General features: G+C 29.3%; 5 protein-coding genes across 7 annotated transcripts; 4 read left to right on the top strand and 1 right to left on the bottom strand.

The window, feature by feature from the left end:
• Window positions 1–39,528: 39,528 nt before the first annotated feature.
• Window positions 39,529–43,145, top strand: LOC128954277 (piwi-like protein 1). The gene is made up of 8 exons (XM_054299852.1): window positions 39,529–39,702; window positions 39,781–40,015; window positions 40,101–40,145; window positions 40,285–40,359; window positions 40,461–42,025; window positions 42,106–42,283; window positions 42,358–42,782; window positions 42,871–43,145. Exons 2-8 carry the CDS (start codon window positions 39,826–39,828, stop codon window positions 42,985–42,987), a joined length of 2,595 nt encoding a protein of 864 aa, XP_054155827.1. The 5' UTR covers window positions 39,529–39,702; window positions 39,781–39,825; the 3' UTR covers window positions 42,988–43,145.
• An 837-nt stretch (window positions 43,146–43,982) lies between these two features.
• Window positions 43,983–48,881, top strand: LOC128954274 (piwi-like protein 1). Of its 2 annotated transcripts, XM_054299848.1 has the most exons (8): window positions 43,983–44,066; window positions 44,126–44,281; window positions 45,653–45,758; window positions 45,843–45,970; window positions 46,062–46,407; window positions 46,542–47,835; window positions 47,912–48,520; window positions 48,605–48,881. In XM_054299848.1, exons 3-8 carry the CDS (start codon window positions 45,703–45,705, stop codon window positions 48,719–48,721), a joined length of 2,550 nt encoding a protein of 849 aa, XP_054155823.1. In that variant the 5' UTR covers window positions 43,983–44,066; window positions 44,126–44,281; window positions 45,653–45,702; the 3' UTR covers window positions 48,722–48,881. The 2 variants fall into 2 exon arrangements, with proteins under 2 accessions (XP_054155823.1, XP_054155822.1); XM_054299847.1 differs by lacking the exon at window positions 43,983–44,066 and having other exon boundaries at window positions 44,081–44,281.
• A 2,945-nt stretch (window positions 48,882–51,826) lies between these two features.
• LOC128954292 (egl nine homolog 1-like) lies at window positions 51,827–54,105 on the top strand. Of its 2 annotated transcripts, XM_054299870.1 has the most exons (3): window positions 51,827–53,304; window positions 53,443–53,650; window positions 53,927–54,105. In XM_054299870.1, exons 1-3 carry the CDS (start codon window positions 52,096–52,098, stop codon window positions 53,965–53,967), a joined length of 1,458 nt encoding a protein of 485 aa, XP_054155845.1. In that variant the 5' UTR covers window positions 51,827–52,095; the 3' UTR covers window positions 53,968–54,105. The 2 variants fall into 2 exon arrangements, with proteins under 2 accessions (XP_054155845.1, XP_054155844.1); XM_054299869.1 differs by having other exon boundaries at window positions 53,443–54,105.
• Window positions 54,106–55,814: 1,709 nt separating this feature from the next.
• On the bottom strand, window positions 55,815–56,994 carry LOC128954293 (DNA replication complex GINS protein PSF3-like). The gene is made up of 2 exons (XM_054299871.1): window positions 56,909–56,994; window positions 55,815–56,848 (listed from the first exon to the last, which is right to left on the bottom strand). Exon 2 carries the CDS (start codon window positions 56,700–56,702, stop codon window positions 55,851–55,853), a length of 852 nt encoding a protein of 283 aa, XP_054155846.1. The 5' UTR covers window positions 56,703–56,848; window positions 56,909–56,994; the 3' UTR covers window positions 55,815–55,850.
• A 1,053-nt stretch (window positions 56,995–58,047) lies between these two features.
• LOC128954294 (transcription initiation factor IIA subunit 1-like) lies at window positions 58,048–61,430 on the top strand. Its single transcript, XM_054299873.1, is given in 8 exon segments — window positions 58,048–58,255; window positions 58,616–58,882; window positions 58,884–59,306; window positions 59,405–59,491; window positions 59,576–59,690; window positions 59,787–60,094; window positions 60,219–60,308; window positions 61,053–61,430. Coding segments are annotated over 8 exon segments (1,419 nt in total). The 5' UTR covers window positions 58,048–58,234; the 3' UTR covers window positions 61,161–61,430.
• Window positions 61,431–72,089: the final 10,659 nt, after the last annotated feature.

The following is a 72,089-nucleotide window of genomic DNA, read 5'->3' as shown; positions in this document are numbered from 1 at the left end:
ATATTCAATCATTTTTGAAATCCTAGTAAGAAGATATTCAATCATTTTTGAAATACTAGTAAGAAGTAGTAAGATATTCAATCATTTTTGAAATAGTAAGAAATATAAGATATTCAATCATTTTTGAAATMCTAGTAAGAAATAGTAAGATATTCAATCATTTTTGAAATCCTAGTAAGAAATAGTAAGATATTCAATCATTTCAAAAAAAACTGTGAAGAAGTAGATGAAGAAGAAGAAGATGTTTACCACTTATATATATATATAGTATTTATTTTATTCTATGTGACATCAATTGAAACAATTAATAGTCGAAACAATCGGCGGCCAAACAGTTGACGACCAATCGGTTAGATTAGCCGAACAACAGTTGACTGCTGGACAGCGATTAAGATTGCAAGTGACTGCCGATTGTTGGCCCGAATTGCGTCAATTGAATCTCAGGGGCAAAATGTTGGCATTGTTGGCCAATCAGCAGTTTTTCGGGGAAATTCACCGAACATTGCCGCGTCTGGAATCAATGAGCAGCGATGGCAGCGGCGGTCAAAATTGCATTCAATTTGGATCGAAATCATACAAAACCAAAGGTTAGTTACCATTAAATTTAATCCATTGAAAGAATAGGAGATCAGTCAGTTAGAAGTCAATCAGTAGTCGCTAACAAACATATAGTCAATTGTTTTTATTATTAGACAATCAATTAGTAGTTAAAAATTAATTTATATTATTATTATATTATTAATTTTAAATTTTTTTTTTAATTAACAATTAGAGATTTTTTTTGTTTTTTTCAAATTTTTATACATTTTTTAATACATAAAACATAAAGTTTAAGTCAAATCAAATCAAGCCATACAATCAGTTCAATTAAATTGGTTTAAATTAGTCAACCAATCAATCAATCAATCAGTCAATTATGTGGTCATCAGCAGAGAGTAGTGGTGAAGATGATGATGAAGAAGAAGCTGAAGAGGAAGACATAAACCCAAGACTTCCGGCCGCCAGAGATTCGTTTGATCGTTACGGCGACGATATGGCCGCTCAGATACTCGGAGACTATCCGCCAGTTAGTGATCTGATCCGATGGCAGGAAGTGTCCAAACAGTTTCGTATGATTGGTGCCGATAGTGCCGACCGCATTGAACGCCTTGAACTGACCGAAGACCAGCTAATCCGGCCGCTAGTTCTACACCAGTGTCACCATAGTATTGGTGGACAACAACCACAATGTCGGACATTGACGGATAAATTTTGTAGACATATAATGCAAAGATATCCGCAAATCAAATCAATTGATCTGAAATCCATACCAATCAACAATACTATGACTGAAATAGTGGCCATAATTGTGGCCAATCGGCAACAATGGTGGCCACATCTCATGTTTATCGATGGCTTAGTATTTGGTTATAATCCGAACGAGTTGTTAGACATTGTAATACCTGTTCAGCAATTGTTTCGTCAATTGGATGTCAGTATGATTGCCGGTCCCAAGCCATGGCTTCGGGAGTTTCATCGGTTAGAAGAACTAAATGTCAGACATATTGTCGACATTGTCGACGAAAACAATGAACTGGTTGTCAACGGTTTGCTTGGGTTTCGTTGTATACAAATGGACGAACAGTTTGTCGATTTGCTGGAGATATTTTTGGACGGAAACCGTGGACTCAGACGACTGGCCATCGATAGTCTATGGAATTCGGGAGCCGTACCGCCGACACAGATAACCATCAATCAATCGCTGACACTGATATCACGGCTAACAAGTCTACAACAACTATCGGTCCAATCGAGACAATTGACTGGCCAGTCGATGGGTCAACCATTAGCCCTGATTGCCGGCCAGTGTCGCCAACTAAGACAATTCACTATGAGATTTGGTTATACAATCAATATGAATGTCTTAGGGTTTGTTCAGACTATACGATCACTGAAACAGATGAATCGTTTGCAACGGTTATCAGTGTCGGTATTGGACGGTAATGTAGTCGACGACAATATAGTCAGATTAGCTGAACAACAATTGTCTAGTAATATGAAATCGGGACTACAGATAACCCCGAATTGTTGGCCCGAATTGCGTCAACTGATATTAACCGGTAAAATGCTGGCACTGGTAGCTAATCAGCAGTTTTTCCAGCAGATTCACCAAACATTACCCCGTCTACAGTCGCTAGAAGTTGACACCAGTTGGCAGACTGTTATCGACGGTCGCAGTTGTTGGCAATCGTTGGCACAGTTATCCCGTTTGGAGCGACTGATTATTACTGGTCCGGTACTCAACAACCTAACCAAACAAAAGGTATTGAAATTGATTAGTAAATATCAGCCAATTAGTAGTCGGAGTAGTAGTAGTAGTAGTAGTAGGTCTACAACTAAATTACATTTCGTTAGGTTAGCCATACATCCGACACCACAACCAACTGTTTTGACGAAAATTACTGATAAAATGCGATCAATGTTTTCCAATAGACAACAACAACAACAACCTCAACAACAATCTGTGGTAGAAGTCATTGAATTTAATCCATTTAAAGACATCAGTAGTAGTAGTAGTCGTCACTAAAAAAATTAATAAACTATTAGTAGTTTTTCAATAAATAACAAATTTATTGAATTTTTAAAAACAAAAAATCTACTAATTGTTTGTATTTTTTTTTAATTATTATTGTTTGCAAATATCATTCAAATTTTGAAACCAGAAAAATACCGATTTTTTTTAAATAATAGTAATCATATCAAACAAAACAAAAATACAGAAAATAAATTTTAGATTTTTATTTAATTTTTTAGATTAATAATCTATATATAAAATAATAATATATATAAAACTATATAATAATAATAATAATACAGTAATTATAGACAGATTTTTAAAAAAAATTATACAAATTTAAAAAAACAACAATAATTTTCACAAAATAACAAAATAAAAATCAGTTTTAAAAATATTTAAAATCAAATCAATCCATAATATCAGTCCAATTGGTCCCATCAATCAGTCCATCAGTCAAACAACAACAACAACTACTACTAAGACAACCAAAACATGCCATCGAAGACATCCATCGACCGATTCGTCGACAATGATACCCGACGGCAACGTCAGATTCGTCTGGACAGACAGGCGGCCAAATTGTACAACCGTTTGATGGACATCATTGAGAATGTCGGTGAAACATCACGAAGCGGTTCCAGTGATGATGACATCAAACTTATAAGACAATTGATTTGCGATATCAATCCGCGACTTCGTTGGACCGTCGACTACGACGAACCCGTTAACCTGTATTGGGATATCATATACGAAGATCAGGAGATAATGGGGGCACTGGTAGTACCATATAAATATGGTTTACGGATTGAGATCATATGGAGGAGACATAGTGTCATCGAGATTGTTGGCTGGGGTTAAGTGAGGTGAGGGGCGGGCGGGCGGGTTAGGTCGGTAGGTATGAATCAGTGGTAATCAAAGAAGTAGTAGTAGTAGTAGTAGTAGTAGTAGTAATAGTTGTGGTCATCAGTATATCAGTCTATCGTTTATTATGATTATCAGACAATAAAACTCAAGAAGTAGTAGAAGTTGTAGTAGTTATCACTAAAATAGTAATAGATTTTACTAAAAAAAAAAAAAATATAAGAAAAAAATAAATTCAATAATCAAACAAAAAATACTAATTAATTTTTATGTTTGTTTTTGTTTTTTTTTTGGTTGCAATTATTTTTAATAAACTTTTTTTTTTTGTGAGGGGGTAGGGGGTAGAGGGAGGAAAAATAGGGTAGTGTTTGAGAGCTACTAGAGTTTTATTGTCTGATAATCATTTAAAAACAATAACAAAATAATAAACGATTGACTGATGATATACTGATGACCACCACTGCAACCACTACTACTACTTTGCTTACCACTGACTGACTGATTGATTGAACTAATATATGTCTTCTGGTAACGGATTGAGTATAATATCAACTAATTGATGGTTTTGATCAACAATTTGTATAAAAATTGTATTCAATTTTGACCGCCGCTGCCACAGCTGTTCAATTAGTTGATGTCTAGTAATATTGGTGAGCACTGGACCCCTGATAACCACTCACGACAGTAGTCTTAACTGAAACAACGATTGCCAGACTACCGGGCCGTCGATACTGACATTGATTGTATTGGTTTGGCAGTAAAGAGACTGCAGTAGCGGTAATGTACGGTGAATTTCCTCGAAAAACTGTTGATTGGCTACCAGTGCCAATATTTTACCCTTGAATTTCAATCGACGCAATCGTGGCCAACAATCGGCGGTCACCTGAAATCCTAATCGCTGATCATCGGTCAACTGGTCGGTCATAAATAATTCAATTATGTTGTCATCCATACCTAAGACGTCAATTGTTTCCACTTCTAATTGTTTCAATTGATTCATCCGTTTGATGGCTACTATAGTTTCGGCAAATGACTGAAGACTGTTGTTTGAATAACCAAATCGTATACTGAAATGTTTTAGTTGCCGACAGTGGCCAGCAATTTCGGCTAACCGTTGGCCAATAGACTGTTCGTACAGCGTATGGCTACGAATGGTCAGCTGTTGTAGATTTTGTAGTCTCGATATCTGTATGAGTGACTCGTTTTCGGCTAATGGACCGACGGGTATGTAATCATCACCTAATTGACTATCGATAACCAATCGTATGAGTTGTGGATTTTGGTCGACAAATTGCTGAAACAAATCGACAAAAACTATTTGTCTCAGACATAGACCCTGAAGTCCTTCGACTAACTGCTGATTAACATTGGAAAAGATATCAATGATATGCCTAATAGTTAGTTGTTTAAGATGTTTGAACTGCCGGAGCCATGGCTTCGGATTCTGTGTCCGACTGACATCCAGTGATGAAATCATTGACCGAAGCGGGCCTATAATGTTGACAAAGTTTTCGGCATTTTCGGCTAACACTAGACCATCGATACGTTTGAGTTTTGGCCACAATTGGCGCCAATTATCCACAATTATGGCCATAATATCAGTCATCTGCGGATTCATTGGTACCGATTTCAGATCAATACATTGGATTTGTGGATATCTTTTCATTATATGTCTACAAAATTTCTGATCCAATGTCAGACATTGGATATGGTGTCCGCACTCGACGTAATCCATAAGCGGTCGGATTACCAGTTCATCGGTCAGTTCAATGCGTTTAATTTGGTTGTCATTTTCGAAACCGATGCCAACCCTCTGGATCTGTTTGGACAGGGATTCCCATCTGATCAGATCACGGCAACGCTTACCTTAAAGGGCTTCGTTTTTTATATTGTTTGCGCGTGCATTACAACACTGTATTAAATGTATTAATAATACTATTTGCACGTGAAATCACTCGATTGTATTCACATTAGAAATAATATATATATATATAAATCATAATTTGTATCCACACCACCACTACTTAACACACTACTATCTAACCCCACCCACCCCATCACCACTTCCTAACCTACCACACCCTACCCCACTCACCCCCCAAACTAACCTAAATATAAAGATAAGTTTAATGCTTTTATATTACACTTTAAAAACAATATAAAAAACGAAGCCCTCTAAGGTAAGTAATGCCCAGATCATCACTGACCGTATCGATTGGCGGCCGATTGATGATCAGATCGGCCATATCGTCGCCGAACCGGTCAAACGAATCTCTTGGATATTCTACCACTTCTTCTTCATCTTCTTCTTTTTCTTCTAGACTTTTCTCTGATGATGACGACATTGATTGACTGATTGATGGATGGATTGATTGATGGGACCAATTGGACTGATTGATTGTATGGCTTGATTTGAATATTTTTAAATTTAATTTTTCTTATTTTCTGAAAATTATTTTTTTATTTAATTGTTAATTGTAGTAATTTTTTCAATTTTTTTTTTATTAAAATTTTCAATCAATTTTATTTCCGGTAACAATAAAACAAAAAAATTTTAAAAATAAAAATCAGATCAAAAAATTAGTCAATCAATCAGTTATCATGTCGTCGTCGTCGTCGTCATCATCAGAGAGTAGCGGTGAAGAAGTCATAATACCAGTGCCACCGCAACGGCCGGCGGTTGAAAGAAACTCGTTTGACCGCTACGGCGATGATTTGGCCTAAATTGTTACTCAATTATCTGCCGGTCAGTGATCTGCTCCGATGGGAATCAATGTCCAAACAGATCCAGAGGTGTGATATCCGCAATGTAAGTAACATCAATACATTGGATTTGTGGATATCTTTTCATTATATGTCTACAAAATTTCTGATCCAATGTCCGACATTGGATATGGTGTCGACACTCATCGTAATCCATTAGCGGTCGGATTACTAGTTCATCGGTCAGTTCAATGCTTATAATTTGGTTGTCATTTTCGAAACCGATGCCAACCCTCTGGACCTGTTTGGACATGGATTTCCATCTGATCAGATCACTGACCGTATCGATTGGCGGCCGATTGATGATCAGATCGGCCATATCGTCGCCGAAGCGGTCAAACGAATCTCTTGGATCCGTTAGTCTTCTCTGGTATTCGAGTTGTTCTCTCAGTTCTTTATCTACATCTTCTTCTTCTTCCTGTTCTAGACTTTTCTCTGCTGCTGATGACGACATCGATTGACTGATTGATGGACTGATTGATGGACTGATTGATGGACTGATTAATGGACTGATTGATGGACTGATTGATGGACTTATTGATGGACTTATTGATAGACTGATAGATGGAGTGATTGATGGACTGATTGATGGACTGATTGATGGACTGATTGATGGACTGATTGATGGACTGATTGATGGACTGATTGATGGACTGATTGATGGACTGATTGATGGACCAATTGGACTGATATTATGGATTGATTTGATTTTAAAAATTTTTTAAATTGATTTTTATTTTGTTATTTTGTGAAAATTATTGTCTTTTTTTAAATTGTTGTAATTTTTTAAAAATCTATTATTTTTTAATTTTGAAAATCTGTCTATAATTACTGTATTATTATTATTATATAGTTTTATAAATTATTTTCTATATTATTAATATAAAAAATTAATTAAAAATCCAATATTTATTTTCTGTGTCTTTGTTTTGTTTGATAAGATTACTATTGTTTAAAAAAACCTAAAATATTTTTCTAGTTTCAAAATTTGAATATTTGCATAATATTATAATTAAAAAAAGACAAATAATTAGTAGATTTTTTGTTTTTAAAAATTCAATTAATTTGTTATTTAAAAAAAACTATTATTAATTTATTTTATTATTTTTTTAGTGACGACTACTACTACTACTGATGTCTTTAAATGTATTAAATTCAATGACTTCTACCACAGATTGTTGTCGAGGTTGTTGTTGTTGTCTATTGGAAAACATTGATCGCATTTTATCAGTAATTTTCGTCAAAACAGTTGGTTGTGGTGTCGGATGTATGGCTAACCTAACGAAATGTAATTTAGTAGTAGACCTATTACTACTACAAATTGGCTGATATTTTCTAATCAATTTCAATACCTTTTGTTTGGTAATGTTGTTGAGTACCGGACCAGTGATAATCAGTCGCTCCAATTGGGATAACTGTGCCAACGATTAACAAACGCTACGACCGTCGATCACAGTAAGCCAACTGGTGTCAACTTCTAGCGACTGTAGACGCGGCAGTGTTTAATATTCAATAATTTTTGAAATCCTAGTAAGAAATAGTAAAATATTCAATCATTTTTAAAATCCTAGTAAGAAATAGTAAGATATTCAATCATTTTTGAAATCCTAGTAAGAAATAGTAAGATATTCAATCATTTTTGAAATCCTAGTAAGAAATAGTAAGATATTCAACCATTTTTAAAATCCTAGTAAGAAATAGTAAGATATTCAATCATTTTTAAAATCCTAGTAAGAAGTAGTAAGATATTCAACCATTTTTAAAATCCTAGTAAGAAATAGTAAGATATTCAACCATTTTTAAAATCCTAGTAAGAAATAGTAAGATATTCAATCATTTTTAAAATCCTAGTAAGAAATAGTAAGATATTCAATCATTTTTGAAATCCTAGTAAGAAATAGTAAGATATTCAACCATTTTTAAAATCCTAGTAAGAAATAGTAAGATATTCAATCATTTTTAAAATCCTAGTAAGAAATAGTAAGATATTCAATCATTTTTGAAATCCTAGTAAGAAATAGTAAGATATTCAACCATTTTTAAAATCCTAGTAAGAAATAGTAAGATATTCAACCATTTTTAAAATCCTAGTAAGAAATAGTAAGATATTCAATCATTTTTGAAATCCTAGTAAGAAATAGTAAGATATTCAATCATTTTTGAAATCCTAGTAAGAAGTAGTAAGATATTCAATTATTTTTGAAATCCTAGTAAGAAATAGTAAGATATTCAATCATTTTTGAAATCCTAGTAAGAAATAGTAAGATATTCAATCATTTTTAAAATCCTAGTAAGAAATAGTAAGATATTCAATCATTTTTAAAATCCTAGTAAGAAATAGTAAGATATTCAATCATTTTTAAAATCCTAGTAAGAAATAGTAAGATATTCAATCATTTTTGAAATCCTAGTAAGAAATATTAAGATATTCAATCATTTTTAAAATCCTAGTAAGAAATAGTAAGATATTCAATTATTTTTGAAATCCTAGTAAGAAATATTAAGATATTCAATCATTTTTAAAATCCTAGTAAGAAATAGTAAGATATTCAATCATTTTTGAAATCCTAGTAAGAAATAGTAAGATATTCAATCATTTTTAAAATCCTAGTAAGAAATAGTAAGATATTCAATCATTTTTATAATCCTAGTAAGAAATAGTAAGATATTCAATCATTTTTGAAATCCTAGTAAGAAATAGTAAGATATTCAATCATTTTTGAAATCCTAGTAAGAAATAGTAAGATATTCAACCATTTTTAAAATCCTAGTAAGAAATAGTAAGATATTCAACCATTTTTAAAATCCTAGTAAGAAATAGTAAGATATTCAATCATTTTTGAAATCCTAGTAAGAAATAGTAAGATATTCAATCATTTTTAAAATCCTAGTAAGAAATAGTAAGATATTCAATCATTTTTAAAATCCTAGTAAGAAATAGTAAGATATTCAATCATTTTTAAAATCCTAGTAAGAAATAGTAAGATATTCAATCATTTTTGAAATCCTAGTAAGAAATAGTAAGATATTCAATCATTTTTAAAATCCTAGTAAGAAGTAGTAAGATATTCAATCATTTTTAAAATCCTAGTAAGAAGTAGTAAGATATTCAATCATTTTTAAAATCCTAGTAAGAAGTAGTAAGATATTCAATCATTTTTAAAATCCTAGTAAGAAATAGTAAGATATTCAATCATTTTTAAAATCCTAGTAAGAAATAGTAAGATATTCAATCATTTTTGAAATCCTAGTAAGAAGTAGTAAGATATTCAACCATTTTTAAAATCCTAGTAAGAAATAGTAAGATATTCAATCATTTTTAAAATCCTAGTAAGAAATAGTAAGATATTCAATCATTTTTAAAATCCTAGTAAGAAATAGTAAGATATTCAACCATTTTTAAAATCCTAGTAAGAAATAGTAAGATATTCAATCATTTTTAAAATCCTAGTAAGAAATAGTAAGATATTCAATCATTTTTGAAATCCTAGTAAGAAATAGTAAGATATTCAACCATTTTTAAAATCCTAGTAAGAAATAGTAAGATATTCAACCATTTTTAAAATCCTAGTAAGAAATAGTAAGATATTCAATCATTTTTGAAATCCTAGTAAGAAATAGTAAGATATTCAATCATTTTTAAAATCCTAGTAAGAAATAGTAAGATATTCAATCATTTTTATAATCCTAGTAAGAAATAGTAAGATATTCAATCATTTTTGAAATCCTAGTAAGAAATAGTAAGATATTCAATCATTTTTAAAATCCTAGTAAGAAGTAGTAAGATATTCAATCATTTTTAAAATCCTAGTAAGAAATAGTAAGATATTCAATCATTTTTAAAATCCTAGTAAGAAATAGTAAGATATTCAATCATTTTTAAAATCCTAGTAAGAAATAGTAAGATATTCAATCATTTTTAAAATCCTAGTAAGAAATAGTAAGATATTCAATCATTTTTAAAATCCTAGTAAGAAATAGTAAGATATTCAATCATTTTTAAAATCCTAGTAAGAAATAGTAAGATATTCAATTATTTTTGAAATCCTAGTAAGAAATATTAAGATATTCAATCATTTTTAAAATCCTAGTAAGAAATAGTAAGATATTCAACCATTTTTAAAATCCTAGTAAGAAATAGTAAGATATTCAATTATTTTTGAAATCCTAGTAAGAAATATTAAGATATTCAATCATTTTTAAAATCCTAGTAAGAAATAGTAAGATATTCAACCATTTTTAAAATCCTAGTAAGAAATAGTAAGATATTCAATCATTTTTGAAATCCTAGTAAGAAATAGTAAGATATTCAATCATTTTTAAAATCCTAGTAAGAAATAGTAAGATATTCAATCATTTTTATAATCCTAGTAAGAAATAGTAAGATATTCAATCATTTTTGAAATCCTAGTAAGAAATAGTAAGATATTCAACCATTTTTAAAATCCTAGTAAGAAATAGTAAGATATTCAATCATTTTTATAATCCTAGTAAGAAATAGTAAGATATTCAACCATTTTTAAAATCCTAGTAAGAAATAGTAAGATATTCAATCATTTTTGAAATCCTAGTAAGAAGTAGTAAGATATTCAATCATTTTTGAAATCCTAGTAAGAAGTAGTAAGATATTAAACCATTTTTAAAATCTAGTAAGAAATAGTAAGATATTCAATCTTTTTTGAAATCCTAATAAGAAGTAGTAAGATATTCAACCAATTTTAAAATCCTAGTAAGAAGTAGTAAGATATTCAATCATTTTTAAAATCCTAGTAAGAAGTAGTAAGATATTCAATCATTTTTGAAATCCTAGTAAGAAATAGTAAGATATTCAATTATTTTTAAAATCCTAGTAAGAAATAGTAAGATATTCAATCATTTTTAAAATCCTAGTAAGAAGTAGTAAGATTTTCAATCATTTTTAAAATCCTAGTAAGAAGTAGTAAAATATTCAATCATTTTTGAAATCCTAGTAAGAAGTAGTAAGATATTCAATCATTTTTAAAATCCTAGTAAGAAATAGTAAGATATTCAATCATTTTTAAAATCCTAGTAAGAAATAGTAAGATATTCAATCATTTTTGAAATCCTAGTAAGAAGTAGTAAGATATTCAATCATTTTTGAAATCCTAGTAAGAAATAGTAAGATATTCAATCATTTTTGAAATCCTAGTAAGAAATAGTAAGATATTCAATCATTTTTAAAATCCTAGTAAGAAATAGTAAGATATTCAATCATTTTTAAAATCCTAGTAAGAAATAGTAAGATATTCAATCATTTTTGAAATCCTAGTAAGAAGTAGTAAGATATTCAATCATTTTTAAAATCCTAGTAAGAAATAGTAAGATATTCAATCATTTTTAAAATCTTAGTAAGAAGTAGTAAGATATTCAATCATTTTTAAAATCCTAGTAAGAAATAGTAAGATATTCAATCATTTTTAAAATCCTAGTAAGAAATAGTAAGATATTCAATCATTTTTGAAATCCTAGTAAGAAGTAGTAAGATATTCAATCATTTTTAAAATCCTAGTAAGAAATAGTAAGATATTCAACCATTTTTAAAATCCTAGTAAGAAATAGTAAGATATTCAATCATTTTTAAAATCCTAGTAAGAAATAGTAAGATATTCAATCATTTTTGAAATCCTAGTAAGAAGTAGTAAGATATTCAATCATTTTTAAAATCCTAGTAAGAAATAGTAAGATATTCAATCATTTTTAAAATCCTAGTAAGAAATAGTAAGATATTCAATCATTTTTGAAATCCTAGTAAGATGTAGTAAGATATTCAATCATTTTTGAAATCCTAGTAAGAAGTAGTAAGATATTCAATTATTTTTGAAATCCTAGTAAGAAATAGTAAGATATTCAATCATTTTTAAAATCCTAGTAAGAAATAGTAAGATATTCAACCATTTTTAAAATCCTAGTAAGAAATAGTAAGATATTCAATCATTTTTGAAATCCTAGTAAGAAATAGTAAGATATTCAATCATTTTTAAAATCCTAGTAAGAAATAGTAAGATATTCAATCATTTTTATAATCCTAGTAAGAAATAGTAAGATATTCAATCATTTTTGAAATAGTAGTAAGAAATAGTAAGATATTCAATCATTTTTGAAATCCTAGTAAGAAATAGTAAGATATTCAATCATTTTTAAAATCCTAGTAAGAAATAGTAAGATATTCAACCATTTTTAAAATCCTAGTAAGAAATAGTAAGATATTCAACCATTTTTAAAATCCTAGTAAGAAATAGTAAGATATTCAATCATTTTTGAAATCCTTTCAATCATTTTTAAAATCCTAGTAAGAAATAAAGATATTCAACCATTTTTAAAATCCTAGTAAGAAATAGTAAGATATTCAATCATTTTTAAAATCCTAGTAAGAAAGAAATAGTAAGATATTCAATCATTTTTAAAATCCTAGTAAGAAATAGTAAGATATTCAATCATTTTTAAATCCTAGTAAGAAATAGTAAGATATTCAACCATTTTTAAAATCCTAGTAAGAAATAGTAAGATATTCAATCATTTTTAAAATCAATCATTTTTTGAAATCCTAGTAAGAAATAGTAAGATATTCAATCATTTTTAAAATCCTAGTAAGAAATAGTAAGATATTCAATCATTTTTAAAATCCTAGTAAGAAATAGTAAGATATTCAATCATTTTTAAAATCCTAGTAAGAAATAGTAAGATATTCAATCATTTTTAAAATCCTAGTAAGAAATAGTAAGATATTCAATCATTTTTAAAATCCTAGTAAGAAATAGTAAGATATTCAATCATTTTTAAAATCCTAGTAAGAAATAGTAAGATATTCAATCATTTTTAAAATCCTAGTAAGAAATAGTAAGATATTCAATCATTTTTAAAATCCTAGTAAGAAATAGTAAGATATTCAATCATTTTTAAAATCCTAGTAAGAAATAGTAAGATATTCAATCATTTTTAAAATCCTAGTAAGAAATAGTAAGATATTCAATCATTTTTCCTAGTAAGAAATAGTAAGATATTCAAATTTTTATCCTAGTAAGAAATAGTAAGATATTCAATCATTTTTAAAATCCTAGTAAGAAGTAGTAAGATATTCAATCATTTTTAAAATCCTAGTAAGAAATAGTAAGATATTCAATCATTTTTAAAATCCTAGTAAGAAATAGTAAGATATTCAATCATTTTTAAAATCCTAGTAAGAAATAGTAAGATATTCAATCATTTTTAAAATCCTAGTAAGAAATAGTAAGATATTCAATCATTTTTGAAATCCTAGTAAGAAGTAGTAAGATATTCAACCATTTTTAAAATCCTAGTAAGAAATTGTAAGATATTCAATCATTTTTAAAATCCTAGTAAGAAATAGTAAGATATTCAATCATTTTTGAAATCCTAGTAAGAAATAGTAAGATATTCAATCATTTTTAAAATCCTAGTAAGAAGTAGTAAGATATTCAATCATTTTTAAAATCCTAGTAAGAAGTAGTAAGATATTCAATCATTTTTAAAATCCTAGTAAGAAATAGTAAGATATTCAATCATTTTTAAAATCCTAGTAAGAAATAGTAAGATATTCAATCATTTTTAAAATCCTAGTAAGAAATAGTAAGATATTCAATTATTTTTGAAATCCTAGTAAGAAATAGTAAGATATTCAATCATTTTTAAAATCCTAGTAAGAAATAGTAAGATATTCAATCATTTTTAAAATCCTAGTAAGAAATAGTAAGATATTTTCACATTTTTAAAATCCTAGTAAGAAATAGTAAGATATTCAATCATTTTTGAAATCCTATTAAGAAGTAGTAAGATATTCAACCATTTTTAAAATCCTAGTAAGAAATAATAAGATATTCAATCATTTTTAAAATCCTAGTAAGAAATAGTAAGATATTCAATCATTTTTGAAATCCTAGTAAGAAATAGTAAGATATTCAACCATTTTTAAAATCCTAGTAAGAAATAGTAAGATATTCAACCATTTTTATAATCCTAGTAAGAAATAGTAAGATATTCAATCATTTTTGAAATCCTAGTAAGAAATAGTAAGATATTCAACCATTTTTAAAATCCTAGTAAGAAATAGTAAGATATTCAACCATTTTTATAATCCTAGTAAGAAATAGTAAGATATTCAATCATTTTTGAAATCCTAGTAAGAAATAGTAAGATATTCAATCATTTTTAAAATCCTAGTAAGAAATAGTAAGATATTCAATCATTTTTAAAATCCTAGTAAGAAGTAGTAAGATATTCAATCATTTTTAAAATCCTAGTAAGAAATAGTAAGATATTCAATCATTTTTAAAATCCTAGTAAGAAATAGTAAGATATTCAATCATTTTTAAAATCCTAGTAAGAAATAGTAAGATATTCAATCATTTTTAAAATCCTAGTAAGAAATAGTAAGATATTCAATCATTTTTAAAATCCTAGTAAGAAATAGTAAGATATTCAATCATTTTTAAAATCCTAGTAAGAAATAGTAAGATATTCAATTATTTTTGAAATCCTAGTAAGAAATAGTAAGATATTCAATCATTTTTAAAATCCTAGTAAGAAGTAGTAAGATATTCAATCATTTTTAAAATCCTAGTAAGAAATAGTAAGATATTCAATCATTTTTAAAATCCTAGTAAGAAATAGTAAGATATTCAATCATTTTTAAAATCCTAGTAAGAAATAGTAAGATATTCAATTATTTTTGAAATCCTAGTAAGAAATAGTAAGATATTCAACCATTTTTAAAATCCTAGTAAGAAGTAGTAAGATATTCAATCATTTTTGAAATCCTAGAAAAAAGTAGTAAGATATTCAATCATTTTTAAAATCCTAGTAAGAAGTAGTAAGATATTCAATCATTTTTGAAATCCTAGTAAAAGTAGTAAGATATTCAATCATTTTTAAAATCCTAGTAAGAAATAGTAAGATATTCAATCATATTTAAAATCCTAGTAAGAAATAGTAAGATATTCAATCATTTTTAAAATCCTAGTAAGAAATAGTAAGATATTCAATCATTTTTGAAATCCTAGTAAGAAATAGTAAGATATTCAACCATTTTTAAAATCCTAGTAAGAAATAGTAAGATATTCAACCATTTTTAAAATCCTAGTAAGAAATAGTAAGATATTCAATCATTTTTGAAATCCTAGTAAGAAATAGTAAGATATTCAATCATTTTTAAAATCCTAGTAAGAAATAGTAAGATATTCAATCATTTTTATAATCCTAGTAAGAAATAGTAAGATATTCAATCATTTTTGAAATCCTAGTAAGAAATAGTAAGATATTCAATCATTTTTAAAATCCTAGTAAGAAGTAGTAAGATATTCAATCATTTTTAAAATCCTAGTAAGAAGTAGTAAGATATTCAATCATTTTTAAAATCCTAGTAAGAAATAGTAAGATATTCAATCATTTTTAAAATCCTAGTAAGAAATAGTAAGATATTCAATCATTTTTAAAATCCTAGTAAGAAATAGTAAGATATTCAATCATTTTTAAAATCCTAGTAAGAAATAGTAAGATATTCAATCATTTTTAAAATCCTAGTAAGAAATAGTAAGATATTCAATCATTTTTAAAATCCTAGTAAGAAATAGTAAGATATTCAATTATTTTTGAAATCCTAGTAAGAAATAGTAAGATATTCAATCATTTTTAAAATCCTAGTAAGAAATAGTAAGATATTCAACCATTTTTAAAATCCTAGTAAGAAATAGTAAGATATTCAATCATTTTTGAAATCCTAGTAAGAAATAGTAAGATATTCAATCATTTTTAAAATCCTAGTAAGAAATAGTAAGATATTCAATTATTTTTGAAATCCTAGTAAGAAATAGTAAGATATTCAATCATTTTTAAAATCCTAGTAAGAAATAGTAAGATATTCAACCATTTTTAAAATCCTAGTAAGAAATAGTAAGATATTCAATCATTTTTGAAATCCTAGTAAGAAATAGTAAGATATTCAATCATTTTTAAAATCCTAGTAAGAAATAGTAAGATATTCAATCATTTTTAAAATCCTAGTAAGAAATAGTAAGATATTCAATCATTTTTGAAATCCTAGTAAGAAGTAGTAAGATATTCAACCGTTTTTAAAATCCTAGTAAGAAATAGTAAGATATTCAATCATTTTTAAAATCCTAGTAAGAAATAGTAAGATATTCAATCATTTTTAAAATCATAGTAAGAAATAGTAAGATATTCAATCATTTTTAAAATCCTAGTAAGAAATAGTAAGATATTCAACCATTTTTAAAATCCTAGTAAGAAATAGTAAGATATTCAATCATTTTTAAAATCCTAGTAAGAAATAGTAAGATATTCAATCATTTTTGAAATCCTAGTAAGAAATAGTAAGATATTCAACCATTTTTAAAATCCTAGTAAGAAATAGTAAGATATTCAACCATTTTTAAAATCCTAGTAAGAAATAGTAAGATATTCAATCATTTTTGAAATCCTAGTAAGAAATAGTAAGATATTCAATCATTTTTAAAATCCTAGTAAGAAGTAGTAAGATATTCAATCATTTTTAAAATCCTAGTAAGAAATAGTAAGATATTCAACCATTTTTAAAATCCTAGTAAGAAATAGTAAGATATTCAATCATTTTTGAAATCCTAGTAAGAAATAGTAAGATATTCAATCATTTTTAAAATCCTAGTAAGAAATAGTAAGATATTCAATCATTTTTAAAATCCTAGTAAGAAATAGTAAGATATTCAATCATTTTTAAAATCCTAGTAAGAAATAGTAAGATATTCAATCATTTTTAAAATCCTAGTAAGAAATAGTAAGATATTCAATCATTTTTAAAATCCTAGTAAGAAATAGTAAGATATTCAATTATTTTTGAAATCCTAGTAAGAAATAGTAAGATATTCAATCATTTTTAAAATCCTAGTAAGAAATAGTAAGATATTCAACCATTTTTAAAATCCTAGTAAGAAATAGTAAGATATTCAATCATTTTTGAAATCCTAGTAAGAAATAGTAAGATATTCAATCATTTTTAAAATCCTAGTAAGAAATAGTAAGATATTCAATTATTTTTGAAATCCTAGTAAGAAATAGTAAGATATTCAATCATTTTTAAAATCCTAGTAAGAAATAGTAAGATATTCAACCATTTTTAAAATCCTAGTAAGAAATAGTAAGATATTCAATCATTTTTGAAATCCTAGTAAGAAATAGTAAGATATTCAATCATTTTTAAAATCCTAGTAAGAAATAGTAAGATATTCAATCATTTTTAAAATCCTAGTAAGAAATAGTAAGATATTCAATCATTTTTGAAATCCTAGTAAGAAGTAGTAAGATATTCAACCRTTTTTAAAATCCTAGTAAGAAATAGTAAGATATTCAATCATTTTTGAAATCCTAGTAAGAAATAGTAAGATATTCAATCATTTTTAAAATCCTAGTAAGAAGTAGTAAGATATTCAATCATTTTTAAAATCCTAGTAAGAAGTAGTAAGATATTCAATCATTTTTAAAATCCTAGTAAGAAATAGTAAGATATTCAATCATTTTTAAAATCCTAGTAAGAAATAGTAAGATATTCAATCATTTTTAAAATCCTAGTAAGAAATAGTAAGATATTCAATCATTTTTAAAATCCTAGTAAGAAATAGTAAGATATTCAATCATTTTTAAAATCCTAGTAAGAAATAGTAAGATATTCAATCATTTTTAAAATCCTAGTAAGAAATAGTAAGATATTCAACCATTTTTAAAATCCTAGTAAGAAATAGTAAGATATTCAATCATTTTTGAAATCCTAGTAAGAAATAGTAAGATATTCAATCATTTTTAAAATCCTAGTAAGAAATAGTAAGATATTCAATCATTTTTATAATCCTAGTAAGAAATAGTAAGATATTCAATCATTTTTGAAATCCTAGTAAGAAATAGTAAGATATTCAATCATTTTTAAAATCCTAGTAAGAAGTAGTAAGATATTCAATCATTTTTAAAATCCTAGTAAGAAGTAGTAAGATATTCAATCATTTTTAAAATCCTAGTAAGAAGTAGTAAGATATTCAATCATTTTTAAAATCCTAGTAAGAAATAGTAAGATATTCAATCATTTTTAAAATCCTAGTAAGAAATAGTAAGATATTCAATCATTTTTAAAATCCTAGTAAGAAATAGTAAGATATTCAATCATTTTTAAAATCCTAGATATTCAATCATTTTTATAATCCTAGTAAGAAATAGTAAGATATTCAATCATTTTTAAAATCCTAGTAAGAAATAGTAAGATATTCAATCATTTTTAAAATCCTAGTAAGAAATAGTAAGATATTCAATCATTTTTATAATCCTAGTAAGAAATAGTAAGATATTCAATCATTTTTAAAATCCTAGTAAGAAATAGTAAGATATTCAATCATTTTTAAAATCCTAGTAAGAAATAGTAAGATATTCAATCATTTTTATAATCCTAGTAAGAAATAGTAAGATATTCAATCATTTTTGAAATCCTAGTAAGAAATAGTAAGATATTCAATCATTTTTAAAATCCTAGTAAGAAGTAGTAAGATATTCAATCATTTTTAAAATCCTAGTAAGAAGTAGTAAGATATTCAATCATTTTTAAAATCCTAGTAAGAAATAGTAAGATATTCAATCATTTTTAAAATCCTAGTAAGAAATAGTAAGATATTCAATCATTTTTAAAATCCTAGTAAGAAATAGTAAGATATTCAACCATTTTTAAAATCCTAGTAAGAAATAGTAAGATATTCAATCATTTTTGAAATCCTAGTAAGAAATAGTAAGATATTCAATCATTTTTAAAATCCTAGTAAGAAATAGTAAGATATTCAATCATTTTTATAATCCTAGTAAGAAATAGTAAGATATTCAATCATTTTTGAAATCCTAGTAAGAAATAGTAAGATATTCAATCATTTTTAAAATCCTAGTAAGAAGTAGTAAGATATTCAATCATTTTTAAAATCCTAGTAAGAAGTAGTAAGATATTCAATCATTTTTAAAATCCTAGTAAGAAGTAGTAAGATATTCAATCATTTTTAAAATCCTAGTAAGAAATAGTAAGATATTCAATCATTTTTAAAATCCTAGTAAGAAATAGTAAGATATTCAATCATTTTTAAAATCCTAGTAAGAAATAGTAAGATATTCAATCATTTTTAAAATCCTAGTAAGAAATAGTAAGATATTCAATCATTTTTATAATCCTAGTAAGAAATAGTAAGATATTCAATCATTTTTGAAATCCTAGTAAGAAATAGTAAGATATTCAATCATTTTTAAAATCCTAGTAAGAAGTAGTAAGATATTCAATCATTTTTAAAATCCTAGTAAGAAGTAGTAAGATATTCAATCATTTTTAAAATCCTAGTAAGAAATAGTAAGATATTCAATCATTTTTAAAATCCTAGTAAGAAATAGTAAGATATTCAATTATTTTTGAAATCCTAGTAAGAAATAGTAAGATATTCAATCATTTTTAAAATCCTAGTAAGAAATAGTAAGATATTCAACCATTTTTAAAATCCTAGTAAGAAATAGTAAGATATTCAATCATTTTTGAAATCCTAGTAAGAAATAGTAAGATATTCAATCATTTTTGAAATCCTAGTAAGAAATAGTAAGATATTCAATCATTTTTAAAATCCTAGTAAGAAATAGTAAGATATTCAATCATTTTTAAAATCCTAGTAAGAAATAGTAAGATATTCAACCATTTTTAAAATCCTAGTAAGAAATAGTAAGATATTCAATCATTTTTAAAATCCTAGTAAGAAATAGTAAGATATTCAATCATTTTTAAAATCCTAGTAAGAAATAGTAAGATATTCAATCATTTTTAAAATCCTAGTAAGAAATAGTAAGATATTCAATCATTTTTAAAATCCTAGTAAGAAATAGTAAGATATTCAATCATTTTTGAAATCCTAGTAAGAAATAGTAAGATATTCAATCATTTTTAAAATCCTAGTAAGAAATAGTAAGATATTCAATCATTTTTATAATCCTAGTAAGAAATAGTAAGATATTCAATCATTTTTGAAATCCTAGTAAGAAATAGTAAGATATTCAATCATTTTTAAAATCCTAGTAAGAAGTAGTAAGATATTCAATCATTTTTAAAATCCTAGTAAGAAGTAGTAAGATATTCAATCATTTTTAAAATCCTAGTAAGAAGTAGTAAGATATTCAATCATTTTTAAAATCCTAGTAAGAAATAGTAAGATATTCAATCATTTTTATAATCCTAGTAAGAAATAGTAAGATATTCAATCATTTTTGAAATCCTAGTAAGAAATAGTAAGATATTCAATCATTTTTATAATCCTAGTAAGAAATAGTAAGATATTCAATCATTTTTGAAATCCTAGTAAGAAATAGTAAGATATTCAATCATTTTTAAAATCCTAGTAAGAAGTAGTAAGATATTCAATCATTTTTAAAATCCTAGTAAGAAGTAGTAAGATATTCAATCATTTTTAAAATCCTAGTAAGAAATAGTAAGATATTCAATCATTTTTAAAATCCTAGTAAGAAATAGTAAGATATTCAATCATTTTTAAAATCCTAGTAAGAAATAGTAAGATATTCAATCATTTTTAAAATCCTAGTAAGAAATAGTAAGATATTCAACCATTTTTAAAATCCTAGTAAGAAATAGTAAGATATTCAACCATTTTTAAAATCCTAGTAAGAAATAGTAAGATATTCAATCATTTTTGAAATCCTAGTAAGAAATAGTAAGATATTCAATCATTTTTGAAATCCTAGTAAGAAATAGTAAGATATTCAATCATTTTTAAAATCCTAGTAAGAAATAGTAAGATATTCAATCATTTTTAAAATCCTAGTAAGAAATAGTAAGATATTCAATCATTTTTAAAATCCTAGTAAGAAATAGTAAGATATTCAACCATTTTTAAAATCCTAGTAAGAAATAGTAAGATATTCAATCATTTTTGAAATCCTAGTAAGAAATAGTAAGATATTCAATCATTTTTTTTTAAAATCCTAGTAAGAAATAGTAAGATATTCAATCATTTTTGAAATCCTAGTAAGAAATAGTAAGATATTCAATCATTTTTGAAATCCTAGTAAGAAATAGTAAGATATTCAATCATTTTTATAATCCTAGTAAGAAATAGTAAGATATTCAATCATTTTTGAAATCCTAGTAAGAAATAGTAAGATATTCAATCATTTTTAAAATCCTAGTAAGAAGTAGTAAGATATTCAATCATTTTTAAAATCCTAGTAAGAAGTAGTAAGATATTCAATCATTTTTAAAATCCTAGTAAGAAGTAGTAAGATATTCAATCATTTTTAAAATCCTAGTAAGAAATAGTAAGATATTCAATCATTTTTAAAATCCTAGTAAGAAATAGTAAGATATTCAATCATTTTTAAAATCCTAGTAAGAAATAGTAAGATATTCAATCATTTTTAAAATCCTAGTAAGAAATAGTAAGATATTCAATCATTTTTAAAATCCTAGTAAGAAATAGTAAGATATTCAATCATTTTTATAATCCTAGTAAGAAATAGTAAGATATTCAATCATTTTTGAAATCCTAGTAAGAAATAGTAAGATATTCAATCATTTTTAAAATCCTAGTAAGAAGTAGTAAGATATTCAATCATTTTTAAAATCCTAGTAAGAAGTAGTAAGATATTCAATCATTTTTAAAATCCTAGTAAGAAATAGTAAGATATTCAATCATTTTTAAAATCCTAGTAAGAAATAGTAAGATATTCAATCATTTTTAAAATCCTAGTAAGAAATAGTAAGATATTCAATCATTTTTAAAATCCTAGTAAGAAATAGTAAGATATTCAATCATTTTTGAAATCCTAGTAAGAAATAGTAAGATATTCAATCATTTTTAAAATCCTAGTAAGAAATAGTAAGATATTCAATCATTTTTGAAATCCTAGTAAGAAGTAGTAAGATATTCAATCATTTTTAAAATCCTAGTAAGAAATAGTAAGATATTCAATCATTTTTAAAATCCTAGTAAGAAATAGTAAGATATTCAATCATTTTTAAAATCCTAGTAAGAAATAGTAAGATATTCAATCATTTTTAAAATCCTAGTAAGAAGTAGTAAGATATTCAATTATTTTTGAAATCCTAGTAAGAAATAGTAAGATATTCAATCATTTTTAAAATCCTAGTAAGAAATAGTAAGATATTCAATTATTTTTGAAATCCTAGTAAGAAATAGTAAGATATTCAATCATTTTTAAAATCCTAGTAAGAAATAGTAAGATATTCAACCATTTTTAAAATCCTAGTAAGAAATAGTAAGATATTCAATCATTTTTGAAATCCTAGTAAGAAATAGTAAGATATTCAACCATTTTTAAAATCCTAGTAAGAAATAGTAAGATATTCAATCATTTTTAAAATCCTAGTAAGAAATAGTAAGATATTCAATCATTTTTAAAATCCTAGTAAGAAATAGTAAGATATTCAATCATTTTTGAAATCCTAGTAAGAAGTAGTAAGATATTCAACCATTTTTAAAATCCTAGTAAGAAATAGTAAGATATTCAATCATTTTTAAAATCCTAGTAAGAAATAGTAAGATATTCAATCATTTTTAAAATCCTAGTAAGAAATAGTAAGATATTCAATCATTTTTAAAATCCTAGTAAGAAATAGTAAGATATTCAATCATTTTTAAAATCCTAGTAAGAAATAGTAAGATATTCAASCATTTTTAAAATCCTAGTAAGAAATAGTAAGATATTCAATCATTTTTAAAATCCTAGTAAGAAATAGTAAGATATTCAATCATTTTTATAATCCTAGTAAGAAATAGTAAGATATTCAATCATTTTTGAAATCCTAGTAAGAAGTAGTAAGATATTCAATCATTTTTGAAATCCTAGTAAGAAGTAGTAAGATATTCAATCATTTTTGAAATCCTAGTAAGAAGTAGTAAGATATTCAATCATTTTTAAAATCCTAGTAAGAAATAGTAAGATATTCAACCATTTTTAAAATCCTAGTAAGAAATAGTAAGATATTCAATCATTTTTAAAATCCTAGTAAGAAATAGTAAGATATTCAATCATTTTTAAAATCCTAGTAAGAAGTAGTAAGATATTCAATCATTTTTAAAATCCTAGTAAGAAATAGTAAGATATTCAATCATTTTTGAAATCCTAGTAAGAAATAGTAAGATATTCAATCATTTTTAAAATCCTAGTAAGAAATAGTAAGATATTCAATCATTTTTAAAATCCTAGTAAGAAGTAGTAAGATATTCAATCATTTTTAAAATCCTAGTAAGAAATAGTAAGATATTCAATCATTTTTAAAATCCTAGTAAGAAATAGTAAGATATTCAATCATTTTTAAAATCCTAGTAAGAAGTAGTAAGATATTCAATCATTTTTGAAATCCTAGTAAGAAGTAGTAAGATATTCAATCATTTTTAAAATCCTAGTAAGAAATAGTAAGATATTCAATCATTTTTGAAATCCTAGTAAGAAATAGTATGATATTCAATCATTTTTGAAATCCTAATAAGAAGTAGTAAGATATTCAATCATTTTTAAAATCCTAGTAAGAAATAGTAAGATATTCAATCATTTTTGAAATCCTAGTAAGAAGTAGTAAGATATTCAACCATTTTTAAAATCCTAGTAAGAAATAGTAAGATATTCAATCATTTTTAAAATCTAGTAAGAAATAGTAAGATATTCAATTTTTTTTGAAATCCTAGTAAGAAGTAGTAAGATATTCAATCATTTTTAAAATCCTAGTAAGAAGTAGTAAGATATTCAATCATTTTTGAAATCCTAGTAAGAAGTAGTAAGATATTCAATCATTTTTAAAATCCTAGTAAGAAGTAGTAAGATATTCAATTATTTTTGAAATCCTAGTAAGAAATAGTAAGATATTCAATCATTTTTGAAATCCTAGTAAGAAGTAGTAAGATATTCAATCATTTTTGAAATCCTAGTAAGAAATAGTAAGATATTCAACCATTTTTAAAATCCTAGTAAGAAATAGTAAGATATTCAATCATTTTTAAAATCCTAGTAAGAAATAGTAAGATATTCAATCATTTTTGAAATCCTAGTAAGAAGTAGTAAGATATTCAATCATTTTTGAAATCCTAGTAAGAAGTAGTAAGATATTAAACCATTTTTAAAATCTAGTAAGAAATAGTAAGATATTCAATCTTTTTTGAAATCCTAGTAAGAAGTAGTAAGATATTCAATCATTTTTAAAATCCTAGTAAGAAATAGTAAGATATTCAATCATTTTTAAAATCCTAGTAAGAAATAGTAAGATATTCAACCATTTTTAGAATCCTAGTAAGAAATAGTAAGATTTTCAATCATTTTTAAAATCCTAGTAAGAAGTAGTAAGATATTCAATCATTTTTAAAATTCTAGTAAGAAATAGTAAGATATTCAATCATTTTTAAAATCCTAGTAAGAAGTAAAATATTCAATCATTTTTGAAATCCTAGTAAGAAGTAGTAAAATATTCAATCATTTTTGAAATCCTAGTAAGAAATAGTAAGATATTCAAGCATTTTTGAAATCCTAGTAAGAAGTAGTTCATCAGTTCATCAATCAGTCCATCAATCAGTCCATCAATCAGTCCATCAATCAGTCCATCAATCAGTCCATCAATCAGTCCAATCAATCAGTTCATCAATCAATCCATTAATCAGTCCATCAATCAGTCTATCAATCAGTCCATCAATCAGTTCATCAATCAGTCCAATCAATCAGTTCATCAATCAGTTCATCAATCAGTCCATCAATCATACCATCAATCAGTCCATCAATCAGTCCATCAATCAATCCATTAATCAGTCCATCAATCAGTCTATCAATCAGTTCATCAATCAGTTCATCAATCAGTCCATCAATCATACCATCAATCAGTCCATCAATCAGTCCATCAATCAATCCATTAATCAGTCCATCAATCAGTCTATCAATCAGTCCAATCAATCAGTTCATCAATCAGTCCAATCAATCAGTCCATCAATCAATCCATCAATCAGTTCATCAATCAATCCATCAATCAGTCCATCAATCAATCCATCAATCAGTCCATCAATCAGTTGATGACCGCCGGACGTTGCGGTGGCACTGGTATTATGACTTCGTCATCGCTACTCTCCGATGATGACGACGACGACGATTGCTGATTGATTGACTAAATTTTTTTTCATCTGATTTTTATTTTTATATTTTTTTTGTTTAATTGTTACCGGAATTAAAAATTGATTGAAAATTTTAATAATTAAAAAAAATTGAAAAATTACTACAATTAACAATTTATTATAAAAAAACTAATTTTCAGAAAATAATAAAAATAAATTTAAAAAATATTTAAATCAAATCAAGCCATACAATCAATCAGTCCAATTGATCCCATCAATCCATCCATCCATCCATCAATCAGTCAATCAATGTCGTCATCATCAGTGAAAAGTCTAGAAGAGGAAGAAGATGTAGATAAAGAACTGAGAGAACAACTCGAATACCAGAGAAGACCACCGGATCCAAGAGATTCGTTTGACCGGTTCGGCGACGATATGGCCGATCTGATCATCAATCGGCCGCCAATCGATACGGTCAGTGATCTGATCAGATGGGAATCACTGTCCAGACAGGTCCAGAGGATTGGCATCGGTTACGAAAATGACAACCAAATTATACGCATCGAACTGACCGATGAACTGGTAATCCGACCGCTTATGGATTACGATGAGTGCCGCCGACACGGTATCCCATGTCGGACATTGGATCAGAAATTTTGTAGACATATAATGAAAAGATATCCACAAATCCAATGTATTGATCTGAAATCAGTACCAATGAATCCACAGATGACTGATATTATGGCCATAATTGTCGATAATTGGCGCCAATTGTGGCCAAAACTCAAACGTATCGATGGTCTAGTGTTAGCCGAAAATGCCGAACACTTTGTCAACATTATAGGACCGCTTCGGCCAATGATTTCAACACTGGATGTCAGTCGGGCACCTAATCCGAAGCCATGGCTTCGACAGTTCAAACATCTCCGACAGCTAACTATTAGGCATATCATTGATATCTTTTCCAATGTTAATCAGCAGTTAGTCGAAGGACTTCAGGGTCTATGTCTGAGACAAATAGTTTTTGTCGATATGTTTCAAGGATTTGTCGACCAAAATCCACAACTCATACGATTGGTTATCGATAGTCCAATGGATGATCACATAGCCGTCGGTCCATTAGCCGAAAACGAGTCACTCATACAGATATCGAGACTACAAAATCTACAACAGCTGACCATTCGTAGCCATACGCTGTACGAACAGTCTATTGGCCAACCGTTAGCCCAAATTGCTGGCCACTGTCGGCAACTAAGACATTTCAGTATACGATTTGGTTATTCAAACGAAAGTCTTCAGTTATTTGCCGAAACTATAGTAGCCATCAAACGGATGAATCAATTGAAACAATTAGAAGTGGAAACAATTGACGTCTTAGGTATGGATGACAACATAATTGAATTATTTATGACCGATCAGTTGACCCGTGATCAGCGATTAGCATTTCAGGTGACCGCCAAATGTTGGCCCCGATTGCGTCGATTGAAATTCAAGGGTAAAATGTTGGCACTGGTAGCCAATCAGGAGTTTTTCCAGGAAATTCACCGGACATTACCTCTACTGCAGTCGCTTTACTGCCGAACCAATACAATCAATGTCAGTATCGACGGCCACTTAGTCTGGCAATCGTTGTTTCAGTTAAGACTACTGTCGCGAGTGGTTATCAGGGGTCCAGTGCTCACCAATATTACTAGACATCAACTAATTGAACAGCTATGGCAGCGGCGGTCAAAATTGAATTCAATTTTTATACAAATTGTTGATCAAAACCATCGATTAGCTGACATTATACTGAATCCATTACCAGAAGATTAGTAGACATATATTAGTTCAATCAATCAATCATTCAGTGGTAACAAAGTGGTGGTCATCAGTACTGTATATCATCAGTCAATCGTTTATTATTTTTGTTTTGTTGGTTTAAATGGTTATCAGACAATAAAACTCTAATAGCCCTCAAACACCCCCCTCACAAAAAAAGTTTATTAAAAATAATTGCAACCAAAAAAACAAAACTAAAATTAATTAGTATTTTTTTGTTTGATTATTGAATTTATTTATTTTAGTTAAAATCTATTACTATTTTAGTGATGACTACAATAATACTATTGTCTTATAATAAAACCAACAAAAAAATTATTAAAAAAAACGATTGACTGATATATTGATGACCACCACTACTACAACAACTACTACTTTGCTTACCACTAACTGATTGATTGATTGAACTAATATATGTCTACTAATCTTCTTCATCTTCTGGTAACGGATTCAGTATAATATCATCTAATCGATGGTTTTTGATCAACAATTTGTATAAAAATTGAATTCAATTTTTTTTACCACCGCTGCCACAGCTGTTCAATTAGTTTGATGTCTAGTAATATTGGTGAGCACTGGACCCCTGATAACCACTCGCGACAGTAGTCTTAACTGAAACAACGATTGCCAGACTAAGCGGCCGTCGATATACTGACATTGATTGTATTGATTCGACAGTAAAGCGAATGCAGTAGAGGTAATGTTCGCCGAAATTTGCCCGAAAAAACTGCTGATTGGCTACCAGTGCCAACATTTTGCCCCTGAGTTTCAAGATATTCAATCATTTTTGAAATCATAGTAAGAAGATCGGCAATGGAAGTCAACCGACATTGTTGGCCACGTTTGCGTCGGCTGAGACTAACCGGTAAAAAAGTTAGGACTGATCGTAAATATACAGTTTTTTGTCCAAATTTACCCGAAAATGCCGCGACTACAGTCGCTAGACATCGATAGCTGTTGGATGACCAAAGTTTTTGAACCCGGGTCGTCATGTTTGGCAAGCATTGGCACAGTTACCCCACTTGTTGGAGGTACTGATTATCACTGGACCAGTACTGGACAATATTACTGCTGAACAACAGACTAATGAAATTCAGATTCATAAACAGCATCGGTCTAAACTGGGATACGTCCGACTGTCGATTACACTAACGGTTTGGTCGAAAATCAAATCCAGATTTCAGTGGTCGTGTCTATGCGCCGATCGGTTACCCCAATCGGTTAAATTTAGTGAATTTGATTTATAAAAACAAACAAAACAAAAATAAATACAATTACATAACTGATAATGAATTTAATCGATTAATAAGTAAAAAGTAAAAAGTTTTATTTTTTTAAAATGATATAATAATTTTATTCAAAAAACAACTATTTCAAATAATTAAAAAAAAATTTAAAACTAGTTAATAATGTAATTATAGATTTTTTTTAATATTAAAAAAAAATTTACAACAATTAGAAAAAAACTAATAATTTTCAAAAAAAATAATAATAAAACATATATTAAAATTTAATTTAAAACAAAATGAAATATTAAATTATCAAATCAAGCCATACAATCAATTAGTCCAATTGTTCCCATCAATCAATCAATCAATCAATTAGCCAATCAATCAAATGTCGTCATCAGAAAAAAATGAAGATGTAGATCAACAACTGAGAGAACAACTCGATTGGCAAAGAAGACCAACGGATCCAAGAGATTCGTTTGACCGATTCGGCGACGATATGGCCACTGATATATTTCACAGACGGCCGATTACGGTCAACGATCTGATCCAATGGGAACAGTTGTCCAAACAGGTCCAGTATGTCGGCATCCGTGATGTCGGACGTATTACAAGTATTCAATTGACTTACGATCAGCTAATTCAGCCGCTATTCATTCATCAACAGTGCCGACACACTGATGGCCAACAATGTCAGGATTTGAACAACAAATTTCGTCGACATATTATGGAAAGATTGCCCCGAATCAGACACATTGATCTGAATTATACGCCAATGAACACTGAGATGACCGAAATTTTGGTCACAATTCGGTTCCGATATCAGCAACTATGGCCCGAACTTCAACGTATCGACGGGTTTCGTATTGGTCCGAATGACTTACCATTGGTTCAACTGATACAACCGATTGAACATTTGTTTCGTTCAATCGATGTGGTTATGACAGCCAATCCGAAACCATGGCTTAATTGGTTTCAGCATTTAGAGCATCTGACCATCAGATATCTTGTCGATCTGTTCATCGAGAATCAAGTATTAGTGTTAGCCAATGGTCGACTACTTAGCCTAAGTTGTAATCAATTGATTTTTGCCAATTTGTTTCCGGTAGTCGTCACAAACAATCTGCAACTGACCAGACTATCAATCGATAGTCCAATGGATGCTTATATAGCCGTCGGGCCGTTAGACGTAAACGAGCCGCTGATACAGATATCGCGACTAATAAATCTAAAACAGCTGACTATTCGTACACCAATAGTGTACGACGAATCTATTGGTGAACCGTTGGCCGAAATTGCCGTCCAGTGTCGCCAACTAAGACATTTGACTATCAAATTTGGCTACAGATCTGATAATATCCAGGCATTTGTCGAGACTATAGTAGCCATCAAAATGATGAAACAATTGAAACAATTAGAAGTCGAGACAATCGACTGCAACAGTATGGATGACAATACAATTGCATTCATTATGACCGACCAGTTGACCGATGATCAGCGATTAGGATTTCAGGTGACCGCCGATTGTTGGCCACGATTGCGTCGATTGAAACTCAGGGGCAAAATGTTGGCACTGGTAGCCAATCAGCAGTTTTTCCAGGAAATTCACCGGACATTGCCTCTACTGCAGTCGCTTTACTGCCGAATCAATACAATCAATATCAGTATCGACGGCCGCTTAGTCTGGCAATCGTTGTTTCAGTTAAGACTACTGTCGCGAGTGGTTATCAGGGGTCCAGTGCTCACCAATATTACCAGAGATCAACTAATTGAACAGCTGTGGCAGCGGCGGTCAAAATTGAATTCAATTTTTATACAAATTGTTGGACAAAACCATCGATTAGATGACATTATACTGAATCCATTACCAGAAGATGAAGAAGATTAGTAGACAAATATTAGTTCAATCAATCAGTCAGTGGTAAAGCAAAGTAGTAGTAGTAGTAGTAGTAGTTATCACTACAATAGTAATAAATTTTACAAAAAAAATATTTAAAAAAATAAATTCAGTAAAATCCAGTAGTAGTAGTAGTAGTAGTAGTAGTAGTAGTAGTAATAATAATAGTCACTAAAGAAAACTAATAGTATTTTTTTATATAACAAATAAATTCAATAAACAAAAACAAAACCAAAAAAAAAACTAAATTATAATTAAAACCAATCAAAATCAATCAAACACCTCCTATTCCTCCTCCGCCCACCAAAATAATTGCAACAAAAAAAACACCAAAAAAAATAATTAGTATTTTTTGTTTGTTTACTGAATTTATTTTTTATATATACTGTATATAATATATATATATATATATTTAGTAAAATTTAGTGACTATTTTAGTGATGACTACTACTGGAGTTTTATTGACTGATAATAAAAACAATTAAAATAAAAATATACGATTGACTGATATACTGATGACTTACTTGACCACTGACTGACTGACTGACTGACTGACTGATCCGAACTGATACCTACTTATTCTTCTTCTTCATAATCTTCTGGCAATGGATTGATCATAATATCGTCCGATCCATACAATTGGTTTTGATATCTAACTTTCAAAAAAATTGAATACAATTTTGACCGCCGATGACCACACAGTTGTTGTTGTTGTTCTAGTAGTTGATCTCTAGTAATATTGATAAACACCGGACCCCTGATAACCAGTCTCGACAATTGGCTTAACTGAAGCAACGACGGCCAGACTACTCGGCCGTCGATACTGACATTGGAACTATTGGTTCGGCAGTAAAGCGATTCCAGTCGTGGCATAGTTTGATGAATTTCCTGGAAAAACTGCTGACTGGCTAACAGTCCCAACAATATGCCTCTGAGTTTCAATCGACGCAATCGTGGCCAACAATCAGCGGTCACATGCAATCCTAATCGCTGATCGGCGGTCAACTGGTCGGTCATAAGTAATGCAATTTCGTTGCAATAAATGCCAGCAAAGTTGTCGATTGTCTGGACTTCTAATTGTTTCAATTGATGCATCCGTTTGATGGCTACAATGGTATCGACAAATGCCTGGATATTATCCAATCTATAGCCAAACCTAATAGTCAAATGTCTTAGTTGGCGACAGCGGACGGCAATTTCGGCCAACGGTTGGCCAATAGATTCGTCGTATAGGAAACGGTTAAGTATTGTCAACTGTTGTAGATTTTGTAGTCGCGATATCTGTAGCAGCGAATGGTTTTCGGCTTCCGGTCCGATAGGTATGTAATCTTCGACACGACTATCGACTGATAGTCTGGTCAGTAGCGGATTGATTGTGACGAACATCTCAAACGATTCGGGAAACAACAACTGTTCACAACTTATGCTACGTAGCCGTCCATTGTCTAACATCAACACTTGATCGTCGGTAAACATATCGACAATATATCTGATGGTCAGATGCTCTAAATGCTGAAACCATATTAGCCATAGTTTCGGGTTGGCTGTCATAATGACATCGATTGAACGAAACAAATGCTGAATAGGTTGTATTTGTTGGACTAATGGTAAGTCATTCGGTCCAATACGAAACCCATCGATACGTTGAAGTTCGGGCCATAGTTGCTGATATCGGAACCGAATTGTGACCAAAATTTCGGTCATCGTATTGTTCATTGGCGTATAATTCAGATCAATGTGTCTGATTCGGGGCAATCTTTCCATAATATGTCGACGAAATTTGTTGTTCAAATCCAGACACTGTTGGCCATCAGTGTGTCGGCACTGTTGATGAAGGAATAGCGGCTGAATTAGCTGATCGTAAGTCAATTGAATACTTGTAATACGGTCGACATCCCGGATGCCGACATACTGGACCTGTTTGGACATATGTTCCCATTCGATCAGATTGCTGACCGTAATCGGCCGTCTGTGTAGTATCTCAGTGACCATATCGTCGCCGAAACGGTCAAACGAATCTCTTGGATATTCTACCACTTCTTCATTATCTGATGATGACGACATTGTTTGACTGATGGATTGATTGGCTAATTGATTGATAGATTGATGGATAGATGAGACCAATTGGACTGATTGATTTTATGACTTGATTTGATTTGAATATTTTTTTTTAAAAATTTATTTTTATTTTTGTTATTTTCTGAAAATTATTTTTTTTTTATTTAATTGTTAATTGTTGTAATTTTTTCATTTAAAAAAAATAATCTAATATTTATTAATTTTAAAAATCTAAAAACCAATCCAGAAATAACCAATTAATCATTCAAAATAAATTCCTCAAAACACCCCCTATTCCTTCCCCTTCCCAAAAAAAATTTACTAAAAATAATAGCAATAAAAAAAACAATAAAATAAATAATTAGTATTTTTTTTTGTTTACTGAATTTATTTTTTTCAATATTTTTTAGTAAAATCTATTACTATATTAGTGATGACTACTACTACTATTACTTCTAATATTTAGTTTTTATTTTGTTATTTAGTAAAAATTTTTAAACAATGAAATCAATAAAAAAAAATTAGTCAATCAATAAGTTATCATGTCGTCGTCGCCATCATTAGAGAGTAGCGATGAAGAAGCCATAATCCCAGTGGCGGCTCAAAGAAACTCGTTTGACCGCTACTGCGATGATTTGGCCAAATTGTTGCTCAATTATCTGCCGGTCCGGGATCTGCTCCGATGGGAATCAATGTCCAAACAGGTCCAGAGGTGTGGTATCCGTAATGTAAGTAACATACAGTTGAACACAGAGTAAATCACAACATTGATTACTAACAATCAGTGCCGACACGACTACGACAATACTGATCACCGAAACAATCAGTGTCTGACATCAGTCGACAAAATTTCGTAGACATGTAATGCAAAGATCGCCAGAAGTTTCGATTGTCGATCTGATTGATCTACCATTGGATCCATCGATGCAACCAATTATTCAGTCAATTGTCGATCGCCAACAACTGGTTTGGCCAAAACTCAAACGAATTATTATTTCATTGTCTATTTTAAAAAAATCTTTTACTTTTTTACTTACTAATTGATTTTCACTACATTTAATGGATTAAATTCAATGACTTTTATAGTGAAGTTTTAATAAAAATAAAAATACACACCTAACCTAACCTAACCTAACCTAACCTAACCTAACCTAACCTAACCTAACCTAACCTAACCTAACCTAACCTAACCTAACCTAACCTAACCTAACCTAACCTAACCTAACCTAACCTAACCTAACCTAACCTAACCTAACCTAACCTAACCTAACCTAACCTAACCTAACCTAACCTAACCTAACCTAACCTAACCTAACCTAACCTAACCTAACCTAACCTAACCTAACCTAACCTAACCTAACCTAACCTAACCTAACCTAACCTAACCTAACCTAACCTAACCTAACCTAACCTAACCTAACCTAACCTAACCTAACCTAACCTAACCTAACCTAACCTAACCTAACCTAACCTAACCTAACCTAACCTAACCTAACCTAACCTAACCTAACCTAACCTAACCTAACCTAACCTAACCTAACCTAACCTAACCTAACCTAACCTAACCTAACCTAACCTAACCTAACCTAACCTAACCTAACCTAACCTAACCTAACTTAATAAATCAAACCTAACTTAATAAACCTAACATAACTTACTAAGAGTAACCCAATCTAATCTAACCTAATTTTTAATTGTACTAATACAAATTAATTATTAAATAATGATACAAATTAAGTTAATCTATAACTTTCAAATATTCTTTAGTACAAACGCACTATTGAAAATTATAATAGCTTATAATAAGTATACAATTTTGTTTTGTTTGAAAAGTAATAGTAGTAGTTGTTTTAGTTTTATTATTATTATTATTAGTAGTAGTACTAGTAGTAGTTGTTTGTGAAATGTTTTTTTGAAAAAATTATTATTTCATTGTCTATTTTTTAAAAAATAAAATAAAACTACTTTTTACTTATAAATTGATTTCCATTACGTTTAACGGATTAAATTCATTATCAGTTATGTAATTGTATTTATTTTTGTTTTGTTTGTTTGTATAAATCAAATTCAATAACTCTAACCGATTGGGGTAACCGATCGGCGCATAGACACGACCACATGAATCTGGATTTTAGTTTAGCCCAAACCGTTAGTGTAACCGACAGTCGGACGTATCCAAGTTTAGACCGATTCTGTTTATGAATCAATTTCATTAGCTGTTGTTCATTGATATTGTCCAGTACTGGTCCAGTGATAATCAGTTCCTCCAATTGGGGTAACTGTGCCAATGCTTGCCAACCTTGGCGACCCGGGTTCAAAATTTTGGACATCAAATCGGTATCGATGTCTAGCGACTGTAGTCGCGGCATATTCTGGTAAATTTGGACAAAAAACTGTTTATTTACGATCAGTCCTAACATTTTACCGGTTAGTTTCAACCGACGCAAACGTGGCCAACAATCTCTGGTCACTTCCAATGCCGATCTTAACTCATCGGTTAACTGTTGTTCAACTAGTAGTACCTGATTGTCATCGATTGTATCGAAAACTTGTGAACTTCTTGTAATTATTTCTAATCTCAACAATCGATTCATACGTTTGATTGACTGAATTGTCTGAATAAATGCCATCGGATTGTCGCTACGATATCTAAATCTTATACTAAATTGTTTCAGTTTCCGACAATTTTCGACAATCAATGCCAATGGATGGCCAATAGACTGGACTAATTCACCTCTAGATTCAATGTCCAGTTGGCGAAGATTTTTCAGACGACCGATCTGTAGTAGCGTTTGGTTTATGGATAGCCCTCCCAGGGGTACGACTGCTGCGGCCAACAGTATATCAATGGCCAGTCGTTTGAGACCCAGATTCTGGTCGATAAACTGTCGAAATATTTGGACAAATCGTTCGTTAACAAGAAGACAACGAAACCCAAGCAAACCATTGACCAGTAGTAGTAGTTGTTGTTGATTGTCCAGTACTAGACCCTCGGCCGCGGCCGCTGCCGCTATCTGTGCCGGTATATTGTTAACCTCTATAAAACAATCGTTCATTAGATGAACAGTCAACTTATCTAATCGTTGAAACTGTTGTAACCATTGTTTTGGTTCGTCTAACATATCGGACACATCCAACTGATGAAATAACTGTTGAACCGGTAGTATAGTATTGACAACTGGTTGCTGGCCATGTGTTAGACGACAACCGACGATACGTTTGAGTTTTGGCCAAACGATTTGCTGCTGGCGGTCGACAATTGCCTGAATAATTGGTTGCATCGATGGATCCAATGGTAGATCAATCAGATCGACAATCGAAACTTCTGGCGATCTTTGCATTACATGTCTACGAAATTTGTCGACTGATGTCAGACACTGATTGTCTCGGTGGTCAGTATTGTCGTAGTCGTGTCGGCACTGATTGTGATTAATCAATGTTGTGATTAATTCTGTATTCAACTGTATGTTACTTACATTACGGATACCACACCTCTGGACCTGTTTGGACATTGATTCCCATCGGAGCAGATCCCGGACCGGCAGATAATTGAGTAACAATTTGGCCAAATCATCGCCGTAGCGGTCAAACGAGTTTCTTGGAGCTGCCGCCGCCGGGATTATGGCTTCTTCATCGCTACTTTCTAATGATGACGACGACATGATAACTGATTGATTGACTAATTTTTTTTTTGATTTGATTTAATTGTTTAGAAATTTTTACAAACAATAAATGTATTAAATATTAGAAATAAATTTTTTTTTTTTTTGAAAAAAAATTTAATTTAAAAAAATTAAAATCAATCGACAATCCAAAAGCCAATAAACAATTCACGAATCAATCAATCGGTTAATTGGCAATCAATATACCGGTATATATATGGAGGAAGTGTTGATCCCAAGAGTTTGTCTTAATTTACCAGAATATTCCGCTGAGTGAATGAGTTAAGATCGGCATTGGAAGTCAACCGACATTGTTGGTCACGTATACGTCGGCTGAAACTAACCGGTAAAATGTTGGGACTATTGGTAGCTAACAAACAATTTTTTTTGTCCAAATTTACCCGAATATGCCGCGACTACAGTCGCTAGACAACGATAGCAATTGGATGTCCAAAGTTTTGAACCCGGGTCGCTAAGGTTGGCAAGCATTTGGCACAGTTACCCCTTGTTGGAGGTACTGATTATCACTGGATCAGTCAATGGACAATATCAATGAACTTGATGAAATGACGCTAATGAAATTGATTCATAAACAGCATCGGTCTAAACGGATGGATACGTCCAACTGTCGGTTACACTAACGGTTTGGGCTAAACTAAGATCCAGATTCATGTGGTCGTGTCTATGCGCCGATCGGTTACCCCAATCGGTTAGAGTTATTGAATTTGATTTATACAAACAAACAAAATTGATTATATAAAATGTATTTTTTTTTAAATATAAGCTACCAGTGCTCGTAATAATTTAACACTTGAAAAATAAAAAAAAATAATTAATTAAACAATTTGTTTTACAGGAATAAATGAAATCAATTAAATATATTGATTGATTGATTGATTTAATCACAATTGTATTATCAATGGGGAAATCTTAATTAGCGGCGCCGACGCCGACAGCGGCGATACATTTTTAGCAAAATAATATATAACAGCGGCGATATAAGAGCGGCGATAACAGCGGCGATGACAGCGGCGATGACAGCGGCGATATAACAGCGGCGATGACAGCGGCGATGACAGCGGCGATATGACAAAAATTTTTATTAAACTACTTAATTTAATTTAAAAATTAAGTAAATTTTAATAAATTTATTTAAGATTAATTTAATAAAATTTACTTAAAAAATTATTTTAATTAAATTAAATTTCATTAAATTTATTAAATATAACTAAATTTAATTTCATTAAATTTAAAAAAGTTAAATTTTAAAATTAAGTTAAATTTCATTAAATTAAATTTCATTAAATTTCATTAAATTTAACTTAATTTTAAAATTTAACTTTTTTAAATTAATGAAATTAAATTTAGTTAAATTTTATGAAATTTCATTAAATTTAATGAAATTTAATGAAATTTAATTTAATGAAATTTAACTTAATTTTAAAATTTAACTTTTTTAAATTTAATGAAATTAAATTTAGTTATATTTAATAAATTTAATGAAATTTAATTTAATTAAAATAATTTTTTAAGTAAATTTTATTAAATTAATCTTAAATAAATTTATTAAAATTTACTTAATTTTTAAATTAAATTAAGTAGTTTAATAAAAATTTTTGTCATATCGCCGCTGTCATCGCCGCTGTCATCGCCGCTGTTATATCGCCGCTGTCATCGCCGCTGTTATCGCCGCTGTTATATCGCCGCTGTTATATCGCCGCTGTCATCGCCGCTGTCATCGCCGCTGTTATCGCCGCTGTTATATCGCCGCTGTTATATCGCCGCTGTCATCGCCGCTGTCATCGCCGCTGTTATATAGCCGCTGTTATCGCCGCTGTTATCGCCGCTGTTATATAGCCGCTGTTATCGCCGCTGTTATCGCCGCTGTTATCGCCGCTGTTATCGCCGCTGTTATATAGCCGCTGTTATCGCCGCTGTTATCGCCGCTGTCATCGCCGCTGTCATCGCCGCTGTCATCGCCGCTGTCATCGCCGCTGTTATCGCCGCTCTTATATCGCCGCTGTTTCATCGCCGCTGTTATATATTATTTTGCTAAAAATGTATCGCCGCTGTCGGCGTCGGCGCCGCTAATTAAGATTTCCCCTTATCAATTGAGTGTCTATTGATTTTAATTTTATACTAAAAATTTATTGTTGTAGAAATTTTTAAAATACAAAAAAATACAAAAAAAATAATAATTACAACAATTAGAAAATAATAATAATTTTCAGAAAATAATAAAATATATACATCAATGTAATAGTAAATTAAATAGTCTGGCATATAATAAACAACTAATTAATTAATTTTTTAAAAATGACCAATTACAATTTTTATTTAGTTTAAAATTTATCTAAAACATTGGTATCTTGGTCTTTTTTAAACTTTAATTTTATGTTTGTTTAGCTATAATAACCTTTGAATTTTTTTTATCTATTTAATTTAATTGTATAATTTGTAATAAATGTATTTTTATTTTTAAAAAAAAATACTTAATATAATATATGAGTTTAATATTATTATTACAAATTATTTTTATTATAGGAATAGTAATAATAGTAATTTGATTTTTTATAAATAATTTTTAATTTAATAATGTTTTTGTTGTGTTATTTAAATTGTGTTTAAATACTAATATTTAATTAATGTTTTTTCCAAAAAAAAAAATAATATAAAAAACTAAAACAATTATTTGTTAATAAAAAAAACAAAATAATAAATTATTAGTTTTTAAAAAAAAATTGTACAAAAAATTATTTGCTTACAAAAAAAACAGATATAAAAACTTTTTTTTTAACAGTAATATTAATATCAATTAATATATCAATTTTATAGTAGACTATCAATTGTGGCGCCAATTGTTGCCCAACAAACAAAAAAAAACAGTTAGTATTTTACTAATAGTGTCGTCACGTAGTCAGTCATACAGTATAGGCCAGTGCTTACGGTTAGGTTATGGAGGGGCAGTTGGTTATGTGAGTGATAGGGGGAAAGGGGTTGAAAGTACAGTCAGAGTTTATATATCCCAACAAAAAAAAAGTTTTATAAACTTTTATAAACTATAAGCACAGTTAGGTTTTTATTAGGTGGTAGTCATATAGTCATCGATTGACTTTATTTGTTTTAAATGGTGTAACTTTAATACAGTAGTATTGATTGTATTATTAATAAAAACTTTTTTTTTGAGCTAACGGTGCGCACCAATAGTAGACCTAACAGTCCATCACTAAAATTAATACTATATTTAACACACAATAAGTAACAAAAAAAATATTATTATTATTATTTGTAGACTACATCTACACTACCAATACATTAACACAATAAGTAAGTCAATAGTCAATAGTCAATAATAATAATAATAATAATAATACTAATAATACTATAGTTTTAAAGTTAGCAAAAAAAAACTTTTTTTGTTTGTTTAATTATTAAACTTTAATACAAAAAAAAATTATTTTGTTTTTCAGTTATAATATTGAATGTATTATTAATTATTTTTTTTGTGTGCTTTTTATTAGTTATTATTATATTAGTCATTGAAAAAGCATTGACTAAAAAAAAAATTTTTTTTTTTTGGTTTTTTTTGTAAAACATTTTACGTTAGTATTTGAAAGTTAACGACAAAAAAGTCGTCCATTTTTTTTGTTGGTGGTATTAGTTGGCCATAAAAATCAAATTGATTGTTGGGATCAAACTTGTGGTAACTATTGATCACCAATACTACTATTACTACTACTATGGGATCAACTATTGATTGATTGATTGCTTATGTCATTAGGTTTTTTATATAAGCTTTTGGTTTCATCAAAGATAGACACAGACAATGGATCCGCCCGTCGGAGCTCCCGGTCGTTCACGCGGTCGGGCCAGAGGCCGAGCACAGCCGGCCGTACCGCAAGGTGCCGAAGAGGCACTGGGTTCGGGTATGCTGGCCATGCGTATTGGCGGCGATGATGGCAATGGCAACGGTAACGGTAATGGCAGCAATGGTAACGGCAACGGCAATGGTAACGGTATGTCCACACTGTTTGATGGTTTAACACATCACATCCAGGATATCATATACTAATCGTTACATATCTATCTATCTATCTATAGGTAATGGCAATGGAAATGGAGATAATGGTGACGGAGCTGTTAGAGGTATGACTAAACTGATTGATTGATTGATTGATGATGTCTTTGAATCTGCCGATTGATTTTGAATCCATTATTGATTTTTTTGTTTGTCTTATGTTTTACTACTACTACTACTACTAAATCATTGGACGGTTATTATTAGGAAGAGGTGGCTACCGAAGCTTGAATGTTGAACTGGATACCCGTCCCCGGGGTGTTCCCGAAGATCGCTATTACGGTATGTATTGGCCGGGCGGTTGTTGTAATCACCAATTCAATTGTCTAAACTGTTCCCCATTGCGGACATTGTTTTATTGACCACCAATTGGTGATACACAGGTACTACTGGCCAAGAGATAACATTAATGAGCAATTATTTTCGTCTGACACCGCCGAAAGACATTGTGGTCAACAATTTTCATGTCAAATTTGAGCCGCAAATTGAGGCGCCGCAACTTCGCCGCAAACTCGTCCAATCGATTCCCGACTTGTTTGGCAAAGCTTTCACATTCGATGGTATGTCCAATATTAAGACTTTGGTGTCCAATCGCGAAGAACAACAACACTTTGTCAAACATCCGTCGACTGACGAAAACATTCAGATTACCATTCAGTTTACCGAAGAAGTTCCCTGGGGTTCGATGGAAATGCTTCGGCTATTCAATACAAATATGCGAAAGTATATGCGTTTTATCGGTTGGGTATTGATTGGCCGTAACTATTATAATGATGCGGCCGGCCAAATACTTGCCGAACATAAGTTGCGTATAGTTCCCGGTGCTATAACTGCCGTCAACCAACACCAGGAGGACATACTAATGGTTGTCGATTCATCGACTAAACTGTTGCGTACGGAAACGGTAATGCAGATGATGATGGATATTCGTCGGCGATCGGGTGGCGGCGATTGGATGGCCGAAGCTAAACGAGAAATATGCGGTATGATTGTACTGACCAAATACAACAATCGTACGTATAAGATCAACGATATCAGTACTGGCCAGGGATTTACGCCCGAAGACTATCGGTTTGATTGTCGCGGCCGTAACATTAATCTGATGGAGTATTATAAACAAGTTTACAATATAACTATTGGTCAGCCGAAACAACCGCTGATTGAAGTATTGCCGACTGCACGCGATCGCCGATCGGGTCGTACGCAAACATTTTATTTGATACCCGAACTATGTTTTCTGACCGGTCTATCCGAGCGTATGGCCAACGATCAGAATTTGAAACGCCGTATAGCGGATGTATCGAGACTCAAACCGACCGATCGGGTCAGTAATTTGCAACGATTTATATCCGATGTTATGACACATCCGAAAGTTATCGAAGATTTGCCCGTTTGGGGTGTCAAATACGATACCCAATTGCTAAAGGTCAAGGGTCGTATATTGGATTGCGAATCGATTTATATGGGTCAGGATCAGGTGGGCGTGAAATTTACGCAAAAAGCGGGCGATTTTGGCCGAGAAATCCGATCGAAATCGATGTTCAAGACGGTCACTTTGGGCCGCTGGCTGATTATGTCCACTCAACGTGACCAGGGTCATGTGGACACTTTTTTGCAAACTATGCGCAAAGTTTGTACGCCATTGGGTTTTACTTATCAAAATCCCCGAATGGAAACCCTACCGGACGATCGTGTGGGTACATGGGTTAACAAATGTCAGGACGCCCAACAAAAATCGGCCGAAATGGTTGTCTGTATTGTACCCAATAATAATAAGGAACGGTATGATGCCATCAAAAAGATGTGTTATTGCGAAAAGCCGATTGCATCCCAGGTTATTTTGGCGAAAAATTTTCTGAAAACATCGGGCGTAATGTCTATCGTAACGAAAGTAGCCATGCAAATGGCCACGAAAATGGGCGGCGAACCGTGGGCTCTGAAAATACCGGTTAGTATGGGCGGTCAACCAATTGGTGACCAGTTTTTTAATTACCGCTAAACTGTTTGGTTTGATTTGTCGGTTTTTAGCCAAAAAATCTGATGGTTGTCGGCTACGATACCTATCACGATAGCGCTCATGGATCTCGACGATCGGCCGGTGCTTTTGTTTGTTCGCTAAACGCTACGTTGACTGCCTGGCACTCGAGGGTCAAGTTTCACGAGAATACCGAAGAAATGTCATCAAATTTTGCCTATAATCTACAAGGTATGGCTATTTAGGGCTAACGGTTCACTAATCTATTAACTGTCTCCCTATCCCACCCACTCGCTCGCTCACAGAGGGTATCAAACAATGGTACACTGTTAACGGTAATCAATTGCCCAACAAGATTGTCATCTATCGGGACGGTGTCGGCGAAGGTATGATTGAACACGTGTTTGAACACGAAGTCCGCCAGGTGTTGGACGCACTCAAAAAGGTCAATCCGGGCTCACCGCCGGCGCTGGCCTTTATCATTGTAACCAAACGTGTTAATGCCCGCTTTTTTACCGGTCCGCAACCGGATAATCCGATTCCCGGCACTGTCATCGACAAGACGGTTACCCGATTGAATCGTTACGATTTCTATTTGATTTCGCAATCCGTACGCCAGGGAACAGTAGCACCGACTATGTATAACATTATCTACGATACGTCCGGATTTAAAACGGAAAACCATCAAATGTTGGCCTATAAGTTGACTCATTTGTACTACAATTGGCAGGTAATGTTGTTTGGGTGTCGACACCCCCTGATTATTGATTAATTTAATTGTTAACCACTACTACCCACCCCCATACATATATATATAGGGAACTATTCGGGTGCCGGCGCCGTGTCAATACGCCCACAAGTTGGCCTTCCTAACGGGTACCAGTTTGCACCGGGAGCCAAGCGCTTCAATGGGTTCAAAACTTTTCTATCTCTAAATGAATGACTGACTGGCTGGCCATACGAGATGCCGACGACACCGATTATGATGAGTCCATTAAAAACTAAAAAATTAATTTCACATTAATTATATATTTCATTTGATTTTTGTTTATTTTAATTACAATTATTATTATTATTAATACAATTTTTGACATAAAAATTATATAATATCTGTTATTATTATTATTATTATTATTATTATATTATAATTATTATTACCAGTAATTAATTAATTACTTACCGATAATTGATATCATTATTAATTTTTGAAAAAAAATAATTTTGTTTTTCATTCAAATGTTTAATTGCTGTTTGATTTTTGTTTTTTTTTATTTAAATAATTATTTTTGTTTTGTTTAATTAGCCCCCGCCCGCCCCCCCCTTCTCAGTAATCATACATAATATTTTTTAAAAATCGTTTTTTTTATAAATTTGATTACAAATTTTTGAATATATTTTTTTCATTAATTACAACATTATTATTATTGATAAAATGATATATTATTTTTTATAATTCATTAATTCATTGCTTTATAAATGCATTTAACTATAAAAAAAATTAATCGATAATTAATATTAATTATTACCCAAAATATTAGACTAAAATGTAATAATTAAAATTTAAAATATATTATTTATATATATATATATATATATATATATATATATATATATATATATATATATATATATAAATGTAATGTTAAATGTTATGATAATTTTGAAACAATTAATTAATTAATAAAATTTTGTTTATTTTTTCTTCATAATTAGTTAATTAATTTTTATTTTAAATTTAGTAAAAAATAGTATTTTAATTATACATTATATATATACTGTACTATTAGTTAGTTATATACAAAAACTTTATAATTGTTTTATTAATTTAATTAATTTTTTTTTGTCTCATAGTTTTTTCATCACTTTCTCCATACACACACACACCCACCCCTCCTCCTCCCTATTACTGGTAATAGTGTTAACTATTGGGCACCCATACCATACCATGATTATTGCGGTGACACGATAGATGTCATCATCACTACTACTACCATCACCGCCACTGAGAGCACTGGTATGTATTGATTGGCTGAACTAACTGGGCAGACGTTAATGTATTGTTTTGAATGTTAGTGTAGTGTATATTAAAAACACACGACATATACACATACCATACCCTATCATACATACCAAGGCAGTCGGATATCATCGGTGGACAGTTAGTTTTTTTTTTTTAGTTGTTGGGATTACCATATTTGATATTTATTTTTTTCATCGACTATTTATAAGGTATGTAATAAAACAATCAATTTATTGATTGTATTATTTGTATTGTTATTAGTATACAATTGTTATGTTATGTTTACACTACTGTTTGTATGTATGTATTGATATGATTGCTATTATAATAGTGTTTGAAAAAAATGTTTTATTAATTATAACAAATGCAATGCCTATTGATTTTATTTTTTTTTCAATTGATTTTTTTTTGTTGAATTGTTTGTTGAATAGTGTGTATTGTAAAGTATTTTTTATTTAAAATTAATTATATTTAAATAACTATTTATTTTTTGTATGTAATGATTGTTTGTTTTTTTTTAAAATTAAATTTATTGTTTAATACATTGACTAAACAATTTTAACCACATGTTATGATACAGTAATAATAATAATAGCTATTAATTAATAGTGCATTTATATAGTGTGCTAAACAAACAAACAAAAAAAAAGTTAGTTTTTATTTCTACAAATAAATTAATTATAATTTAGTTGACTATCAAATTTGATCCAGGTGCTTAATAAAAATTGATTGATTAATAAGGGGATAGCCATTATGTGTGTGTGTGTTATCATATATCTAGTGATATTTATATCTATATATCATATATAAAATAACCTAAAAATATTCAATGTTTTTTGTTTTATATATGTAAACCATTTACCTATTACTTACTAAATATCCCCAAAACTATAACCCCATGTGTTTATAAACGCTTAGGGCGTTAACATATATATATATCTATATCATCGACAATATATATATATATACCACTTGAATACTATTCCCATATTATAGTTAGTATTTGCATATATATATATATATATATATATATATATATATAGACATATATGAGAGGGGACAGTTGGCATAACTATAGAAATCACACGATTTATGCTGTATGTATTTACATACACAAGGCTTATGTATTATATTACAAGCACTTGTAGATAGTAGTGTTTGTGATGGTGTTGGTAGGTATTGGAGACCCTTTAGCCTATCGTTGATGTAGTTTATAACCCTACTCTCTCTCTCTCTCCCTTTCCTCCCCATAAACATTGCGAGAGACTATAGTTAACCTTTGGACAGTTAGTTGTTTGGACAGTAATTATTTTTAGTGTATATATATATGGAGAAGCATTTATTGGTATAGTTTTTTTTCCTAAGAAATAGGACCTCAAAACTTATAGATAGATAGATAGATATATATAACAAACCTGTTTTCAAATCACTAGTAATGTGTCGACACTTAACATACAGTAGTTTACAGTATAATCAGTAATAATATTATAAAAACTATTGGTTTTTATTTTAGCGCTTAAAAAACTACACGTATTTTTTTTTATATATAACTGTTTTTTAAATTATCACCAATTGATTAGATCCAACCATCCATTTGATTGCGATCTCAGTGTTTTAATAATAGACAACAATGTCTGAGAGCGAAAGTGTGGGAGCCGGCCGTTCCCGTGGACGTGCCCGAGGACGGTAAGTCTAGATAGATAGATAGATGGCCCATACTGTTTGTGTAGTTAGCTAACTGTGCTCTCTCTTTCTCTATCTATGTATCAGACCCGTAGCAGTAGCCGAAACTGGCCCGACAGCAGGTGCCGAGGGAGGAGGAGCAGCCGAAGGTGGCGGTAATGGAGGAAACGGCGGCGGTAATGGAGGTAATGGTGGCAATGGTGATGGAAACGGAGGTAAGGACTTGTGGTTTATAGGGTTTTTTTATATACCGTTCCCCGTAATTGACTTAACATTTGTTTCTCTATCCCTCCCACCACCGGTCAGGCGCTTCACGACGTGGTCGCGGCGGTTTTCGCGGTACCGAAACTATTAACACTATACCGCCGACTGTCAAGATTACGCACGGCGAAGGTGGTCAACAAGTCAGGGTAGTGGCCAACTATTTTCGTCTGCACACACCCAAGGATGTGATTATCTATGACTATCACGTGGACTTTGAGCCGCAAGTCGAGGCCCGTGTTATGCGCAAAGCGCTGCTGTTTACCCATAAGGAGGCGTTCAACAATAAGCTGACGTTTGACGGTATGTCCAATATTAAGTCCACTACAAAATTGGCCACCGAAGAGACGGAGTTTTTCTCTACCCGACGTACAGATGACGCACAGATCAGGTATTTTATTAACGGTCTTTTCCCGAACCGTTAGTTTTTTTATCGGGGTTTATATATAATTGATCCCGGGTTTGATGTCTTATCGGTAATAATTTTTGTTGTCGTTGTTATTGTCCAAACCTTTTAACCGATAGGATTAAAGTGAAAATGGTCGGCGAGATTGCATGGGGTCATCAGGAAATGTTACGCATGTATAACATACAGATGCGCCGCAATTTGCATCTATTGAAGTGGAATCTGATTGGCCGACACTATTTCAATCCGGATATCTCGCATAAGATACCCGAACATAAACTGGAAGTATTACAGGGTGTCCTCACTGCCATCAACCAGCACGACGATGGCCTGTTGCTGGTTACCGATACCGTACACAAAGTACTCCGTATGGATACTGTAGCCGAAAATCTACGCGATATACTCAACAGAGATCGATCGTCGTTTCAGGACAATGCCCGCAAAGAGTTGGCCGGCAATATCGTAATGACAACCTATAACAACAAGACCTACAAAGTCGATGATCTGGCTTTCGACAAAAATCCGACCACACTGTTCAAGTTCAAGACCAATGAGATGCCAATTCACGAATACTATAAACAACATTATAATATCGAAATTCGTGACCTCCGACAGCCGCTAATTGTCGGCCTACCCACCGAACGCCAACAACGTGCCGGTACTGAAGGACCGATTTATTTGATACCCGAACTGTGCCGTATGACTGGCCTATCGGAAACGTTGCGCAGCGATTTCAATGTCCGCCGATCGATGACACAGAAAACCCAAACGGATCCGACTACTCGAGTGAAGAATTTGCATCAGTTTATCAGTCGTATAGCCAACGACGCTACCATTCAACAGGAGATGAACCAATGGGGACTGAAATTTGAATCGGTTCCCGTCGAGATCAATGCCCGCCGATTGGATTGCGAAAAGATTCTCATGCAAGGAGACACACCCCAAACTGGGGCAACGTTTATCCAGAAAACGGGTGACTTTTCGAAAGAAATTCGCAACAAGAGTATGTTCGGCGGCTGTCGGGTCCAGGATTGGGTTATTATTGCTACTCAGCGCGATCGGCAACTGGTCGACGAGTTTTCCCAGACCTTGAACCGCGTTTGCCGACCGTTGGGCATACAGCTTAACCGACCCCAAGTCCAGCATCTGGAAAACGATCGCATACCTACCTATGTTGAGGCTTGCAAAGCACTGGAACCTAAGACCCAGATAGCCGTCATACTGTTGCCCAACAATAGTAAGGACCGATACGATGCTATCAAAAAGATCTTCTGTATCGATCATCCCATACCATCTCAATGTGTTGTCACGAAAACATTGTCTAAAAAACAGATGTTGATGTCTGTTTGTACGAAAGTCGGTATACAAATGGGTGCCAAACTCGGTGGCGAACCCTGGGCTCTGGATATACCTGTAAGTGGTGTTAATGATTCGGGTTTTTTTATAGACGATTTAATACAATTTATTTTTGTTGTTATCATCAAAATAGCCTAAAGACTTGATGGTGGCCGGCTTTGACGTACATCGAGATCAGGCCTCACGTGGCAAAGCAATTGGCGGTTTTGTTTGCAGTACTAACGCCACACTAACCAAATGGTATTCACGGGTGGCGTTTCACGACAATCGCGAAGAATTATCGAGCAATTTGGCCACTAATTTCTCGAACGGTCTGAAACGTTACTACGAGATCAATAAGAAGTTACCGCAGAGACTGATCATCTACAGAGATGGTGTCGGCGAAGGCGACATTCAGTATGTGTACGAATATGAACTCAAACAGATCGAGGAGGCGATCCAGAAGATTGGATCGGCCGCTGCCGGCATTAAACTGGCCTTTGTTATTGTCACCAAACGTATCAACACTCGTATTATGCAGAAATTGGGTGAACGCCAGTTTGACAACCCATTCCCGGGAACCATTGTCGACACTTGTGTCACACGTAAGGAACGTTACGATTTCTATTTGATATCGCAATCGGTACGCCAGGGAACAGTAGCCCCAACTATGTATAACATTATCAAAGACGATACCAACTGGAAACCACATCATCACCAACAGTTGGCCTACAAGTTGACACACTTGTACTACAATTGGGTGGTAAGTGTCTCTCTCTCTGTACCCGAAACCGTAATTGATTACCGATTAACTAAAACCGTTTTGTTTGTTATTATTTTATTATAGGGAACTATACGTGTACCGGCACCCTGTCAATACGCCCACAAATTGGCCTTCCTAACGGGTACAGCCTTGCATCGGGAGCCCAATGTTGCCCTATCGGACAGTTTGTTTTACTTGTAAAACAAACCAAAACAAACATTATTATCACATTATAACCAACCATTATATACATACATATATAAACTGTTGACCATTTGGACACCACATTCACTGTTTTTTTTTAAAAAAAAACAACAAAACTATTTGATCATAAAAATCATAAATCTATATATATATTATATATTTTTTTTATATATCATAATCAATTTTTTTAGAAATTTTTTGTTTTTTTGCTTGTGTTTATTTACGCCACCAATTTTATATACATACACCTCCCATTATTATTATTATTGTTGATATTATTAGTTAGATGTTTAAAATCATTACATTTATATATTTGATTTTTTTTAAATAACTTTATTTTATTGATATTTTTTTAAAACAATATCATTAATTCCGTGTTTTTTTTAATCAAATATACATTTTTTTTTGACTTTTTTTTGTTTGTTTATTATTTTGTTTGATTTGATTTAATCATTTATATACTGTTTGTTTTTTTTTGTTGAAAAAAAACTTCAAAAAAAACATTACCACTATTATTGTGTGTTCATTGATCACTAAATATATGTTTTGAAAATAAATAAATAAAACTAAAAGTTTGGCAAAAGCATTGATAAAATTTTTTGTTTGTATTTAATTTATTCATATTTATATATTATTATTCAATTATTAACACAAAACATATCATTACCTAATTTTTTTTTTTAGAATAATTAATGAACAAAAAAATTATGTTTTTTAACGACAATAACAATCAATCATTGCCTCAAAAAAAAAAATTACCGAAAAAAATATCATAACTATTATTACAAGTTAGTTATTATTATTATTTAATTTAAATTAAATCTTTCTTTTTAATTAAATAATAAATATAAGAATAATAATAATAATATTTATAAATTATATAATAATATTTATAAATTATATAATAATATTTATAAATTATATAATAATATTAATATATATATAACTTAAGTCTAAATTTGATTTTCGCATTAAAAATTAAAATATATATATAATATTGAAAATATAGTATCAGTCAGTCATTAATTAATTAATTAATTATAAAAAAACAATTTGTTTATCAATTAATTCAAATATATATATATATATATCCCTATAATAATCGGTGATTCATTCATCTCTCTCTAACAATCAATCATTGCCTCAAAAAAAATTACCGAAAAAAAATCATAACTATTATCACAAATTAGTTATTATTATTAGAATAATAATATTTATAAATTATATTATAATATATTTATATATAATATACAGTTTAATTTTATATTATTTAAGTATCAAAATAAATACTAAACTAAATTAAGCTAGGTAGAAAAAAATATGGAAATATTTTTTTAATATTTTCCGGGAAAATATATTTTTTAACAGTTTATTTTTAGGGAACTTCCCTCTCACAACCCTTTTTTTGTAATCATTATAAACCCTAATAGCAGTTTAACCCTATCGTCTACATTAAGTGTATGTATGTATGGGTGAGTGAGTGAGTGAGAGGACAGTCACATATTATCACATAACATCTGATTGTATATAAATTATATAATATAATACTATGTATAGAAAAAGTCAATGCTGTATAACATGTTGTATACAGGGTTTTAAAAATAGCAGGCCTGAACAATTGATGCCAAATGCCTGCCCCCTGCCTCCTATGCCATGTACTGGGCATTTATTTTCAGGTAGTGTCACCTATTATTTTAATTTTAAATTATTAATTAATTTTTAGTTTTATCGATATATTTTTAGTTGTATTTTTTTTTAAATATATACCATTAATTAAAAGGTAATATCATTTTTTGGAAATAAATAGATAAAATTGTAAATTTAATTACCATGCTAAAAAAACACTAAATTACATTATTTTTTTTTTATAAATATACAGTTGTTTTTTAGCAATCTAAAAAGGGCAGGCATTTATGGCATCAACAATTTGGGCATAGCCAGGGCAGGAATTTATTTCCCTGAGTTATATGAGTCTAATATCAACACTGTATTACTATTTAGTGCTTACGTGCGATACTATGCGTAAACACAACAAACAGCACTTCAATGATATTCAAACTATTAACTAGGGTTGGCTAATAATACAAGCATGATTTTTTTTATAAAAAAATTTTAACTTGAAATATCTACAGTAATATAAAAGTTCTAAAACTAATATAAATATATATACTATGTTAAAATATTTTTTTAAAAAAATATTTAGTAGAAATTATATAATAGCTTGTAAAATAAATTATTGTTAATAATAATAATAATAATCGTTGTTTTCTAAAATAATTAAAATTTAAAATAATACAAAAAATAATAAATAGAAATTCAATAATAATAATAATAATTATTATTATTATTATAAAAACTATGCATATTATAAAAATTTTTTTAACACTTGGTAGCGCTAAATGTATGTATGTGTGTATGTATGTATGTATGTTTGTGTGTGTGCGTGCGTGTGTGTATATATGTATGTTTGTTGTGTGTGTGTGTGTGTGTGTGTGTGTGTGTTTGTATGTGTGTATGTATGTATGTTTGTGTGTGTGCGTGCGTGTGTGTATATATGTATGTATGTTTGTATGTGTGTGTTTGTATGTGTGTATGTATGTATGTATGTTTGTGTGTGTGCGTGCGTGTGTGTATATATGTATGTTTGTATGTGTGTGTGTGTGTGTGTGTTTGTATGTGTGTATGTATGTATGTTTGTGTGTGTGCGTGCGTGTGTGTATATATGTATGTATGTTTGTATGTGTGTGTTTGTATGTGTGTATGTATGTATGTATGTTTGTGTGTGTGCGTGCGTGTGTGTATATATGTATGTATGTTTGTATGTGTGTGTTTGTATGTGTGTATGTATGTATGTATGTTTGTGTGTGTGCGTGCGTGTGTGTATATATGTATGTTTGTATGTGTGTGTGTTTGTATGTGTGTGTGTATGTATGTATGTATGTTTGTTTGTTTGTGTGTGTGTATATATGTATGTATGTATGTATGTTTGTGTGTATATATGTATGTGTTTGTGTGTATGTGTGTGTGTGTCTCTGCCAACACTGATTAGTATTTTTATTATATACACTGTTTTGTATTTTTATTTGTATACAAAACACAAAACACTATTGGAATTAAATAAAATAAAAAACTATTGAATTGAATGTTGAAAATAATAATAATAATAATAATACTGTAAATACATTAAACAAATAATAATAATAATAATAATCTTAACGTTTGTATCAATAGTATTATAAACACAAAATACAACAACAAATCATTGACATCAACGACAACAACAACAAGTAGTGGTATATCCAGTGGACAACAACAACAACAATACATATGTATCGGTGACCAAACACACACACACACTGGACATCCTGTTAATGACATCCACCGCAACCGCCGCCGCCACCATCAGTGACCATCAGTTGTCCTCCGCCGCCGTCGCCGCCGCTGCCGCAGCCACGGCTACTAACGTTCATTGTTATCCGCCGCCAGGTTTGCGGTGTTCGGTATGCAGTTCGTCCGCGAGTCTGAAATGTTGTTCCCGATGTCGGTCAGTCTACTACTGTAGCCGCGAACACCAGCAGCTGGACTGGAAACGACATCGCGATCACTGTCGACAAGTCTATCAACAACTACTACTACAACAACAACAACAACAGCAAACAATGGCTGCCGCCGCCGCTGCCAACTATCAATTGCCAACATCACTACCGCCGCAACACGTTGTCCACCATCACCACCACCACCACCAACAACAACAACAACAACAACAGCTGCAACAACAGCAGCAACAACAACATCGTGTTGTTATGAGTCGTCCCGAATCATCCATTGTTGTCGGCGGCGCTGGCGATAGCATTATAAGCCAACAACTACTTAGTGGACAAACTGTTTCTCTATCGCCGGTAGCGACGGCGCTGCCTCCTCAGTCGTCTCCATCTATGGCTCTCAATAACGGTGTCAGCAATCAGATATCGGCGGCGACAGTCCGACCGATGCCGCCGCCACCGCAGCCGACTCTCAATCACAACAACAACAACAACAATGTTGACCACACACTGCTGGTCGACAGTCAACACCATCAGCAGCAGCCGCAACAACAACAACAACAGGACTCGTCGATTGTGATGTCGAAACTGAATTCGTATTGCGAATCAATAATACACGACTTGAATGAATTCGGTTTCTGTGTTATCGACGACTTCCTGAACAATGGAACCGATATATTCAAAGAGGTTATAGCACTGTACAACTGTGGCCTATTCAAGGCGGGCCAAGTGGTCAACAATAAGGCCCTAAACTCGCAGCTGGTTCGGGGCGATCATATTGTTTGGGTTGACGGACAGGAATCGTTTTGCGTGAATATCGGTTTTCTAGTTCAGACATTGGACTCGATTATTATGCGCTGCAATACAATGTCCACCGACGGCCAGTTTGCCAAATATCGTATCAATAGGCGTACGAAAGCCATGATTGCCTGCTATCCCGGTAACAGTAGTCAATATGTCAGACATATTGACAACCCGAACAACGATGGCCGATGTGTGACCAGTATTTATTATCTCAATCAAAATTATGACCGACAGGTATATATATATAACACGACACCACCCGAACCCCTACCCCTCTCCCATCCAAACAAATTATATGTTATTTTCTATGACTAATACTAATGTTTTTATTTATCTTTCCTACCGATGACCACTACTACTACTATTACTCAGCGAGACGGCGGTGTTTTGCGTCTATTTCCGCAAATATCGTCCTGTGTTGCGGACATCGAACCGAAGTTCAATCGAGTGATATTTTTCTGGTCAGACCGACGCAATCCACATGAAGTTCAGCCATCAAATAGTTTACGATTTGCAATAACTGTCTGGTATTTTGATGCCAACGAAAGGGAACGGGCTATTCAACGATACAAACAGGAGAGTATGTCTATCCTTCAAACACATACTACTAGTACTACTACTACTACCACTCCTATTACTACTACTACTACTACTACTACTACTACTAACCAATTAAATACAAAAAGACAAGACTCTGGTCATAGACAGTGGCATTGATTTTGACTAATTGTTTGTTTGTTTTTTTTTGTGGTGTTTTTATCCGATTTATTTATTTCACACGCGATTTATTTCACACATGTATTTGTTTTGGTGGTCAACAACAAACAACACGTTGTTGTCGTCGGCGATGAAACAGGTGGTCAATACCCGGTGGACAAAGATTTGCGGCCATTTTAAGAGAGAGAGAGATGAATGAATCACCGATTATTATAGGGATATATATATAAATATATTTGAATTGATTGATAAACAAATTGTTTTTTATAATTAATTAATGACTGACTGACTGACACTATATTTTCAATACTATATATATTTTTTAATTTTTAATCCGAAAATCAAATTTAGACTTAAGTTATATATATATATATTAATATTATTATATAATTTATAAATATTATTATTATTATTCTTTTATTTTTTATTTAATTAAAAAGAAAGATTTAATTTAAATTAAATAATAATAATAACTAATTTGTGATAATAGTTATGATTTTTTTTCGGTAATTTTTTTTGAGGCAATGATTGATTGTTATTGTCGTTAAAATACATTTTTTTTGTTCATTAATTATTAAAAAAAAATTAATGATATGTTTTGTGTTAATAATTGAATAATAATATATAAATAAATTAATTAAATACAAACAAAAATTTGAAGAATTTATTGATAAACAAATTGTTATTTTTATAATTAATTAATTAATTACTGATTGACTGACACTATATTTTCAATACTATATATATTTTTTAATCCGAAAATCAAATTTACAGTAGACTTACGGTAAGTTATAAATATATATATTAATATTATTATATTTTTTATTTACCGTTGTTGCGCACATAATTTGGCATGGAAGGTAATGCGATAAGTGGCAGGTTTCGTGGTAATTGGTTCCCCTGGAATTTGCTAGATTTAGGGGCACAAAATCCCAGCCATGTTATAAGTTTTTATTATGTGTCAAATTCATGCCACTCATAATTTTTTATCATTATTTAATGCGATTATTAATGCGAATTAAATTTATTATATATTTGATTATTAATTTTATAGTATTGATCGATCATTTATTAATTATAGATCGATCCTAGAATATTAAATTATTGATTTATTTATTGATTGATCATATATTTAATTAATTATAACTAAATTTAGATATTTAAAACACTTATAGTAGTGTAGATACCAGTTATCACATTTACTGCCATTCGGTTATTTTAGTTATCGCATTATCTGCCACTGTATGGCAGGTTTAGTAATTTATGACACTTTTAATTAATTTTTAAAATTGATATGGCAAGTTATGTGGTTAAAAACGGTAATTAAAAATTTAATTTAATTTAAATACCGTAATAATAATAACTAATATGTGATAACAGTTGATGTGATTTAATAATATATAAATAAATAATTAAATTATATACAAAACATTTTATCAATATTTTAAAAAATAAAACAGAAATAAAACTTTTAGTTTTTAGATTTCAAATTAGAAAAACAGTATATAAATGATTAAATCAACAAAAAAAATTATAATTTAATTTATTGTATATTTGTATATAAATTTAATTAATTTAAAACTGAAAAAAATAGTTATTTAATCAATTATTTGTTTTAGTTTTGTTTTCAATAGTATATAATAAATATATATATATATATATTTGTATCACATATTATACAAAATTTAATAATAACAAAAAAAAATTATTTATAAAGTTAGCAATTAATCAATTATTATATTAAAATATATATCATTATCATTACAAATAATATTGAAAATTACAAACAAAACTAAAATTAGTTATCAATTAATTAATTTACACCAAAAAAAAACATTACGGTAATTATTAGTACACAAAACAAAAAATCTATTGATATTTTTTTTTATATTCACATCAATAGTATTTTAGCAAAATATTGTCTATTTTTACGGTAAATACTATTTACCGTAAATAAAACAATACAAAACATAATTACATATATATTTTTAAATTATTTAAATTATTATTATAATAACTAAACTCCTTATAAAAAAACCTATTGATAATAATAATAATAATCGCTACGAGTTGTCCGCAGCAGCCGTGGCCGCCGCAGTATCCGCCGTAGAACTGACAATATGTTTACGTTTGCGTAGATTGACCACCACTTCGTTGGCCGTAATCTTTTCTAGGCTACGATTGTGCCACTCTTTCATCTGATCCATAGCTTGTTTACCGCAATCAAACTGTTGCCGTTCATCGTTGTCCAATTGTTGGCAAAAATTGTGCAGTTCAACGTTGGCCAGTGTTTCGGCACCGGCGGCGGCCGATGAACTGCCCGATGCCGACAGCGAATAGTTGACCAATCGATGATAACGCTGGTGATAGGTATCCACTAGACTGGCCGCTATATCTTCGGATTCATCCAGATTCAAACGGGCCAAGTGTTGGCCGAATCGGTAGTACTGTGGACACAGTTTGTGTAGATCAACACAGTTGGCGTCGGCTTCGAAAATCTCCCGATAGGTCCGATTGTAGCCTTTCGGTACAGTTATATCGATCAAGCCTTCCGTATAGAGTTCGCGGGCCAACCATAGCGGCAGTTCGAGTTTAGTTCCGGCATCGATATCCGATTGATCCGAATTGGGGTCGACTAGCGGACCGATACCGCCGATAGTTTTCTGAAATGTACACAAAACACGCTGACTGTTGGCCACAATGTCGTCGATATCGAAATAGTCGTCGCAATAGTGATTGTTTGTCTGATCTTTCGGACGGCGACCACCATCACCACTGGTGCTTGCAATGGACGTATCGGCGGCGGCAGTGGCCAAAGTACTATTGGCCATTGTTGTATTACCGCTTGACGACGACGACGCCGCCGTCGTCGACGTGGACGGCATCGGATAGTCATCATCAGCTGTTCCCGACATTTCTGTGTATATTTCAATTGATTATCTCCCCGGTCAACACACGTGTGGTCACAAACACGAAACGGTCAGTCAATTCGGGGATAGTATCGGGGGTCGGGTCGGGTCAGTCGATATCTCGGCTAATAAATAGTTGTCCGCTAAATAATCTGTTAGACAAACATTAAATAAAAAAAAATTGCGGCAAAACTTTTCCAATAATACAATACCCCGTGTTTTCACTGACTGTCCACTGGAGGGCATAACACACACACACACACACGGGTAGTGTCAGTCAGTCAGTCACGCGCACAGTCAGTATAAACTACTTGTGCGCTAAATGTCTATTAATAACAGCAATAAAAAAAAAATAACGACAAATCCCAGACCGTCTACCGCTGACTGTCCTCACACACACACACACCCGCTAATCGTCTACTTTTTTTTGTTTCACCCCTACACCCCCGAGGTAATTATGATGATACCCCCGAGGGGTGGGGTAGGAGGAGGTGGAAGGGTATTGTCAACCAGGGTATTATCGGGGGGGAGGAGGAGGAGGAGTGGGGTAAGTGTGTCGTTATTGATGGACAGGGATGTTATATGTTTTTTTTCTATATATATTTATTTCATATACTACTGTTCCCTTAAGGAGTGATTCACATATTACGTTCACACTTGATGCGGGAGTGGGGAGGGGCGGTTGACCAGAAGCAAACTTTTGCGAACAAGCGGGGAGTGGGAGGGGGAGGGGTAGAGATCTTAAGAACGTTTGCTGTTAGATATTTTATTATTTAGCAGTGAGGGAGGCGGGCGTGTGGGGGTGGGTTAGCGGTTAGATGGATATGTTAATGTAATTTTTTATTTTTTTTGTTGTTGAAAAAAATGATTACATGCAAACATATGGAAGAGGGAAGGAAGGGGTGTCTAGATTTCGAACGTAATATGTGAACAAAGCCAGTATATCTAATAAAAGTTGACACCCCCCTCTATGACCCCTTTTTATTATTATTATTTTTGTTGTAGAGAGATAGTACACACACATACACATACATACATACAAACACACACACATACTGTACACACACACACACACACACACATATGCATACTGTACACACACACACACACATACATACATACATACATACATACTATACATACACACACACATACATACATACATACTATACACACACACACACACACACACACACATACTGTACACATACACACACACACACACACACACACACACACACATACATACATACACACACATACACACACATACATACACATACACACACACATACATACATACACACACATATACTATACACATACACACATATACAGTACACACAGTACTCCAACAAAACTGAACGTATATAAAGAGCTCCTGTAGTCAAAAACAGTTGGCTTTTTTTACGTGAAGCCCACACCACAAACATATAAGCCCTTTATTATAGTATATCAGGTCATCATCGACAACAACAACAAACTACCCGACCCTATCTCATACACACAACTGGTCCCGAAGTTAGCCGATTGATCCGATGACGGCTACATCCAATGTGGTAAGTGTGTGTATATATACCATATATATATATATATATATAGGACGGCCATATGTATAAGCGGCCACACCGACAATAAACATATACATAAGCGCTATACATATATATATAGCTAGACATACATACATATAGATATTACTGCAGTATATTTAGTTAATAAAATTATTATTATTATTAAAAAAAAAATTATAACTTAATAATAACTATAACTATAACTAAAAAAAAAATATTTATATAAATAGTCGACTAAATTGATTAAAAAAAATAAAAATAATTATTATTTAAAAGATTTTTTTAGTATAATTACTGGTTGTTTAAAAAAAAAGTTTTTTTTAAATATATATTTTTATTTATTTCTAGTATAAACTTTACCGTACGGTCATCGACGATGTCCTTAACGGCGTACGGGAGGCCTTTCTGGACGACGGTGTCGACGAACAAGTACTGGCCGATCTGAAACAAATGTGGGAAAAAAAGATTACCGAAACMAAAGCCGTAGATCCGACGGCCAAAGATCCGGAACCGGCGCCGACGGCCAGCAAAAATTCGAACAGACATAACAATTCGGGCGGCGGTGGCGGTTCGTCACGTAACTCGTCGCAGGCCAACAAAGATAAGGATGCGGCCGCTGCTCGGGCGGAGGCGGCCGCCGCTGCTGCTCTCCCAACAGTCAGCACCATCGGTACCGGCCGGTCAGTTAACGCAATCACAGCCGTCGATAGTGGCCACGGCTGCGGCACATCTAACAATGCAATCACATGTCCAGCAGCAGCAGCAGCAGCTGCCGGCCCAACCACAACAAACCCTACACTCCTCGCAAACAACAACAACACCAGCAACACTAGTACCCCATCCTCCTCAGCAGCCGCAGCAGACAGTGGTCACCGGTAATATACATCACACGTTGCCTATACATCACGGCCCGGGCACTGGTGTTGGTGTTGGCCAACAACAACAAACATTGCATATACAACCAAACGCCCACCAGAATATTATATTGGGTCAGTCGGGTATCAACTATACGACAACTACCGGTACTACTAGTGAATCGGTAATTAATTTTTTGTTTTTTTTTTTAAATGTATAGCACAGTTATGTAGTTATTGATTGATTGATTGCTATTTTTTCTGTCTATCTGTCCATAATCAGAGTGATGGCCGCAGCGGTGTACCGACACAACAACAACAACAGCCGAAAATGTTGGTCCTCCAAAACGGTGGACAGCATATACTTTTCGTTAGTTTTTTTGTTTGTTTTTAAAGATTTTATGATTGAATTATACTAATAATTATATATATATATATGTATATATCTATACAGTCACATAATGTCCTAAATCAACTACAATTTCAGCAACACTTGGCTGCAGCAGGAGGTGGTGGTGGGGGTATCGGTGCCAATGTCATACAGCCATCAGTTGTCCATCACACTAATAGTTAGTATTTGATATACATATTACGGTATATAATAGAGAGTATCGTAATAATTGTCTGAATTTACTCTTACTTGATCGGTAATTATCGGTAAATAGATATCAATTTAGCACCGAATACGACCATACAGTACGCGACGGCTGCCGGCACGGCCGCAAATACCATACGACAGGCACCGCCATCGGCGGCTGCAATTGCAGCCGCTGTCGCTGCCCGTAACAACACCACCGCACAGTCGTCGACGGCAGCGGCGGCGGCTGCCAATCGAGTTGTCCAATTGGACGGCGCTCACGATACCAGCGACGAAGATGACGACGAAGACGAGTACAGAGACAACGATGACGATCACGACGATAATGACGAAGAAATCGATAACGACGATAATGATGGTCAGGGAGAGGACGAGGTATGTTATTATCTTTTCAATAATSTGTTGATTGATTGATTTATAGAGAGAGAGAGAGACTAGAGGAACGGTAGTATATTACAGGACAGTGGTATTTAATTTGTTGTTTGGTTTTTTATATTAGGAACCGTTAAACTCTGAGGACGATGTCAGCGATGAAGATCCCACCGAACTGTTCGAAACTGATAATGTAGTCGTCTGTCAATACGATAAGGTATGTGCTATTTGTTAGGTTGATGATCCCTATCCCCGTACACTCCCTATCCTTTTAAAATTAAAAAAATTGATTTGAAGACATTCGTCTATTTTTTAGGCGACATTTTTTTATTAAAAAAAATACAATCAGTAATCAAAAACCTTAAAAAAAGTATATTTAGATATTTTATTGAGATTACGGTAATATATTTAGATAATAATACCGGTAATTATCGGTAACCAGTAATATATATATATATATAGTTAAAAAAAAATATTAGTTACAGTAATAATAATAATAATAATAATACCGATAATTATCGCTAACCAGTAATATAGGGTACAGTAAAAAATATTAGTTACTGTAATAATAATACCGATAATAATCGGTAACCAGTAGTATATGTATAGTAAAAAAATATTAGTTACGGTAATAATAATAATACCGATAATTATCGGTAACCAGTAATATATGTATAGTAAAAAAATATTAGTTACGGTAATAATAATACCGATAATAATCGGTAACCAGTAGTATATGTATAGTAAAAAAATATTAGTTACGGTAATAATAATAATACCGATAATTATCGGTAACCAGTAATATATGTATAGTAAAAAATATTAGTTACGGTAATAATAATAATAATAATACAGTAGTTTTACGGTAATTACCGTATATTTTAAATATGCTTAACATAACTAATTATTTTTGTTTGTTTGTTATGCAAACCTCAACCCCAACCCCCCGACCCCTAAACAGATAACCAGAAGTCGTAACAAATGGAAGTTTCATCTGAAAGATGGTATTATGAATCTTCAGGGAAAAGATTATGTATTCCAGAAGGCTGTCGGCGATGCCGAGTGGTAGAGGACTAGTAGGAGGAGGAGGAGGAGGAGGAATGGGAGGGTATAGGATCAGACAGATAGACAGACACACACATAGACAACTCGGACACCACTACTACYACCACCACCACCACTACCAACACAACCTCATTATAAATGACAGTACAGATAGACCCCCGAAAAAAAAGAGAGAGACATATATCATATCTGTGTGTCTTTTTGTTTGTTTGTTTGTTTGTTTTAATTAAATTAATTAATTGTTTATTACTATTGATTTTTATAATTATAAATAATTTTTTTTTGTTTTTGATAATTGATTGATTGATTGATTGATATAAATAATAATAATAATTAATTAGTTAGATGATTATTATTATGATGATAATTGATAATACAATTAAATGATTTATATTTAATTGTTAATAATAATAATAATAATAATCTGTTGTAAATTTAAATAACAATTATTTATTTATTTTTATTTATCTTTAGTTTTCGGGACATTTATTTTAAATGCTTGAAAACAAATTAATTGAAAAGATCTCTCTCTCTCTCTCTCTCTCTCTCTCTCTCTCTCTCTCTCTTTATCACTAACTGTCTATATATATGTGTTTGATTTGATAGAAATGATGATATAATGCAAACATATATACAGTATATATATATATATTATAATTGTATTTTTATGTTAAAAATTGCTTATATTTTTTAAATAATAATAATAATAATATTGATGACAATTATTATTATTATTATGACTGTACTATTGACCGATAGTATATTAATTGCTAAACTAATTTTAATAATTTTTTGTTAAAAAATTTTAAAATACAAAAAAAAATTAAACAAACAAACAATCATATCTAAATAATTAGCGTAATATTTAAATAATAGTTTAATAATAATAATAATAATAATTTTTGTTCAATTTGATTTAAATTGATATTTTTAAAAATGTAAATATATTTACTAATAATAATAATTATATTATTATATATAAATAATTAAAATAAAAAAAATAAATATATATTTATGCGGAACCGTTATAAAAATTAATTAGCCATTTAATGTTTGTTTGATTATAATTTTTGATGATTATTATTATTATTATAAGTTTATTTAATAATATTTTTTTTGTTAACATTTTTTTTTTTATAATTAATTATTATTTAATTGTATTATATTAAACACATACATACAGACAAATAATTTTTTTTAATTATTATTATTATTATTAGGTTTGTTTGTTATGAATATAGCGGTTCCCATATTATTATTATTATTATTATTTTTGTGAAAATTATAAATGAAAAAAATATACTGTAATTTCAATGATGACGAGCTGTTTATCTAAAAAAAAAAAAAAAATAATAGTAATAATTGTAAAATTATTTTATTAAATCATTATTTGAAAACTAATTAAACTTTAAAAATCATTGATACAGTATATAATGATTTTTTTTTATTTGTTACAAAATAATGTATTATTTAATTGCAAACCATTATATATTGCAATCCTATTGTATTTATGGTCAAAAAAAAGTTATTAAAAAAATTAAAAACTTTTTTGTTGAAATTAATTAATTTAAAAATAAATTTAATTAAAACTATACATATAATCATAAATTTATTAAATAGTGTATTATTATTATTATTATTCTAATAAATGTTTATTTTTATTGTCGAAAAACTAAATGCAAATTATTTCTATAATAATTACTAAATAATAATAAAATGCAATTTAATTTATTGAAATTTCAATGAAATAATTTATATTTTATGATTTGATTTTTATTCAATTTAATGATTTATATGTTATTTAAATTTATTATTAATATTAATATACAGTACATATACTGTACATGTTATACATGTATATAAATTATAATAAATAATGATTATATGATAATAATAATAATAATAAATAGGATAAACAATTTATAATTTCAATGACAATAGTGTGTATGTGTATGTGTATGTGTATGTGTATGTGTATGTGTATGTGTATGTGTATGTGTATGTGTATGTGTATGTGTATGTGTATGTGTATGTGTATGTGTATGTGTATGTGTATGTGTATGTGTATGTGTATGTGTATGTGTATGTGTATGTGATAATGACATTCAATATTTAATTTTAAAAATGACTTTCATAAATGATTGTTTTATTTATTTATAATAATAATAATAAAAATAAAAACTATTAGTTTAGTAAAAAACAAATATTAATAAAAAAAATTGGATCTGACATTTATTAGCCAATTTAAAAAAAAATAAAATAAATTATAATAAATGATTGACACAATTGATTACCATATTATCAAAATAATAATTTATTATTATTATATTATTATATATATATTTATATTATGCCTATTATTATTATAATAATATAAAAAAGTATTGTATTATATAAATTTATATATACTGTATATTTAGTGATAATATATTAATATTTGGTTGAATAGCTATTAATTAAATGTCAATTAGTTTTAGCTAAGTTAGCCATAAAATGATGATTTGATTTCATAGGTTACGATTGGCAACAATAATAAAAAAAAAGTTTAAACAAAAACTATTATTATTATTATTATTAAAATATTTAGTAAAAATAATAATATTATTATTATTATAATCAGTATTTTATATATGATAAATAAAATTTTTAATATACATACAAACAAACAAACAAAAAATCATTAATAGTTTTATTATGTAAATAACTGTTTTATTTATATAATAAATTATTTTAATATTTTTTAAATAATATATATATATATATATATATTGATAATACATTTTTATCATTATCATTATAATCATCACTACTGTATAAACTAAATTTATAAAAAAAAACAATTAATAATAATAATTGATTTATTATTTTACGGTTGAATTGATAAACACATTGGTATTATAAAATACAATACATATTTGTATTGTATAAATAAAAATTAAATTAAAAAAAAAACGATTAAACCATTTAATAGATTTGTTTTAATACAGTAAATAAATAATTTTTGTTTTCATATCTTTAATTACATCTATGCATGAAATATATGAAATATTTAATAAATATTAAAAACAACAAAAATAATTATTATTGTAATATTAATATAATTTTAAATATAATTTATCTAGAAATGTAATAATGTTTTTATTTAATAAATACAACATCAAAAAAATAATTGATAATTTAATACTTGATATATATATTCAATATATATTTAATTATAAATTATTTACTGAGAAATCTAATAGTTGCTTGATAATATATATAAATTAATATTATAGTAATAAATGGTAATACTATTGTAATAATAATACATAAAAAACCCGTAGGTGTTTTTTGTTTGATTGAAAAAACAATTTCACTAAAAAAATTTTTTTTATAATAATTTATTTTATTTTTGATATTATAATTTATAGTGTTTTTTACATATAAATATATAAAATACATTGTTTTTTTTATTAATTTGAAATTTTATTTACCAGTGATGGGGGAGGTGGGGGTAATTTTAATAATGCATGTCAATATGTATGATGTGTGTGTGTGTGGGGGGGGGTTATTAAAAGAGGGGGATGGGGAATAAAATTGTTAATAGTATAAAAATAGGGTCAATCAATAATATACCATGATAAAATCAACAATAAAAATTGAAAAAAATTAACAATATAAATTTGATTTATAAAATTGTAGAAAATAATAATAATAATATAATAGTAATAATAATTGATTTTTATATATATATATATATAATCTATTTATCTTAAAACAAGAATATTCTTTGAATGGAAAAAACTAAAATCGATTTTATATATTATCTATATTTTTCTAGCTAAATAATAATAATTATTATTAGTAGTAGTATTTAGATAAACAAAATTTATTGTTATTACACAATAATTATACAATTTTTGTTGTTGTTTTTTCAAATTTAAAATTATAATTTTTTATCTTTTAATATAACATATAAATTACTTTTTTAAAAATAATAAATAATAATGAATAAGAATATATATATATTATTTATACTATTATTTAATAAATTAAAATAACAGTATATAATGTTATTATTATTCTTATTATTTAAATAATTATTAGATAGTATTAAGATATATACCGTATATTTAGTAATAGATATATAGATATAACATAAATCTCATTCAAACAATTCAAAAAAACAACAGTAAAAAATAGCAACAAAAAAATTAATGTTATTTTGCTATATATTTCACGTATATATATATCAATATATTGAATAACAAATAAAGTTTAATTAAAAATATCAAAAAAATTTGTTTTTTCTTTGATGAACAAACAAATATTATCATATTATATGATACCATATATATTGCGAAATATATATATATATATATATCAAATATATACTAATATTTCACTAATATTTGCTAAATGTTAACAAATATATAGCTCCTCCTATTGTTATGTCATGTTTTTCACTAGAAATTGTCGGCAAAAAAATTAAATAATAAATAAAGAGAGAGAGAGAGAGAAAAAAAAAGTAAAAATAAATAGAGACGACTGTCCACTAAACAGTATATACTATATATATATGCCTAACATTTGTATAGACATACATAATAATGTTGTTATCATTTTTTTGAAAGTTAAAGCTAATTCAAGTACAGTATATACTGTATATATATTCAGTAATATATTGTTAGATAAAATGATTGCATGTTTTTATATGGTAAGCAAATGTACTGTAGATATACAGTATAAAGTGACCTAAAAAATGTAATTTTAAATAGATCTGTAATTATAATATAATATAGATTAATAATAATAAATTACTCTATAAATTTAGCATGCTAAAATTATTCAGTAAAATGTGTGTGTTTTGATGAAAACTTGAATTATTATTATTTTTTAAAAATACTATTCAAGTGTGTATGTATTAGTTGGTCATCCTATATGTTTATTCATGCAATTTACTATTGCACTTTTATCACGTTATAGATACAGTACATAAACATTTACACACACACACACACACACACACACACACACACACACACACACACACACACACACACACACACACACACACACACACACACACATACAGACACATACACACACACACACACACACACACACACACACACACACACACACACATACAACACACACATACATACACATACACACACTTATACTGTATTACTTACTCATCCATTAAGTCACTCGTATAGACTCTCATCCGAAAAATCAGTTACAATAATATACTGTAATGTTTTATAACAATTCATAATATAAAGAATATTCTGTATATATATATATATAAGGAATTTAATGATAATTTTTTTCTAAGAAAATGCTATTATTATTATTATTATTAAATTATTATTTATAACAAACATTTCTAGATTTTTATTTATTTATTTTTTGTTACATTTCTAATAAATAATTTTGTATTGTTTGCTGATATATACGTATATATTGTCGTTATATAATAGTTTACATTCATTAATAACAATTTGATGATTTCCAACTAAACACAACAACAATAATAACAAAATTTTAAGCTACAGTTCCTCCTATAATACATATATATATTATATTGTATATAGTTTTTATCATTATTACTACAATATTACTACTATTGATCTATTAAATCAAAATCAAATTAATATTAAAAAAAAATAATAATAACTTTATATAATATAATTTATGTATTATAATTTTTTTAGCTAATAATACTAATAATTATTATTGATATACAATATATATATATATATTTATTTATTTATAAAACAACAACACAAAAAATCAATTGTCAATTGAACCATAAAATAAAACACTGTATTATTGGCAGTTATTTTTTATGCTTATAAGTTATATATATATATATTATATATCAATAAAAATAATAATAATATTTGAAAAGATTTGACTCGTGAGACACACTATATATATATATATATATATATATATATATATATATATAAAGTTATTTAATGCACCAACAGTTGACAAAATACTGGGATATATATATACAGTATATTAAGTTATAATATATACACATATATATAAAATACAATAATATATAATATCATATCATATACCGTATAAATATATTACTAATTTATAGGAGAAAAATGATATCAAATTTTTTTTTGATTCATACATGTACTCAACTATACAAAACAAAAATAACATTTTATTTGAATCGATTGAAAATATATAGTAATATCAAATTTTTTTTAATATAAATAATTCATAGGCTATTGTTTATTGTATGCAATATATCATATAATATATACAATACAATATAAGTATATTATAAAATAAATGTTAATATATATATAAAATATATTTTTATTTATAGTTTTATTTTGTTTCTGTACTTAACCTTTATGTTATTGACTTATACTTTATATATATATAAATTTATATATAGTTGATAAACAACAACAACATTATCAATATATTTAGGATTTTTTTTTATATATAAATATATATAAATAAAAAATAAGTCAAATGTTAGGCTAAATATTATTAGTATTATTATTATGTGATATACCATTAGTAATATAGCAATTATTGGATTAATATTAAAATTTAGTTATATATATTTATTTGTATTATTATATTTACAAAGTTAAGTGTATTTACAAGTGTTTTATTATATTATATATATTATTGATTGCTATACACTTATCTACACGTGTTTATCATTTGATTTAAATTTTGTATTGATTTGTTAACTACATATATATATATATATATATATATATATATATATATATATATATATATATATATTAAATAAAATATATATAATAAAATTGTTGTATCACTCATTTGCAATATTACACAATAATAATAATACTAAAAATGTAAGTAAATATAAAATTAATTTTAATATTTAAAAAAWATTTTATACTACTAATATTCAATATATTTTTTTAAACTTAAGTATTAGGTATTAAATAATAATAATTATTATTATTACATTAAATAATCTAAAATAAAATAAAAAATATATTAATAAATTTTTTTGTTGAAACAATTTTTTTGTGTATATATATAAATCTGTGTATAGATAAGCAATTGATTATTATTATCACAACATAAAAAAAATAAATTAAACTTTTTTTTGAAGATTACAACCAACAACAAAAAAAAATGAAAAATTATTTCCAAGAAACCAAAATAAAAAAATAAAAATAAATCTTTAGATTAATACTAGATATTAATAATAAAAAAAAGATTATTTCCATAAAATACTAGTAATTTATTAATCATATATACAATATTAATATGATATATACTGTATATATATATGTATATATATTGCTCTTAATGAACATATATATATATATATATATACAGTATATACTGTACAATATAGAGGGGAAAGCCTATTGTCATACGACATGGTTTTCATCAATCATACGGTACTCATGAATACAAAAGATCTCTCTCTCTCTCTCTCTCTCTCTCTCTCTCTCTCTCTCTCTCTCTCTCTCTCTCTCTCTCTCTCTCTCTCTCTCTCTCTCTCTCTTTCATAGACTATACCCAACACACACACACACACACATAACCAATTGATTCATTATATATATATATATATATATATATATATATATATGTATTTATTGTCATTTATTTTGTTTTTCTTTTGTTATATGAATAGCAATAACAACAACAATAATATTCATGTTTTATTAATTATAACATAATAAGGTCAACAACAATAATAATGATAAATTGTTTATATATATATATATATATATATATATATACAGTATATATATATATTGTATATCAATGACAATATTGTATTGATAAATGTATAGATATAATATAAACAAGTATTAAAAAATATAATATAGTATATATATATTAATAGATTATAATAAAGCAATAATAATTTTCAAATCAAGTTATATATATATAATAACGAAAACCAAATTTGATATATATATTAGATATTTATAGTATTATTAAAAAAAATTATTACTAAAATATAATCATTTCATTCAAATAATACAATATATTTATATGTGTTTTATATCATTATATAATAATGTGATCATCAATACATTAGTAGTTTTTTGTTTGTTAGGTATGTCACAAAAAAAATCCCATCCCATCACAACACAGTTAATATTAATACAAGTCATACATTATAGTTAACTGTATATAAATAATATATATATACAAATATATATAATTTATATATTGATAACTAGTGTCTTGATTTCCAACTAAAAAAATTATTTTGTCGGTTTAACGCTTATAACTGGGACTTAGTATGTCCACCGAACTTGACCAGTGGACGCTATTTCCGAAATTTTATTATAACTATAAATAACTATTTGTTAGGCTGGCAACTATAAAAACTTATAAATAACTATTTCATTTATTTTGAAAAATATAAGCATTAAATTGTAAAATATTGCTCAAATATATGTAAAAACAAAAAGTAATAGTTATATAAATTATATAAAATGTGTAAACTGTTATCAACTCATATTACTTTTTTAACAATAGAAATATTTAGTTTATTTATATAAATCATTTTTGTAAATATGCTGAAAACAAGTAAATTATATATCAGTTGAAATATTTATAAGAAAATAAATAACTATTTCAATAACTATTTGGCTTTTTTGGCAATTATATACAACTATTTAATACAGTTTAAATAACTATTTTAACAACTATTTGACGTTTTTTAGCAACTATTATAACAACTATTTAATAGAGTATAAAAAATTATTAATCAATACACTATTGATAACTTAATAATAATACTATATATATATTGAATTTAATAGTGATCCAAACAATATTGTCGTAGTGACCAAAAACATAAAACATTTGTAATATATATAAATATATTACAAATGTTATATAAATTATATATATATATATATATATATATATATATATATATATATATATATAGTATAAGTACAGTATGTATGTGTCAATATAAATTACTTGTCAAACATACTGTATATTACATAATATAATAATAAAATATACAGTATATATATATATACACACACACACTGTATATATATATATATATATATAATATGATTAAATTAAATAGTTTGTATGTAACTGTCATACACTGAGACAATTTAATTAACCTAACAATGCATAGTTGGCATAATTTTTTKTATGTGTGTGTGTATGTGTGCTTGATAAGTTTTGCTAATAATTTAATTAAAAAACAAATATATTTATATATATATATATATATATACTGTTTATAAACTATATTATACTGTATATAATATACTGTAGTTATACAACAAAAATTTTTTAAAAATATATTGATGCATTAATAACCGTTTTATTTTTATTTTTTAATTTTTTTGTTAAATTAATAATATATTAAACAATTTATTATATATATTTTTGTTGTTGTTGAAAAAAACATATTTAATCTATAACTTCAATATAAAATTTTTTTTTATTTTGCATAATATGAATATTTTATATATATATATAATAATTCAATTTATATAATAATTTAAAATTTATTTGATTTTTTGTTTTCACACTCTAAAATATTCAAATAATAATTTTTATTTTTAAAAATTTTTTTTTGATATAAAATCATAGTTTATTAATACATTTATCAAAGTCATCATAAATTATGAAAATATTTTATTTAATTATGTATTGTTTGTAATAGCAAAATAAAAATACTTGAAATGATTTATTTTTTTTAAGCAATATTTTCAAAATTAACTAAAAACTATTTATTTTTTCATGAATCTAATAAACTATACAATATTTAATAAATGTTTTTTTTAATAATAAAAATAATAAAATATATAATAAATGAATGAATGAAAGAAAATGAAAACTATATAATAATCAATATTATATATATATATATATATTTGTATTGATATCTAGAGATTTATATCTGTTTTTTGTATTTTCTAAATAACAACAAATATATATATAATATACAGAATATTCTGTAACTATACCTATATATATATATACAAAAAAACATATTAACTGTAATATGTTATATATATATACATTATATTTTTGATATACCGGTGATACTACCGGTGTATATATACCGTAAAGTATTAGACAGTTTACAGTATGATTTGGTGGTATTTTTTTCATCATCATTGACATCAACAACACCAACAACAACAACAACAAAAGTGCAAATCTGATGAATAAGTAGTAGTAGTAGTAGTAGTAATATGTGTGGAAGTGATGATGAGATTAGATGGTAATCCTAGTGCCACTTCTGGCAACTTCTGGTTTCTGGAGGGGATGAGAGAGAGAGAGAGAGAGAGAGAGAGAGAGAGAGAGAAAGAAAGAGTGAAAGAGAGAGAGAGAGAGAGAGAGAGTATGTTATGCAATACATCCACACACATAGGGACAGACATATGGATAGACAGTAGGAAACATAGGGATAGAAAGAGAGAGAGAGAGAGAGAAAGAGAAAGAAAGAGAGAGATAAAGAGAAAGAGAGAGAAAGAGAGAGAAAAAGAGAGAGAAAAAAAGAGAGAGAGAGAGAGAAAGAGAGAGAGAGAGAGGTGGCGATGGCAGTGGATATATATATGTATATCAATGGATACGGCGCTTGCGTTTGTGTCTTATATAGTATGTGTGTATGTGTGCGGTGTCTGACTATCTCTTAGCTTATATATATATACCAATTGGCCGCACATTTTCGCACTGATCATCACTGGGTAATCAAACAGTTAGTCAGTCAGTCAGTCAGTCAGTTCAGTCAGACAGACCAACCAACCAACCAACACAACTAACACATCAGATATAAGACTATTATTATTATTATTATTATTATTAGTGGTGTTGTTGTTGTTGTCTATCACTTGTGTTTTTCAGACACTGTTTTCTCTGTTAGGTCTTAACATTTGAAAAGATTTTTTTGTATTATATATTTTCTTGTGATAAATAAAATAGA

This window comes from Oppia nitens, unplaced genomic scaffold (assembly GCF_028296485.1).
Source record: "Oppia nitens isolate AA-2021 unplaced genomic scaffold, nextdenovo-longstitch-racon4-pilon3 scaffold26_pilon_pilon_pilon, whole genome shotgun sequence".
In the NCBI taxonomy this organism is placed as follows: domain Eukaryota; kingdom Metazoa; phylum Arthropoda; class Arachnida; order Sarcoptiformes; family Oppiidae; genus Oppia; species Oppia nitens.
Note: the sequence above shows the minus strand (reverse complement) of the source record. Positions and strands in the feature narration are given on the sequence as shown.

Bases quoted from the DNA above. Each gene is read 5' to 3' on its own strand.
- LOC128954277 (XM_054299852.1), top strand. From the start codon at position 39,826: ATGGATCCGCCCGTCGGAGCTCCCGGTCGTTCACGCGGTCGGGCCAGA. The intron at 40,360-40,460 runs GTATGTATTGGC...GGTGATACACAG, and splicing joins TCCCGAAGATCGCTATTACG to GTACTACTGGCCAAGAGATA. The intron at 42,284-42,357 runs GTATGGCTATTT...GCTCGCTCACAG, and splicing joins TTTTGCCTATAATCTACAAG to AGGGTATCAAACAATGGTAC.
- LOC128954274 (XM_054299848.1), top strand. From the start codon at position 45,703: ATGTCTGAGAGCGAAAGTGTGGGAGCCGGCCGTTCCCGTGGACGTGCC. The intron at 45,759-45,842 runs GTAAGTCTAGAT...TCTATGTATCAG, and splicing joins CGTGGACGTGCCCGAGGACG to ACCCGTAGCAGTAGCCGAAA. The intron at 46,408-46,541 runs GTATTTTATTAA...TTTAACCGATAG, and splicing joins ACAGATGACGCACAGATCAG to GATTAAAGTGAAAATGGTCG.
- LOC128954292 (XM_054299869.1), top strand. From the start codon at position 52,096: ATGACATCCACCGCAACCGCCGCCGCCACCATCAGTGACCATCAGTTG. The intron at 53,305-53,442 runs GTATATATATAT...ACTATTACTCAG, and splicing joins ATCAAAATTATGACCGACAG to CGAGACGGCGGTGTTTTGCG.
- LOC128954293 (XM_054299871.1), bottom strand. From the start codon at position 56,702: ATGTCGGGAACAGCTGATGATGACTATCCGATGCCGTCCACGTCGACG.